The following is a 71,433-nucleotide window of genomic DNA, read 5'->3' on the forward strand; positions in this document are numbered from 1 at the left end:
GCTATGTACAAACAGTCAGAGAAGACGGTGACAATCATGCATATTTTGTACCCAGAATGGGTAATATAATTTCTAAAAATATATTACTTCACAATTGTAACAATCTGTAAATTGTTTTAAACACTCTTATACTTATTGATCCTATAACTTTCTATACAGCTCTCACAACCTAGCTACTCCCTTCCTCTCCAGGCTTAACTGCCCCCAACATATATTTCACTCCATTGTATATCGACTCTCCTACTTCCTAAATTTCCCCAACTGACGGCTTCGGGCTGCCCGTTAACTGACCCAATGACAGCCTTGCTACTGCCCGTTTACTGCCCCAACTGACAGCCTTGTGGCTGCCCGTTAACTGCCCCAACTGACAGCCTCGCGGCTGTCGTTAACTGCCCCAACTGACAGCCTTGTCGCTGCCCGTTAACTGCCCCAACTGACAGCTTCGTGGCTGCCTGTTAACTGCCCCAACTGACAGCCTTGCGACTGCCTGTTTACTGCCCCAACTGACAGCCTCGCGGCTGCCGTTAACTGCCCCAACTGACAGCCTTGCGACTGCCCGTTTACTGCCCCAACTGACAACCTTGCGGCTGCCGTTAACTGCCCCAACTGACAGCCTTGCGACTGCCTGTTAACTGCCCCAACTGACAGCCTCGTGGCTGCCCATTAATTGCCCTGACAGCTTGATGGCTGCCCATTAACTGCCCCAACTGACAGCCTCGTGGCTGCCCATTAACTGCCCCAACTGACAGCCCCGTGGCTGCCCGTTTACAGCCCCAACTGACAGCCTCGTGGCTGCCCGTTAACTGCCCCAAACTCCACCTTACACCCACGAGCTGCAGGAGCCAGTGGCTCCGTCCACTCAGTGGCGCCGACAAGGCTCACGCTCAGCACCACCAGTGGGCAGTCCCAACCCGGAGCTCCCCGCCGTGATGCCACCTCCCCCCATCAGCATACAGCCCCTCAACTTCTTTATACACAAGGATCGTCTTCACTACATATGCACACAGTGGCGATTTCCCTGCCTTTTTACCTGCTCTTGTTATTCACTCTATATTTAACATGTAAAAAATATATATAAATAATATGTATCTATCTAGAATTGCAGCATATATATATTAATGATACCTGTAGTTATGATTTTGAATTCGTGCACTGCTGTGACCACCCATATGAATTGAGGGAAACGTTCACAGAAATGGGAAGACGTTGCAGCGTTCACAAAGACCACAATTTTCTTTCCGAGCCATCACATTTTGCCACGGTAATATTGGATACATTGATGGGATAACGTTTGCATGAGGTAGTAGACCATGCTCACCTCAGCGGTGTTGTCTGGTAAGGGGTGACAGTTAAACTATCAGGGGTCAGTCATAATATGGTCACTTGAGTAGTTTGTGAATGCATAAAGTTGGATGAAGGTTTGACGAGTCAAGATTGTTCAGAAATGTAAATATTTTGCCGGATCTTGGGTCAGCTCGTAGGCGTGTGTAAACTCTGTTACCTTGATCTATTATATCCTTGACTCTTTGTTTCATGCCTCGATCCGTAAAAGGTGACTCCACGGAAACTTCTGTGGCCCAAATCCTACAGGGCACATCATAGGCTGCTTGTTGCTATCATGTTTGCGAGTGGTATGTTTTATATTTCTCTCTAGGTTAAACAACTTCCCCAATTAAACTATCATTTGTTACCATGAGAAGCAGCGGTATTATACTGTACTAACTTATAAAACAACAACAAACCACGATTATTTTAAATGGGCTTCATGCAAAATGTTTGGTGGGTGGTGGGGGGTGTGCGATGAGCCTGATCATGTAAGTTCAATTTCTGCCCGTGGTTGTAACATCAGGGGTTAGTGACATCTGAATCAGTCCTCGGTCCCCTCTTCTTGCTGTGAGGCACAGATGTTGCCGCTGCTCTGTAAAGCGGTGAAGCGAATTCATGATGTCAGGGAAATACATTTTAATAACGTGAAAAAGGTATGTCATGGCCAGATAAAGATGTCATGGACGTCTGCTTGCCCATATAAAAAGTTATGGAGCAAGCACAGAGACTAATAATGGCGATTACATGCACAGAAACGATAATATCGAAGCTACGGTCAAGTCCATTCTTGAACGCATGCACCTACCTTTAACCCTATTGCTTACCCAAAACCTAACTGGGTTCTTTTGTTCGAGCATGAGTGTGAGCATAGGTTCAAGGTGTTGTACTTCGTTGTAATCGATGCAACGAGTTACAAGCAATTCCATAATTGCCGCTTTTCCTTTTGTTTTTTTAGTTACTGCCCTCGGCGAGATTTGCTGCATGCATGCATGACGCGTCTATGATGTTATAATTTAATCCTGCCACAGAACCACCCTGCTAGGACTTTCAGGAGTGAGGAGCGTGCATTCGACTTCTGTAATTTAACAGAGAATAAAACTTGTATTGTTAAGATACACAGCCGAATGACAATTCATGAACCCTTTATATTACTAAAACTACCCACTTCTCTGTTGCCCATCGGTGACTGCAATGTAATCTATCCCTCTAGCCATTACATTGAGAGGCATTTAAGGAGAAATGAATGAAAGGGATTAATTTAAACCTTTAATATGTATTGATTGTACAGCTTCTTATAAACCACCGCAAATGTCAGAATAGTTTTAGAGCTGAAGATAAATTCACATATAGTTCCAATGTGGCAGGGTGGCGCCGTAATAACACCGATGCCTCACAGCAACATGCCCTTGGGTTAATTTCCCGACTCGGGCACCTTCCTGTATAGACTTTAAAATCAAGATTCCTGTATGGAGTTTGTATGTTTTCCTTCTGTGCTGCATGTGTTTCCTGGTTTCCGCTCTTAGCTAAAAAAAAAGCCATACAATGTTACTGGTATGGGCCAAACATACCAATACTGAACACTTACCTGAAAATTAGTCAATTTGGACTCCGCGTAGCATTGTTGCCACTACTGGGAAAAGTTGGCTGAATCCCTCCTGAAAGAAGTCTTGAGCCTTGGGTGACGCTTTGCTGGGAAACAAATATAGTGGTGATAATAATAACAATAATAAAACTATTAAATTTAGACTTAAAACTTTCGTGACTGCAGGGATTCATATTCTTGGTTCTTTCGGTAAAGTCACGTAGATAGAAAACAAAAATCTAAATTAAAAGCAAAAACCCCACGACTTTTCGATCGCAACACAAACGCTCTTCTTCATTTCTCTCCACCCGATGAAGGCCGCTTGTGTTGCGATCGAAACGTCGTGGGTTTTTTGCTTTTAATTTAGATTTTTGTTTTTTATCTACGTGACTTCACCGAAAGAACCAAGAATAATAATAAAACAATTAACCTAACTGGGTTCTTTTGTTCGAGCATGAGTGTGAGCATAGGTTCAAGGTGTTGTACTTCGTTGTAATCGATGCAACGAGTTACAAGCAATTCCATAATTGCCGCTTTTCCTTTTGTTTTTTTAGTTACTGCCCTCGGCGAGATTTGCTGCATGCATGCATGACGCGTCTATGATGTTATAATTTAATCCTGCCACAGAACCACCCTGCTAGGACTTTCAGGAGTGAGGAGCGTGCATTCGACTTCTGTAATTTAACAGAGAATAAAACTTGTATTGTTAAGATACACAGCCGAATGACAATTCATGAACCCTTTATATTACTAAAACTACCCACTTCTCTGTTGCCCATCGGTGACTGCAATGTAATCTATCCCTCTAGCCATTACATTGAGAGGCATTTAAGGAGAAATGAATGAAAGGGATTAATTTAAACCTTTAATATGTATTGATTGTACAGCTTCTTATAAACCACCGCAAATGTCAGAATAGTTTTAGAGCTGAAGATAAATTCACATATAGTTCCAATGTGGCAGGGTGGCGCCGTAATAACACCGATGCCTCACAGCAACATGCCCTTGGGTTAATTTCCCGACTCGGGCACCTTCCTGTATAGACTTTAAAATCAAGATTCCTGTATGGAGTTTGTATGTTTTCCTTCTGTGCTGCATGTGTTTCCTGGTTTCCGCTCTTAGCTAAAAAAAAAGCCATACAATGTTACTGGTATGGGCCAAACATACCAATACTGAACACTTACCTGAAAATTAGTCAATTTGGACTCCGCGTAGCATTGTTGCCACTACTGGGAAAAGTTGGCTGAATCCCTCCTGAAAGAAGTCTTGAGCCTTGGGTGACGCTTTGCTGGGAAACAAATATAGTGGTGATAATAATAACAATAATAAAACTATTAAATTTAGACTTAAAACTTTCGTGACTGCAGGGATTCATATTCTTGGTTCTTTCGGTAAAGTCACGTAGATAGAAAACAAAAATCTAAATTAAAAGCAAAAACCCCACGACTTTTCGATCGCAACACAAACGCTCTTCTTCATTTCTCTCCACCCGATGAAGGCCGCTTGTGTTGCGATCGAAACGTCGTGGGTTTTTTGCTTTTAATTTAGATTTTTGTTTTTTATCTACGTGACTTCACCGAAAGAACCAAGAATAATAATAAAACAATTAATTCCATGTAAAGTCTCCACAAGTATCCATTTTGTATTAACAGTGGTGAGAAAGTAGCCTGGCACCACAATGTGATAGAAAATAATGCTTCAGGGCCCCATTTTAATAACCAAAAGATTATCTTTGTCCAATGCTACATTTTACTAAATCTGAGGACATATGACTTCAACATTACAAAAAATATGATTATATGAAGGTTGCCACATCATATATAGGCAGAGTAATATGCAATGCATTGTTTTTTCTTAACTTGTTAACCTTCCCCCATTGCAATGCTAATTATTTCATAATTTACAGTTGGGGCACTCATTGCATCTTCACTGGGGATTTAAATCCATTGCTCAAAAACAGTAAAAAAAATGACAAAACTACTTTTATGTTAATAAATTTCATTTATTCCCCCTTTTGAACGTAACACTTTGATATAAACAAATAAAATAGGCGTTATCAGTTTTCGTATAACTCTTGCACTAGTTAGTAGGCGATACCCATTGCAGTGGTAAAGGTGCAACCCTGCGATTGTTTATATTTACCAACGCTAGTGAAGGGCCTCCCCTGGAGGGGTGCTCTAGAGAGCCCTTCTAGAGGGTTCTTGGCCTGCTCTTCCACGTGGGGCAGGCACCTTAGAAGAGAGCGTGTAAATCCACACTTTACCCCACTATATGCGGATCTGCCAATCGACTAAATTCTGTGTACCCATTTATACTGCCCGGTGGGGACAGAAACGGTGGGAGTATTTAAGAAATGTACCCAATGTTTCCACTGCAGTGGCATTGTCTGGTAATGGGTGAAAGAAAATCTGGGGGGGGTCAGCAAAAAAGTATCATTTAAATACATTAGTATGTACTTGAATGATTAAAGTTGGATGAGGCTGTGATTAGTAAAGATTATTCATGTATAATCAAACATGCATTGTCCTATCTAAGCTCATAAGTGTGTGCAAATATTGTAACCTCCATCGATATCTTTGAACTTTTGTTTGTTGCCCTGTTCAGGACAAAGTGACCGACGGAAACTTTCGTGGCCCTAATTCCACGGGGCAAACGGCTGCTTCATGGTACAAAAACCCCACAAATCTGATTGGTCAGGACGTGGGCAGGCAACGAGATAAAAAGGGGTCTTTTGGAGTGTGGGACCGCATTGACCAGGTTGACATCAACGCTGAAGACGTTTCGATGGCTCGTATGCTGGCGATTGCTGCTATTGCGCTTGCAAGTGGTGAGTTGCATATTTCTACTTCAGGTTCAATCAACTGGTAATACATACACCGTGAACATTGAAAATCATAATCGGTTAGAGCACCACCTAACACTCCTGGCAGCATCATCAGCACTATACTAACCTGAAACACATTAAAGACATGATTGCAATTCTGATGGGTTTTCTGGCTGCATAGTATTTTGTTCAGTATGATGCCCGACGTTTCGCTTCACACGCAGTGAGCTTTTTCAGGAACTCAATTCAGTGGAGCGAAACGTCGGACATCACGCCGAACAACACTCGGTAGAATACAAAAGCCCATCAAAGAGCTAAACAGCAATTTGAAAAAACCTAAGCAATAGTAAATACAATTCATCAACACAGTGAAAGCATTAATATCACCGACAAATTGATTAAAACCACCTACTGCAATGTCCATTGAACATTTGCTACATTCGTGTTCACTATTTCATGACGATAGGTAAATAAAACTTGTTAAACTCATGGAAAAAATGAAAGCCATTGTTTCGAGCAATGCCGTTTTCACAATATCACGTGGAAGCAAACGCGCATTTAACACGTTGCTCCGGTTCATGGGCACGTCTGTGTGCTCACATGTCGTGTTTCGCAGTGTATTTTGCAAGTGGACAGGAGGTCGACAATCATAAACACAAGCGATCCAGCTGGAACTTTGCTTGGATGATCTACCGTGTCACGGGAAGAAATCCACTTGATTACAGTGGCTACGGCTGTCACTGTATTTTGGGAAGTGAAGGACACCCAGTCGATGCTGTGGACAGGTGAGTGTGTGCATTGTGTATTTTCCCCATGTGTCTTTTCCCATTTCCAGCCTAACCAGTCATCCAGCAGGTAGCCTTGAACTTTGGCTCAAGGAATTCCATCCAAACAGGTCGTGCAATTTGAGTAAAATTAGTTGAGATTTTCTTGGTGGAGGAACACAAGAGCTGTGTTTATATATATTCCAACCTGAGCATTCCACGTATAGTTAGGAATTTGGTGGGTTGAGTTATTCAGAAAATTTTCCACAATAAATAATTGTGGGATAGATATTAGGCATGTAATTAATAACAAAAAAAACTACATTTGTATCCCAATTCCCGTGTTAAGCTTACACCGTACATTTCGACCCCCAAATCATCCTTCGTGCATCGAAACTCATCAGATATCAGTAGCTAAGCAGGCTTGTTAGTACATGGTTGAGTGACCAGCAGGGATTGTCAGACGTTTGTAGGCTTGGGGCTTACAAGGTGCCTAGAAGATGGCAGGGTTGAATGTCACCACCTCTTGTGCTTTGTTGGTTTTCTGTGGGTATTTCTGGTCTCCTCCCACGTGCAAAACACTCGCCAATGTAACTGGCCAAACACCTCTCTCGGAAAAGAGTCTTGAGAAACAGTGAGGCTTTCCTAAGTAAATAATCATCATCATCATCATCAACTAACATAAAAACAATTAACGCCCACCATAATACACTTAATTTGTTTCGACGTATCAGGTTTAGAGTACATTGTTCGAATAATTGCAAAGCAAAACTGAGCATTAGTAACTCTGGCCGATGCCTGTCCGTACACAGGTGCTGTCAAGTTCACAACCGATGCTATGACGCCGCCTTCAGTATGGGGTGCGCACCGGATTTGGATTCTTATGAATTCAGCATTCGAGGAAAAGCCATAACCTGCAGTAAGTGACGGTCAAGCATTCTGTCTTTACACACATTTATCATACATCACATTTCATAACGATGGCTATTGTGCCGGTATTCAGCACACATCACTCGACACAATCATCAGTGATACTGCCCAAAATGAAGAACTTATTAATAGGCAATAGTTCAGCCAATACAAGGGCCCTCCTTCATAGCATATCAGGGCCATTGCCTGACATGTCGCCTATTATATAAAAATGACAGCTTTTATAGCGCCGTTCACAAAATCTCAAGGTGCTTCATATCGATGGCAATGGGGGGGGGGGGGGGGGGGCGTGTAAGGTGTGTCTAAGTTACGTAGAAAATTGAAGCGTTCTTGACGGACGTGTTGAGTTTTTTTGGTAATTTGTGAGCCACTGTCAAAGCAGCATCACACACACACACACAAATTTTATTGAACATTATTTTGACATTTACATGTGGTTAAAGCCGAATGTTAATATTGTCAATGGTAACTCATGTCTTGTTTTGTTCCCATATTTTAGGGAAGCAGGGATCACCATGTGAAACACTGGCATGCTCCTGTGACAAAGCTGCCGTGGAGTGTTTCGCAATTCACGACTTTGACGACAATTTCCAGAATTTCAAGAGAAACGGAGTTTGTGACAATTAGAAAACAGCCGTTTTATGAGGAGGGAATAAAGACACAACGTTCGCATTTTAAAGCACCTACGTTTACGTATGATCGGTGATGACCCGCAAAATAATATGAATTACGAGAAACCAAACGTTGGATGTAAAATGTGCCATTAAATTCGTTATTTAAATTATAAAACATGTTAACCAATTCAGTTTACTTAGAAATTAAGATTCAACCCATACAGACATGAAATTATGGATCAAAATATCCTTTGAGCTATACCGATCGCATCCTTAGGCTGTCATTCAGTTACGTGACTTAATTAATTAGTTGTCTAATTAAGTTAATCGTGAAGATCATATGTGTACTGCAGGTTGTGCTATTATTGGTGAAAATACTGTATAACTATGGTGCAGGACTGCAGTTGTGCTTTAGTGGTGAAATATAATTCCTGATGACTTGTGCTGAAGTGCATCAAGTTAAACAAAAAAATTTAATTTGAAAAAAATTCTATTGATAATGCGAGCTAAGATGATTACAACTGGTTATGGTGTTTGCACACTATATAATAAAGTGTTCAATGGAAGTTAAAGTATCACTCTTTCTATTTGATATGGATTTGAATTGAGTAGCAATTTCATATAAATCACTGGAGTAATATGACCTTGCCGATGACCAAATCACCAAAAATGGATGATAATCAGGATTGAGCCCACTAAATATTAAAAACTATTTAAAATTTAGTTTTAATCAGGTAAGACCCACTGAAATATTCTAGCTCTTTTTCAGAAGTGACCTAGCCACAAATGATCGCCCAACAAAGTGGCTTATCACGTGGAAATGTGTAGCGGCCAAATACTTTAAACGCACGCTGTTTCTAAATGTAGAGGGGAAAAAAACCAGGGGACCCGGAGAAAAATCCACACGACCACGGGGAGACCATCCAAACTCCAAATATCCAGCAGGCGTCAGGGTCGGGATCGAACCCACGAACCCTCCTGTATACCAGGCGACGCAGTAAACGTCCCGCCACCGTGGCACCCTTGGATGGATGGCCACCAGGGCTTACCAGGGGATGGTAAGGAAATGGCAGCGTTGACTATTGCACCCTCATTTCCAGGGGCTATCTCCGGGTTTGTTTCCACATAAAAAAAAACACTCATCAATGCAGGGCCCTGCATTGTGATGCTTTTGCAGACAATTAATTAGCATTACTATTATTATCATGGGACTTTTTTGTGTGCCAGTGTCAATGTATGTAAAATAAGAATAGGTTTTATCCTTTCTGGCAATAACACAGGTGTTAATATTTTCAAACGCCAAACTTGTGCAAGGAATAAAGTCTGCATTAACCACATGTACTTTGTGGTGAACATGCAAAACAAACATGCTCTAATAATATATGCATTGTCTTTAAAACTGATTGGCCTACACCAGACAGCCTTCTCTATGGCCTAGTCTCACCAGTGTCAGACCACAGAACGCCAAAAGCGAAGAGCACACAGACAAGGCACTATCATAGCACCTATAGCACCTATAGCATTACTATTATTGCTCATGAACATGTGAACGAAAATGTTCAAACATCACGTGTTATACGGTATTTATAGTGCGTTTGTGTTCGCGCTGCCAAAACTGATAGACATCATCAAAATGGGTGTCATGTGAAGTGGAAGAAAGACACCGACGTAACAATGCCACCTGGAATGAGCTCCTATTTATTTAGCATCTCTTTTTAGCACTTAAAGATTCAAGTTGACGTAAAAAAATTAACATTCCTTTATGATGTCTGCATGAAAGTTTTTTGGATGTATGACTGAAGCCTGATTTTCATTTCATGTTTCATAAAACGTGATATAGTATTTAATTAAAGGTCCCAGGATACAGCACACACTCATGCTCACTCTTATGGTACATTAACATTTGCTCAAACCAGTATATTAATGATGTCGCAATGTCACTTCTGAATGACTTTGGGCAGAACATTATCAAATGAGATAACATATTTCAGAATATTTCAGGTCGTATTTGTTAATGGCCTTGGTGGGAGTTCGTGCTGTTTTCAATCAACAATAGGCTTTATTAAGGAGGGTCATAATTGAATGGGATGTTTGTTTGGCTTTTTTTTGCTTATTAATTCCAGGTCTTATAACGCATATTCTATACGCATACAAATACCGTACAGAAATTATGGCGGTTACGCCTCTTATCTGCGTGGTTTGGTGGTGGATTGGATCTGTTTCCCGAACCGCCCTCGGGAGAGTGTTTCTCAAACTCTTCACGTTGGCGACCCCTGAATTGAAGTCATTTATCCACAACCCCGCAAGGTCACCATAAACACAGGAACGCATACAGCTAGACTCCACTAAACCATGGGGATGTTGGAGGTGATGGTGCGGGGGGACATCTCAAGTCAGTCAAATCATGGCACCACCTGGGTCTGTCCCGTGACCTCCTGCCAGCCGGCGTTCGACACTTCACGTGACCTTAAAGTGCACATAGCCTGGCACAAAGCACCATGGTGACGGCACCGCCACTTAGTGGTGAATGGCGGTTGTTGTTGGGGGTGCTACTCGCAGATGCTGAAATCTGCACTGGTAAAGTTCACGCTGGGGCGGTGTGGCCTGCGGATTTTAGTAGCTTATTTTTAGCTGCGAAATTTAGTTAATCGATGTGGAAAAAACGCGAATTACCGGAGAATGGCACATGACTATAGACTGGAAATTAAAAAAAACTTACCACATCCCTATGGCACAGTTTTATTGTCTTAAAGAAAACAATCCTTCTAAAATTCAGTTTAACACGTCGGCTTACTCAGATTGTAAATTTTATGTCTTTCCTCTCCAATACTCCCATGTGTGTCCTGGTAACGAATTGGCACATTCTGTTTACGTGTTGGGTGGTGGCGAGTTTAACAACACATTTATATATTTACGCGATCTAACCCAAAAAACCTGTATTATGGCTTTCTAAAACTGCTAAAACCTATAATCTGTTTAAATTTTACCAGATATGGCCCACTAAGTTAATAGCTCTTTTTCAGAAGCTACCTGACCATAAATGACAGCTTAACGAAGTGGCTTATCATGTGGAAATTTATAACAACCAAATGCTCGAAACGCATATTTCTAAATGTGCAAAGGAAAAACCACGTGACCACGGGGAGAACATGCAAACTATAAATATACAGTAGGCGTCAGGGTCTGGATGGAACCCACGACCTCCTATAAACCAGGCGAGGTAGTTAACATCTCGCCACCGTGGCGCCCCAATCAAGATAAAAACATTCCCAAAGCCTTAGAAAGCCACCACATCTCGCCAATGCTTTCTACCCTCCGTCATCAGTGTAATGTGCCGGGGTAGCAAGATCCACTCGGACGATGTAGCCACATCATCGTGCTGATGCAAGTGTAGAGGTGTAGTGGGTGACATCACGTCACGCGCGCCCTCGGAGAGAGTGGCGTCGCGAGACGTGACGTCAGGCGGGCCGTGGAGGACGATGACGTCATGCCCCACGGGGGTATTTAAAGGGAGACCCGGGATGGAACTGGGGGTCGTCGGGGGTAGGAGTGGGGACTCGGGGAGTTGATCCTCACACGAGGCTAGGGGAGCCTACTTCGCCCGACCGGCCGAGGTTGGTCGGGCGGACGGGCAACTTGGCATAAGCCCCTAAATAAACGTGGCGTGAGCCCCTAACAGCAACCTGCCTCGGAGCACGCCGTAAGCCCTGCAGTGAGCAAGCGCTATTCCTTTTTCACATCCGTCAACTTTAAATTTGTTTAATTAGCGATTTAGTGTGATTTTTGTGGGCTTTCTCTGTATTTATTTATTTATGACGCGTGCACGCCCATACCGAGTGGCACGCCTTCATTGGGAGTGAGGGGGACATTTTCTTTTGCGTTCAAAATGCTATAAAAAATACACTAAACGCTGAGGTAAATTCTTCACTGTGTGATGTCCCCCCCACCCCAATGCGTACAGTTACTACTATACAGTCGGTAGATGCTACCACTATAGGCCGTAGATATTACTGCAGAGCGGCCGGGGAGATCGTGGCTGGGGGGAGGGGGGGGTTAGGGGTAGCAGCCCAGCCTACCAAGGTGCCACATCGGCCAGCTGGACAATCTAGGCGAGGCTGGAGGCTCTGCACGGGACTAGGCCTCACCACGTCACTCTGTCAGGTGAGTACTTTGTGCTATAGAGTCAATAAATACTGCTATAGAGTCAGCATGTACCACTGTAGTGATAGCAGGTACCACCACAGTCGGTATACATTGCTGTAATTATAGCAGGTACCACCACAGTATGCACTGCTGCAGTGTAAGCAGGTACCACCATAGTATGCACTGCTGCAATCATAGCAGGTACCACCACAGTATGCACTGCTGTAATCATAGCAGGTACCACCACAGTATGCACTGCTGTAATCATAGCAGGTATCACCACACTCAGTACGCACTGCTGTTAGATTTTTAAGCGTAGTTTTGAAAAAAAATTTGGCCTGGGCAATGCCTGGTACTTCCCGCTGGTTAGCCATACAAAGAAGAAGAATGTGCCATTTGCAATGGCTTCGGAATGAATCTAGGTAGGCAAAGTCACACGAAGGGCTTTGTCCCTGACACATAAAGCAGCAATGACAATATCAATCATAGTTACAGCTGAAACTTTGTCTGAAGTCATAGATGCTTTTTATGGCAAACACATTAAGGGCCCTTCGTGCAACTTACTGCCACTCCGATGCGATGAATGAAGTCTGCTCTCGAGAGCCACCAAAAGACTATTTCGGCTTCCAAAATTAATACATTGCTCAACGCTTCGAACATCTGGCCGTCGATGGCTGGGTTTGGTGCTCGTTGAAGATTATTAGCAGTAATAAGACGGTGGCATCGGAAAAAAAAACACCACCACAATCACTATCATCGTTACAACTGTCACCATCGTCTTCATCAATATCAACATATAAATTATGAAAACCATCATCACAACAATTGTGAACATCATTCGTCATCGTGTATTCACAACTGTTTGAAGGTCTCACCATACAGTCGTGCAATGGCACAATCCCTCTCATTCCTGCGAACATTAACTCATCTCACCAATACTTAGGGCAGCGCATGGAGGTCGCGTGCCTACTGTGCAACAGTTGAGGGAATTGACGAAGGATAGAAAGCGTTGGCGAGGTGTGGTGGCTTCAAAGGCTTTGGGCATGATGACATTTTGATTGGGGTGCAATGGTGGCAAGATTTTAATTCCCTCGCCGAGGTCGAGGGTTCGATCCCGACGCTAATGCCTGTATATTTGGAGTTTGCACGCTCTCACCATGGTCACGTGTATTTTTCTCTGGGTCCTCTGGTTTTTCTCTCCACATTTAGAAAATACGTTTAAAGTATTCGGCTGCTATACAATTCCACGTGATAAGCCACTTCGTTGAGCTATCATATGTGGCGAGTGGGCCTTACCAGGCAAAAGAAAAAATTTAGATTTCTGGGTAAACCTTCTTATTCGCAAATAAATATAAATCAATAACGGCAATTCACTCGTTGATAATAGGGATACGAAGGATGTGGATTCTACTGTAGTTCAGTAAATATATAAATCTTTATGCATGGTGATCATCCTCTTGGGGAATGATATTAATTGCTCGTGTCATCCATGTGCAGCACAAGCGACTGAATGAACGCACAGCCGGAGACCAAGGCTGTACACGATGGGATAATGTGTGTGCTGTCTAGCAGCAGACACTCTAATAAAATAATAATCATTATCAATTCAGCAGCATCAATATAGCGCTGCGAATAGATTAATGAATATAATAAATGTACACTTTATATTAAGAACTACAAACTTCTCTGTGGTCCATTGGTTCCTTTAAATTAATCCATCACTAAGCCATTTTATTTTGAGTGTTTAAAGGGCAAGTTAATTACACATTTAAAATGTACGTTTTAGATTTATAAAAGCTGCTCTGAATGTCAGAACATTTTATCTAGCACTGAGAAAACAAAATAGTGTCAATCCTACACAAAGACCTCGCGATTAGACTTTTGTATAAACAGTGGGGAGCAAAACAGTGTTGCCACAATTTGACGGGATTTCTTTTAGTTCCCTAATCCTGATCAGTAATAAAATATCTTTTTACAATAGTGCTATTTTTGTTGCTGCTGTAAAACTCACGTAAAATATTTTCATTGAACAAAATGAATGATATCAAGGACATTATTTAACAAAAAACACGAACAAATCTGCAAGATATGCTCTCACCACGGTGATATTTGTCACTAACGTGGTGTTCAAAATGCAATAATTAAAATATTATCGCAGTATTCCCTTTTTATTACACGCTTTCATATAACTCACTGTCTGTTGTTGTATCCTCAAATCTTGGAACTCAATTTTAACCCACTTCCCTATGTGGTTTTGACTGCAAACTTGGTATACTTATGTCATACTGATGACAGTTCTATATTATATCATAAAAAAATATATATATTTTTTTAAACAATCTTTTTAATATGTTATGTTTCGGCTTAGGTCTAATTGTCCACGGTAAACTGACATTGGCTGTAATTGACCACGGTCCCTTACGTTATGGCAAGCTTCGGGGCCACTTCCTGGAGTCGTGGAGTTCTTCCATTACTAGTACATTTCATAAAAGCGTGTTTAATTTTTTTAATATTACTTATTATCTGTTTGTTAGCAGGTGATATCATTTGGAACCATATTTAAATATGTATCTCTCATATACACTTTTCACAAATTTGTAATTGTATTAACAGCATGATTTCACTTAACACTTTACTATAAAACGTAGAGTTATCGATGTTTTTGATAATCCTTTGCATGAGTAAGTGGACGATGGTCATAGAAGCGGTATTATCTGTTAATGGGTGATAGCTAAACTGTGAGAGGGTCAGTCGTAATGTGGTTATTTGAGTAGTTTGTACATGAATGATTAAATTTGGATTAACCTTTGATTAGAGAAGCTTGTCCATAAAAAAGATACTTCGTCGAATTTCAGGTCTGCTCGTAGGTGTGAGCAAACGATGTTCCTTTCATCTATATCCTCTTTGTTTCTTGTCTTGATCCAAAAAAGGTGACCCCACGGAAACTTCTGTGGCCCAAATCCTACAGGGCACAGAATAGGCTGCTTCATGGTGAAGGCCCAATTCTGATTGGACAGGGGATAGGCAGATAATGATATAAAAAGGGGACTTTGTAGTGTTGAGCACCAGACTGGTTTGGTCCTGCCCAAGAAGCAGAAATACAGGTGCTCAGAGGTGATCTACGGCTGCAATCAATTCTAAAGAAGGCGCAATGGCTCGAGTCCTGATAATCGCTGCTGTCGTGCTTGCAAGTGGTAAGATGCATATTTCCATCTACGTATAGTGTTTTCTATCTTTCGAGAACTTCAAAATCTCTCATGGAGTTTCCAATCCAACTTCTCCAAATTTTCCACCAACTGATCCATCTACCTCCTCTGTCCTTTGTCGTATGTTCCAGTTGACCCTCTTAGGCTATCTCCCAAATAATATTCTGCCCTTTTTGTAAGACTAAACTAAACAATTCCGAAGTGAACTGGCAAAAAATTATAGCTCATCGAAGTGGCTTATCATGTGGACATTCATAGCAGCCAAATACTCTAAACGAATATTTATATATGTGGAGCGAAAAACTGGAGGAGCCGGAGAAAAACCCACAATACCTTAGGGAGAGAGACACTAAAAATATACAGGCGTCCAGGTAAAACCCACGACCTCTTTCATACCAGGTGAGGGAATTAACATCTTGCTTCCATGGCACCCCAGTTTCAAAAACCAGTTTGTTCCATCCAATTATTATCTTAATCTCTTGTTCACATTTGCTATCTTCAATGATTGTGCTTCCAAGGTATTTAAATATGCGCACCTGCTCCAAGTTCCTCATGCAAGTATAATTTGATAGCAGGGGCTTTTTCTTCATCTCTTGCTTTTGCCTTCATTATTATGAATGTTGATATTCAGACCACGCTTTCTGATTAAATTATACATTATATCCATCACTTCTTGGCGATAAGCTGATATAATTCACAGCATGTTAAATCAGGGCATAATACGTCAGTTATACCATCACCAATCACTACTACCAGCAATATTACAACTATACAACCCTGAATAAAATATGCAAACTAAATATACCGCATTCACACGTCAATTTATGGTCAAGTTGCTTACTACTTGCAATACATTAACTTGAAATTGAGTATAACATGCATTTGAAAAGTAACTGCTCCAGTTATTGTACCCAACCATGTTTTTGTATTGTTTTTTGCAGTGATGCTTGCCAGAGGACAGGAAATTGAGCATAAGAGAGAAAAACGAGCCATCTGGAACTTTGCTTGGATGATCTGGAAAGTCGTGCGAATAAATCCGGCAGAGTACAGCGGCTACGGCTGTAACTGTTTATCAACCGGACATGGAAAACCAGTCGATGATGTGGACAGGTGATGTGCATTGTGCATTTTCCCATGAGCATAACAGTTCCGTTATACTTTCTTTCCGTCCTTTATTTCGGTTGCCGAACGAATACGTTACGTGGTCACACTCATTACACACCAAGTGCTTGCCACAAAGGAACCACAATACCTCGCTGATCTCGTCAAGAAGCATAAGACAGCATGCGATCTCCAGCCATCCTTGCAGTGGCTAGCCATCGTACAAAGATGGTCACTGCATTATGCGCTTTGAGATGCGCTTCTGCGGCCGTCTGGAATGCTCTTCCTTCAGATATTTAGGAAGCTACTGGCGCTGTGCACTTTGAAATCTAGATTGAAAACGAATTTCTTTCGAACTGCTTTGTGTGTTAGTTTGTTGTCCTTCCCCCGCACCTCTGATTAGCATCGTTCGGTTATGTACGATGCGCAATACGTCCAACACACAAACATACTTAACAGCCATCCAGCTAATGCAGTCAATATCCATTTGCAATTGTGGCTGTGTGTCTACACACAGGTGCTGTCAAGCTCACACCAAATGCTACGAGCAAGTCTACAAAATGAATTGCTCACCGGATTGGGACCCGTATTATTTCTCTCTCAGAGGAAAAGCCATACGCTGCAGTGAGTGACGCGTACGCATTTGTCTTTACATGCATGCAACACGCATGCTACATGCCGCATTACAACGTCGATAACAGTGGCCATTGCAATGGTATCCTTTGGCACGTACGCATACCTGTCAACCCCTTATCAGTGCCCTACCTTATTACAGACCAATTCAGACTACTGGTCACCCCGTTTCCTTATAAATCTCAACGTTCATCCTACAAAGTCCAATCACATGAAAGAAACACAAACAAATAGACAAATATATGATTTATTTAAACTAAATTTCCTTGTACAAGAATGCAGGTAAATCGTATAGGTAGACAGGTGTGTGCGTATGCGTTTGTTCTCTTTGGCATCTTTCAATATGGCTATGGCGAAGGGTTACTGACATTAATGGTTCCCATTAACTTCTCTTTGTTCTCTTGACACGTCAGCCCGTGGCGGACCGCCGTGCGACGTCCACACGTGCCTCTGCGACAAGGCTGCCGTGGAGTGCTTCGCTCGCAGCCACTTCAACCGACGCTACCGGAACTTCAACCGAAAGAGATATTGCAAAAAAGAAGACGACTAGGCACACCGGTTACGTTTAATGCAACCGCATTCACATATGAACAGTGACGTTCTCATGCAATATACGAGTTTAACCGAGACCAAAATGATAATGTAAAAAACATACATCTACAACAAATAATTTGGACAATTAATTTGACTTTTGAATCAAGATTGAAATCTGGACAAAATTTTCAAACGATAATTATTTACATGCTGTGTTGATAAAAGATACATCCTGGCTGTTTTCCTCGTTCGTGTGTTCAGTAACTAGTGGGTAATAACAAACAAAAAATGGGCTGTTGAAAACTATCTTGATCATATGTGACTGCAAAGGTGTAATTCTTTTGGTGATATACTCTAGTAATCTAGTTGTCAAACAAATTGTATGGTGATACCGCATTGGACAGTGGTGCAAAAAAGCACAATTAGCAAAAAACGCCTTCGTCAATAACACTGACTTTTAAAAAGTTTAGGCAATGTCTTTGGGCAATGGTCGTTCTTCAGAGAACATGTGCCATTTCCCAAACCATTGCCTATCACAGTACATTACTGTATACACTTTATTAAGACAGTTTTATTGTCAACCGTGTTCAGTTACCTTCTGGTGACGGTAAAACATACTTGCTGATTTCTTTTTCTTCCATGTCTCAATTTCAAATTTACAGCATTGTACATTTGGAAACGATGTTATTGACTGTGTGGGTTTCATGGTTGTGCTGTGAATGTCAAATACAATAAAGAGTTCTCAGCAAATGCTCGTGCGTATGACTTGGGTGAAAGTGAGTTGTGCAATGCATTTGAAGACCCTACAAATGATAACTGCGCAGAAGAGTCACACTAAAAAAAATCACACGGTAAAAACCCGCTCGATTGGAATCATCAACATCAGCCACAATCAATTTACTGCTGGGTGAAGGCCTTCACATGCCAAATCCATCTCTCATGATTCTGCGATGTAATAAGTACCTGCACATTACCTGATTTCATAATTTTGTTTCCCAAGTGGATTTCCAGCTCAGACACTTTGTGCTCCTTGGGCTGCCATTCCATTGTTATTATTTATTTTAGTTCAACTTTGATTCACGATATGTTGTGCATTAGCGATGATGAAATCGAGAAGGTGTTCTGTTCGTACTCAGTGATTCAGAGCACCTCCTACTCCTTCACCTGCCCAGGTGAATATTAGGAAGCCACTGGGAGAAAGGCACTCTTAAATCTGTATTTAAAAATCATTTCTTTAGAACTGCTTTATGTGAAAGAATTTCAACATACACATACGTTGAAAAATCTCATTCCATCATCGCTTACAATTTAACTCCACAGTACCATGGCCAACATTCGTTTGAGAGCTTGTATACCCTACAGAGTATTCCAATTATGATATAGTGATTATTAAGGTCAGGAGTGGTAAAAATATTTCAGCCTGTTTGGTTTATGCTGATTACAACTGATAACAACCTCTTTATAAGACAGTTCGTTAGTAGTTATGCTCATATAGGATTTTGAAAAGTCGATAAAAGGTTACATAACGTAAGCAATTAAAACTTATTCTGCTTTTCCATCACATCTTGATTGATTTGCTTAGAATTTCCGTGACCGATAATACACCCATTCCATACAGTCACTCTGCATAGTATCTATGGGTATTACTAAGAGGCTGTAAGAGCTGATGGCTCACACTGGCGTTCCACTGGCACATCTGAGCTGCACCAGCACAATGTTCCACACTCGAGGTGGCTTTCCACTGGCTATTCCATCCAGAAGCAAACCGTGAAACTCTGACCTCGCAATCCTTCTCAATGTGGATCGGGGGGGGGGGGTTTAGCAAGGCAAGGTTAATACATTTGCGGTGATTATTTTTCAAATCATCCATTGCATGTGGTGTCAGTGGCATGGCTGTGATTCTGCAGTGGGAAAAAAAACAAGCTGATGCCTCTTGAGTCACACTAGGCTGGCCCGATATTGCCCAGGATGGCTGTTGTGCAGTGGAGAAGAGCTATCAGTGGTCCAACAGAGGCATTAGCTCTCTGAGCAACAATGCCGATGAGGTGAAGACGGTGACGAGGACTCCGGCAGCACAACGGTTCCACTCCCAAACAACAGCCGCCAACCTTCGCTCGGGGTCCCCCTTTTATCCACCTAGCATGGCCCCTCTCCAGCTTCGCCACGCTCCCTTCTAGAACTCACTAGAAGGTTCCCGGGCTTTACTACACATCTCCTCTATCACCATTGCCTCGCGTTCCCTCTGCCCCCCTTGCCTCACATTATTTTTTCCCCGTCTCATGACCTCCTGCTGGCAGACAGGGCTACTACACCTGCAGATCTCTCTCTGTGCCAGCAACCTGTGCTATGTGACACATTCCCTATCACTACACATGTTAGAAATGTAGATTATGACAAACTTGAAAGTGTGTCAAAATGTCCATTAGATTACGTATTCACATTTTCCTGAAGTCAAAAATGTGTCAACATAAAGGATGAGCAACTACGGTGTTCATGGCAATTCCATGAAGCAAGAAAATATACACTGGGCCTTATTCTGTTTTTGACAAACAGACATGGCAATCACTGTACTTAAGGTTGGTGTATGAAATGTACTTTAATCATCCTTGCAGCTCTCAAATGTGGAAAGAAATGTTAGACAATGTTTTGGACAACATGCGGTACAAGGTGGAAACACATTAGAGAACTATGCAGCACATTACTAAGTAATCCAATGCAGTATTATTTTACCAGCCTTGTTATTGAGTTGAATATATACATATGTCTCGGCCTCGTTGTGTGCTGCATTGCACCACTATCTGAGTAGTTAACCTCGCATTCAATAAACTTTCAGAGCCAGGGTGAACATCCAACTCCGACGTATTTAATGAAAAGAATGAGGTAAAACTGATGGAAAAAAACAACACAAAACACAGCATCTGTTAATATTTGCAATATCGATACAATAAAGGAACAGAAGGATGCATCATAACATTGTCTTAGATAACATGAAACTCAACAATAGGTCATGGATGGACCAGGCACCTACATTAGCAATGAATAGCTATACAATAGAATAAGCTGCTGTGCACTCACCATACTGTAGCCTAAATGTACAGTGCTGCACATAACACAGAACTGTGGATGAGATACTTCTTCATCCTTGCTCTCAAGATCGCATTAAAGTTACATGGGTATAAGTCTGGCTCGACTTATCCAACTACAAGTAATATTCACAATAATGCAAGTGTCAGGCTTCGTTGTTAACTAGGCCTCATATTTATAATAACAAATTAACAGCATTATGAAGGCATTTACAGCATTATAACATCAATCCTAACATTATAACATCGTTCCCAGTATTATAAGAACATAAACGACCTTACAGACAATGCTTCTTAAAGTCCCACAATGAACAGATGCACCTGTCTTCACCGAGACGCTATTTGTGCCTCCATTTTGAACTCTGTGTAATGGCTGACACCCTGCCACATGGCTTAGAGAATCTTAAATCGTAACTTTCTGGTCACGGGACCAAACTCAACACCATATCAGGAGATTCCTGTGTACGCATACCCCCATACCTGCCATGAGGCAGAACAAAATATAGTGCGTGAATAAATGAATCTTAGTGACATACTTCAAATATTGATTCTGAAATTAGAAGAGTAGTTTGTACATGTGGATGATCATTACTTTAAGGCGAGCTTACTTTTCCATCATCACATCACCAGTGCCTCTTAACATCGGTGGTCATCTCTGGGTTGTTTTGACATAGACTAAAGAACTAAATCAAACCAAGAACTACAGTGTCAAAGAACTTCTACGTTGAGCAGTGGCCGCCCTTACCCATTGACATGTCACTGCCAATAACAACCACAAATTGTGCTTGTGCAGCGAAAACGATGCAAACGTTACAAACATTTTCACAAATTCCTGCTTTGTTCAAAGGTGTTTTCAGAAAATTCCATCATGCATCGCCACAGTAAGGCCTCTTCATCCATTTGGCTGGATCTGGACAAGTCGATCGAGTGGAGGTGTTGCAGTCCGTGTTTTGAGGATGGGCAGGGTGGGTTGGCAGGTGGGCGTATGCTGAGGGAGGGGCTACGATTGGGGATGGGAGGTGAATAAACAAGGTTTTTCAGAGTGTCTGGTAATCCAAACTTGGTCGGTCCAGCCTCTTGTTGTTGGTACCCCCATCTTGTCAGAGGTCATCTGCAGGTGGCATCGGTTCTCAAGTGGAGTTAATGATGGCCCGCGTGTTGTTGACTGCAGCTGTTGCGTTGATTGCAGGTGGTATATCGTCTCACTGTATGATAATGGAACAAAATAAACTCTCTTAAAAGTTATTTATATACTGCGTATGAATTTAAATGCTTGCAGATGAAAAAAATAAGTTTGACCTTTACTGTACACAGCATTATTTTAATTGCAACTTAGAATTTCTGCATTTGGGAATAACGTTTAAGGAAAGTGGCATGCCAACTCAATTCACTCATTGATAATAGGGATACGAGGGATGTGGATTGATTCTACTGTAGTTCAGTAAATATAGCAAACTTTATACATGGTGCCTCTCGGGGAATATTATCTTCACGAGCCTATAGCCCGTCCATGGACGGGTGTATGGCAGTAAATCTGAAACATTCAAGCGAAAAGCAGGCCGCGACGTGATATTCATTGCATCCACTCGTGTGCAATATGTAAGGACGCGGTGACACAGACTTATTTCATTTGAAGGTTATAATGCATTGTTCATCATGGCGTATTTTTTACTTGTCTCAATAGCTTTACGGAGATCGCGTGACGTCAGGGTTCTCCCTTTGAAGTGAGGGTTGTAAGTTGACGCTGAGGAGGGGGGAGGAGACGCCTCGCCCCCCATGTGGAGTGACGTCACCCTCTAATTATTAATGAGGGGGGGGGGTCCATTTGGTGGACGTCTTGATGATACGTGACTTTACCGAAAGACCCAAAGAAGATGTCACCTGTTAATGGTTATTAATGTGTAGGGCTGTTCGATGTGGAGTGACGTCACATGCTCATGATTATTAATGAGGGGGGTGCTCCATGTGGAGTGACGTCACCCGCTCATGAATATTAACGAGGGGGGTGCCCCATGCGGAGTGACGTCACCCAGTCATGATTATTAATGACAGGAGGGGGGGGGGGTCATGTGGAGGAGCCCACCTGTTCATGATAATTAATTAGGGGGTCTAGTCGCCGTGGAGTGACGTCACGCACGTTACACACAAACGTTATTGGCTCATTATATTAGTATTGCTCGTCTCATCCATGTGCAGCACAAGCTGTACACTACGGGATACTGTGTGTGTTGTCTAGCAGCAGCATAAACTCTTATAAAATAATAATTATCGTCATCAATTTAGCAGCATAAATATAGCACTGCGAATAGCTTAATGAATAGAATAAATGTACACTTTATATTAAGATCTACAAACTTCTCTGTGGTCCATTGATTACTTTAAAGTAATCCATCACTAAGCCATTTAATTTTGAGTGTTTAAAGGGCAAATTAATTACAGATTTAAAATGTACATTTTAGATTTATATAAGCTGCCCTGAATGTCAGAACATTTTATCTGAGAAAACAAAATAGTTTCAATCCTACACAAAGACCTCGCGATTAGACTTTTGTATAAACAGTGGGGAGCAAAACAGTGTGGCCACAATGTGACGGTATTTTTTTGGTTCCCTGATCCTCATCAGTAATACATTTTCTTTTTCAAATGGTGCTATTTTTTTGTTGCTGTAAAACTCAATCAATACGATTTTCATGCAAGAAAATTAATTATATTAAGGACATTATAAAAAAAAAACAGGACCAAATCTGCAAGTTATGCTCTCACCACGGTGATATTTGTCACTAACGTGATGTTCAAAATGCAATAATTCAAATATTATCGCAGTATTCCCTTTTTATTACACGCTTTCATATAACTCACTGTCTGTTGTTGTATCCTCAAATCTTGGAACTCAATTTTAACCCACTTCCCAATGTGGTTTTGACTGCAAACTTGGTATACTTATGTTATACTGATGACAGTACTATATTCTATCATAAAAATATATATTTTTAAACAATCTTTTAAATATGTTATGTTTCTGCTTAGGTCTAATTGTCCACGGTATAAACTGGCGTTGGCTGTAATTGACCACGGTCCCTTACGCTATGGCAAGCTTTGGGGCCACTTCCTGGAGTCGTGGAGTTCTTCCATTACTAGTACATCCCATAAACGCGTGTTTTAAAGAAGTTTTTTAAAAACATTACTTATTATCTGTTTGTTAGCAGGTGATATCGATTTGGAACGCTATTTAAATATGTATCTCTCCTATTAACTTTTCACAAATTTGTAATTGTATTAACAGCATGATTTAACTAAACACTTTACTATAAAACGAAGAGTTATTGATGTGATTTGATAATCCTTTGCATGAGTAAGTGGACGATGGTCATAGAAGCGGTATCATCTGTTAATGGGTGATAGCTAAACTGTGAGAGGGTCAGTCGTAATGTGGTTATTTGAGTAGTTTGTACGTGAATGATTAAATTTGGATTAACCTTTGTTTAGTGAAGTTGTCCAAAAATATATATATTTTGTCGAATCTCAGCTCGTAGGTGTGAGCAAACGATGTTCCTTTTATCTATATCCTCTTTGTTTCTTGCCTTGATCCAAAAAAGGTGACCCCACGGAAACTTCTGTGGCCCATACCCTACAGGGCACTGAATAGGCTGCTTCATGGTGAAGGCCCAATTCTGATTGGACAGGGGATAGGCAGATAATGATATAAAAAGGGGCCTTTTGGAGTGATGAGCACCAGACTGGTTTGGTCCTGCCCAAGAAGCAGAAATACAGGTGCTCAGAGGTGATCTACGGCTGCAATCAATTATCAAGAAGGTGCAATGGCTCGTGTCCTGTTAATCGCTGCTGTCGTGCTTGCAAGTGGTAAGTTACATATTTCCATCTCCGTATAGTGTTTTCTATCTTTCGAGAACATCAAAATCTCTCATGGAGTTTCCCATCTAACTTCTCCCATTTTCTCACCAACTGATCCATCCACCTCTGTCTTTCAATTTTCCCCTTGCAGAAGCACCTTTATCATATGTTCCAGTTGACCCTCTTAGGCTATCTCCCAAATAATCTTCTGCCCTTTTTGTAAGACTAAACAATTGTTTTTATCGGGTAGGGCCCACTGAGCTATATAGTTTTTTTCAGAAGTGACCTGGCCAAAAATGATAGCTCAAGGAAGTGGCTTATTACGTGGACATTTATAGCAGCCAAATACTCTAAACGAATATTTCTAGACGTGGAGTGAAAAACCGGAGGAGCCGGAGAAAAATCCACATTACCTTAGGGAGAGAGACACACTCCAAATATACAGGCGTCCAGGTAAAACCCACCACCTCCTTAATACCAATCGAGCGAGTTAACATCTCGCTACCATGGCACCCCAGTTTCAAATACCACTTTGTTCCATCCAATTATTCTCTTAAACTCTTGTTCACATTTGCTATATTTAATGATTGTGTTTCCAAGGTATTTAAATATGCGCACCTGCTCCAAGTTCCTCATGCAAGTATACTTTGATAGCAGGGGCTTTTTCTTAATCTCTTGTTTTTGCCTTCATTATTACAAATGTTGATATTCAGACCACGATTTCTGAATAAATTATACATTCTATCCATCAGTTCTTGGCGATAAGCTGATATAATTCACAGAATGTTAAATCAGGGCATAATACGTCAGTCATACCATCACCAATCACTACTACCAGCAGTATTACAACTATACAACCCCGAATAAAATACACAAACTAAATATATACCGCATTCACTTAAATTTATGCTCAAATTGCTTACTACTTGCAGTACATTATTTTTAAATTGAGTATAACATGCATTTGAAAACATCGCTGCTCCAGTTATTGTACACAACCATGTGTTTGTATTGTGTTTTGCAGTGTTGCTTGCCAGAGGACAGGAAATTGAGCATAAGAGAGAAAAACGAGCCATCTGGAACTTTGCTTGGATGATCTGGAAAGTCGTGGGAATAAATCCGGCAGAGTACAGCGGCTACGGCTGTAACTGTTTATCGACCGGTCATGGAAAACCAGTCGATGATGTGGACAGGTGATGTGCATTGTGCATTTTCCCATCAGCATAACAGTTCCGTTATACTCCCTTTCCATCCTTTTCTTCGGTTGCCGAACGAATACGTTACGAGGTCGCACTCATTACACACCAATTGCTTTCCACAAAATAATCACAAAACCTCGCTGACCTCGTCAAGGAGCATAACACAGCGTGAGAACTCCAGTCATCCTTGCAGTGGCTAGTCATCGAACAAAGACGGTCACTGCATTATGTGCTTTCAGATGCGCTTCTGGGGCCGTTTGGAATGCTCTTCCTTCAGATATTTAGGAAGCTACTGACACTGTGCACTTTGAAATCTAGATTGAAAACGAATTTCTTTCTTACTGCTTTATGTGTTTAATTTGTTGTCCTTCCCCCGCACCTCTGATTAGCATCGTACGGTTATATACGGTGCGAAAGACGTCCAACACATATACATGCTTAACACGGATCCAGCTAATGCAGTCAATATCCATTCGTAATTCTGGCTGTGTCTACAAACAGGTGCTGTCAAGCTCACACCAAATGCTACGAGCAAGTCTACAACATGAATTGCTCACCGGATTGGGACCCGTATTATTTTTCCATCATAGGAAAAGCCATACGCTGCAGTGAGTGACGCGGACGCATTTGTCATTACACGCATGCAACACGCATGCAACATGCCGCATTACAACGTCAATAACAGTGGCCATTGCTATCGTTTCCATTAGCACGTACGCATACCTATCAACCCTTTACCTTATTACAGACCAATTCAGACCTTATTGGTTACCCATGCCTTTATAAATCTCAACGTTCATCCTACAAAGTCCCATCACAAGGGAGAAACACAAACAAATAGACAAAATATGATTTATTTAAACTAAATTTCCTTGTACAAGAATGCGGGTATGGGTTGACAGGTGTGTGCGTATGCGTTTGTTTCTCTTTGGCATCTTTCAACGTGGCTATGGCGAAGGGTTACTGACATCAATGGTGCCCATTAACTTATCTTTGTTCTCTTGACACGTCAGCCCGTGGCGGACCGCCGTGCGACGTCCTCACGTGCCGCTGCGACAAGGCTGCCGTGGAGTGCTTCGCTCGCAGCCACTTCAACCGACGCTACCGGAACTTCAACCGAAAGAGATATTGCAAAAAAGAAGACGACTAGGCACACCGGTCATGTTTAATGCAACTGCATTCACATATGAACAGTGACGTTCCCATGCAATATACGAGTTTACCCGAGACCAAAAGGATAATGTAAAAAACATACATCTACAACAAATAATTGGACAATTTGACTTCTGAATCAAGATTGAAATCTGGACAAAATTTTCAAACGATAATTATTTACATGCTGTGTTGATAAAAGATACATCCTGGCTGTTTTCCTCGTTCGTGTGTTAAGTAACTAGTGGGTAATAACAAACTAAAAATGGGCTGTTGAAAACTATCTTGATCATATGTGACTGCAAAGGTGTAATTCTTTTGGTGATATACTCTAGTAATCCAGTTGTCAAACAAATTGTGTGGTGATACCGCATTGGACAGTGGTGCAAAAAAGCACAATTAGCAAAAAACGCCTTCGTCAATAACACTGACTTTTAAAAGTTTAGGCAATGTCTTTGGGCAATGGCCGTTCTGCAGAGAACACGTGCCATTTCTCAAACCATTGCCTATCACAGTACATTACTGTATACACTTTATTAAGGCAGTTTTATTGTCAACCGTGTTCAGTTACCTTCTGGTGACGGTAAAACATACTTGCTGATTTCTTTTTCTTCCATGTCTCAATTTCAAATTTACAGCATTGTACATTTGGAAACGATGTTATTGACGGTGTGGGCTTAATGGTTGTGCTGTGAATGTCAAATACAATAAAGAGTTCTCAGCAAATGCTCGTGCGTTTAACTTGGGTGAAAGTGAGTTGTGCAATGCATTTGAAGACCCTACAAATGATAACTGCGCAGAAGAGTCACACTAAAAAATATCACACGGTAAAAACCCGCTCGATTGGAATCATCAACATCAGCCACAATCAATTCACTGCTGGGTGAAGGCCTTCACATGCTAAATCCATCTCTCATGATTCTGCGATGTAATAAGTACCTGCACATTACCTGATTTCATAATTTTGTTTCCCAAGTGGATTTCCAGCTCAGACACTTTGTGCTCCTTGGGCTGCCATTCCATTGTTATTATTTATTTTAGTTCAACTTTGATTCACGATATGTTGTGCATTAGCGATGATGAAATCGAGAAGGTGTTCTGTTCGTACTCAGTGATTCAGAGCACCTCCTACTCCTTCACCTGCCCAGGTGAATATTAGGAAGCCACTGGGAGAAAGGCACTCTTAAATCTGGATTTAAAAATCATTTCTTTAGAACTGCTTTATGTGAAAGAATTTCAACATACACATACGTTGAAAAATCTCATTCCATCATCGCTTACAATTTAACTCCACAGTACCATGGCCAACATTCGTTTGAGAGCTTGTATACCTTACAGAGTATTCCAATTATGATATAGTGATTATTAAGGTCAGGAGTGGTAAAGATACTTCAGCCTGTTTGGTTTATGCTGATTACAACTGATAACAACCTCTTTATAAGACAGTTCGTTAGTAGTTATGCTCATATAGGATTTTGAAAAGTCGATAAAAGGTTACATAACGTAAGCAATTAAAACTTATTCTGCTTTTCCATCACATCTTGATTGATTTGCTTAGAATTTCCGTGACCGATAATACACCCATTCCATACAGTCACTCTGCATAGTATCCATGGGTATTACTAAGAGGCTGTAAGAGGTGATGGCTCACACTGGCGTTCCACTGGCACATCTGAGCTGCACCAGCACAAGGTTCCACACTAGAGGTGGCTTTCCACTGGCTATTTCATCCAGAAGCAAACCGTGAAACTCTGACCTCGCAACACTTCTCAATGTGGCTCGGGGGGGGGGGGGGGGGGTTAGCCAGGCAAGGTTAATACATTTGCGATGATTATTATTTTTAAAATCATCCATTGCATGTGATGTCAGTTGCACGGCTGTGGTTCTGCAGTGGAAAAAAAAAACAAGCTGATGCCTCTTGAGTCACACCAGGCTGGCCCGATATTGCCCAGGATGGCTGTTGTGCAGTGGAGAAGAGCTATCAGTGGTCCAACAGAGGCATTAGCTCTCTGAGCAACAATGCCGATGAGGTGAAGACGGTGACGAGGACTCCGGCAGCACAACGGTTCCACTCCCAAACAACAGCCGCCAACCTTCGCTCGGGGTCCCCCTTTTATCCACCTAGCATGGCCCCCCTCCAGCTTCGCCACGCTCCCTTCTAGAACTCACTAGAAGGTTCCCGGGCTTTACTACACATCTCCTCTATCACCATTGCCTCGCGTTCCCTCTGCCCCCCTTGCCTCACATTATTTTTTCCCCGTCTCATGACCTCCTGCTGGCAGACAGGGCTACTACACCTGCAGATCTCTCTCTGTGCCAGCAACCTGTGCTATGTGACACATTCCCTATCACTACACATGTTAGAAATGTAGATTATGACAAACTTGAAAGTTTGTCAAAATGTCCATTAGATTACGTATTCACATTTTCCTGAAATCAAAAATGTGTCAACAAAAAGGATGAGCAACTACGGTGTTCATGGCAATTCCATGAAGCAAGAAAATATACACTGGGCCTTATTCTGTTTTTGACAAACAGACATGGCAATCACTGTACTTAAGGTTGGTGTATGAAATGTACTTTAATCATCCTTGCAGCTCTCAAATGTGGAAAGAAATGTTAGACAATGTTTTGGACAACATGCGGTACAAGGTGGAAACACATTAGAGAACTATGCAGCACATTACTAAGTAATCCAATGCAGTATTATTTTACCAGCCTTGTTATTGAGTTGAATATATACATATGTCTCGGCCTCATTGTGTGCTGCATTGCACCACTATCTGAGTAGTTAACCTCGCATTCAATAAACTTTCAGAGCCAGGGTGAACATCCAACTCCGACGTATTTAATGAAAAGAATGAGGTAAAACTGATGGAAAAAAACAACACAAAACACAGCATCTGTTAATACTTGCAATATCGATACAATAAAGGAACAGAAGGAGCATCATAACATTGTCTTAGATAACATGAAACTCAACAATAGTTACATGGGTATAAGTCTGGCTCGACTTATCCAACTACAAGTAACATTCACAATAATGCAAGTGTCAGGCTTCGTTGTTAACTAGGCCTCATATTTATAATAACAAATTAACAGCATTATAAAGGCATTTACAGCATTATAACATCAATCCTAACATTATAACATCGTTCCCAGTATTATAAGAACATAAACGACCTTACAGACAATGCTTCTTAAAGTCCCACAATGAACAGATGCACCTGTCTTCACCGAGACGCTATTTGTGCCTCCATTTTGAACTCTGTGTAATGGCTGACACCCTGCTACATGGCTTAGAGAATCTTAAATCGCAACTTTCTGGTCACGTGACCAAACTCAACACCATATCAGGAAATTCCTGTGTACGCATACCCCCATACCTGCCATGAGGCAGAACAAAATATAGTGCGTGAATAAATGAATCTTAGTGACATACTTCAAATATTGATTCTGAAATTAGAAGAGTAGTTTGTACATGTGGATGATCATTACTTTAAGGCGAGCTTATTTTTCCAACATCACATCACCAGTGCCTCTTAACATCGGTGGTCATCTCTGGGTTGTTTTGACATAGACTAAAGAACTAAATCAAACCAAGAACTACAGTGTCAAAGAACTTCTACGTTGAACAGTGGCCGCCCTTACCCATTGACATGTCACTGCCAATAACAACCACAAATTGTGCTTGTGCAGCGAAAACGATGCAAACGTTACAAACATTTTCACAAATTCCTGCTTTGTTCAAAGGTGTTTTCAAAAAATTCCATCATGCATCGCCACAGTAAGGCCTCTTCATCCATTTGGCTGGATCTGGACAAGTCGATCGAGTGGAGGTGTTGCAGTCCGTGTTTTGAGGATGGGCAGGGTGGGTTGGCAGGTGGGCGTATGCTGAGGGAGGGGCTACGATTGGGGATGGGAGGTGAATAAACAAGGAGGTTTTTCAGAGTGTCTGGTAATCCAAACTTGGTCGGTCCAGCCTCTTGTTGTTGGTACCCCCATCTTGTCAGAGGTCATCTGCAGGTGGCATCGGTTCTCAAGTGGAGTTAATGATGGCCCGCGTGTTGTTAACTGCAGCTGTTGCGTTGATTGCAGGTGGTATATCGTCTCACTGTATGATAATGGAACAAAATAAACTCTCTTAAAAGTTATTTATATACTGCGTATGAATTTAAATGCTTGCAGATGAAAAAAATAAATTTGACCTTTACTGTACACAGCATTATTTTAATTGCAACTTAGAATTTCTGCATTTGGGAATAACGTTTAAGGAAAGTGGCATGCCAACTCAATTCACTCATTGATAATAGGGATACGAGGGATGTGGATTGATTCTACTATAGTTCAGTAAATATAGCAAACTTTATACATCCTTTTGAAGTGAGGATTATAAGTTGACGCTGAGGAGGGGGGAGGAGGCGCCTCGCCCCCCATGTGGAGTGACGTCACCCGCTAATTATTAATGAGGGGGGGGGGTCCATTTGGTGGACGTCTTGATGATACGTGACTTTACCGAAAGACCCAAAGAAGATGTCACCTGTTATTGGTTAATAATGAGTAGGGCTGTTCGATGTGGAGTGACGTCACATGCTCATGATTATTAATGAGGGGGGTGCTCCATGTGGAGTGACGTCACACGCTCATGAATATTAACGAGGGGGGTGCCCCATGCGGAGTGACGTCACCCAGTCATGATTATTAATGACAGGAGGGGGGGGGTCCATGTGGAGGAGCCCACCTGTTCATGATTATTAATGAGGGGGGCTGGTCGCCGTGGAGTGACGTCACGCACGTTGCACACAAACATTATTGGCTCATTATATTAGTATATTCTTAGGTTTTTGTCGGTAAAGTCACGTAGATAAAACATTAAAATTAATAAAAGTAAAATAAAATAAAAATCACAACGTTTCGGAGGCAACACAAGCTTCCGTCTTCAGGTGGAACCGTCACAGCCACGACAGCTGTATCAAGTAAATGAGAGATTACAGGAGCTACCACTCCGTGTATATAATGGTTGGAGAAGGGGGGGGGGTAAGGGCCAAATACAGCACACTTTTTATTAATATGGTAAGGTGAGGCTTAAGAGGGTGAGCCTTTGTTATGGAGAGTTACGGTTTGTGACTCAACCTGTGACAAGGAGACAACCACTAAACATGGTAAACCTGTAATAGTTGTCTGTCAAATAAGATTGGCAAATAAGTGTAGTTAAATATTTTTTGCATGGTTAATCACATCTTTCCAATGATTACTCAGTTTGTAACCGTCATCACGGTTGAAATTATGTCTGTGTTTGTATATTTGTATGGCTTCGTGTACAAACCTTTGATGGTAGCAAGGAGGTTTGCAGAGAACCTTAGTCTCGGAAAAGACAATTTCATGAGAGCCCACCGAGTTGTAGCAATGATCGGCAACGGCCGAAGAATCAGTTCTGCCGTGTTTCAGATCTGACTTGTGCGGACACGATCAGACACATGACGTTTCGTTTCTCCAATGTAGCAATCACCACAAATGCAACTCAATTTGTAGACTCCAGGATACTGTAAGTCAGGAACGACATCCTTCACAGATGGAATCAAATCACGGATTTTATGCACTGTACTGAATCGGACTTGGATCTTATGTTTGTTTAGAATTTTGGAGATCTTTTTGGTCACGCCTGCTATGTATGGTAACGTGATAGTTTTGGTCGGAGTTTCAAATCTAGAATATATTAGTATAGCTCGTCTCATCCATGTGCAGCACAAGCTGTACACGACGGGATACTGTGTGTTGTCTAGCAGAATAAATTCTTATAAAATAATAATAATTATCGTCATCAATTCAGCAGCATAAATATAGCACTGCAAATAGCTTAATGAATAGAATAAATGTACACTTTATATTAAGAACTACAAACTTCTCTGTGGTCCATTGGTTCCTTTAAATTAATCCATCACTAAGCCATTTTATTTTGAGTGCTTAAAGGGAAAATTAATTACACATTTAAAATGGACATTTTAGATTTATATAAGCTGCCCTGAATGTCAGAACATTTTATCTGAGAAAACAAAATAGTTTCAATCCTACACAAAGACCTCGCGATTAGACTTTTGTATAAACAGTGGGGAGCAAAACAGTGTGGCCACAATGTGACGGTATTTTTTTGGTTCCCTGATCCTCATCATTAATACATTTTCTTTTTCAAATGGTGCTATTTTTTTGTTGCTGTAAAATTCAATCAATACGATTTTCATGCAAGAAAATTAATTATATTAAGGATATTATAAAAAAACAGGACCAAATCTGCAAGTTATGCTCTCACCACGGTGATATTTGTCACTAACGTGGTGTTCAAAATGCAATATATTCAAATATTATCGCAGTATTCAATTTTTATTACACGCTTTCATATAACTCACTGTCTGTTGTTGTATCCTCAAATCTTGGAACTCATTTTTACCCACTTCCCAATGTGGTTTTGACTGCAAACTTGGTATACTTATGTCATACTGATGACAGTACTATATTCTATCATAAAAATATATATTTTTAAACAATCTTTTAAATATGTTATGTTTCGGCTTAGGTCTAATTGTTCACGGTATAAACTGGCGTTGGCTGTAATTTACCACGGTCCCTTACGCTATGGCAAGCTTTGGGGCCACTTCCTGGAGTCGTGGAGTTCTTCCATTACTAGTACATTCCATAAACGCGTGTTTAAAAGAAGTTTTTTTTAAAAACATTACTTATTATCTGTTTGTTAGCAGGTGATATCGATTTGGAACGCTATTTAAATATGTATCTCTCCTATTAACTTTTCACAAATTTGTAATTGTATTAACAGCATGATTTAACTAAACACTTTTCTATAAAACGTAGAGTTATCGATGTGTTTTGATAATCCTTTGCATGAGTAAGTGGACGATGGTCATAGAAGCGGTATTATCTGTTAATGGGTGATAGCTAAACTGTGAGAGGGTCAGTCGTAATGTGGTTATTTGAGTAGTTTGTACATGAATGATTAAATTTGGATTAACCTTTGTTTAGTGAAGCTTGTCCAAAAATATATATATTTTGTCGAATCTCAGCTCGTAGGTGTGAGCAAACGATGTTCCTTTTATCTATATCCTCTTTGTTTCTTGCCTTGATCCAAAAAAGGTGACCCCACAGAAACTTCTGTGGCCCATATCCTACAGGGCACTGAATAGGCTGCTTCATGGTGAAGGCCCAATTCTGATTGGGCAGGGGATAGGCGGATAATGATATAAAAAGGGGCCTTTTGGAGTGTTGAGCACCAGACTGGTTTGGTCCTGCCCAAGAAGCAGAAATACAGGTGCTCAGAGGTGATCTACGGCTGCAATCAATTCTCAAGAAGGTGCAATGGCTCGTGTCCTGTTAATCGCTGCTGTCGTGCTTGCAAGTGGTAAGTTACATATTTCCATCTCCGTATAGTGTTTTCTATCTTTCGAGAACATCAAAATCTCTCATGGAGTTTCCCATCTAACTTCTCCCATTTTCTCACCAACTGATCCATCCACCTCCTCTGTCGTTCAATTTTCCCCTTGCAGAAGCACCTTTATCATATGTTCCAGTTGACCCTCTTAGGCTATCTCCCAAATAATCTTCTGCCCTTTTTGTAAGACTAAACAATTGTTTTTATCGGGTAGGGCCCACTGAGATATATAGTTTTTTTCAGAAGTGACCTGGCCAAAAATGATAGCTCAAGGAAGTGGCTTATTACGTGGACATTTATAGCAGCCAAATACTCTAAACGAATATTTCTAGACGTGGAGCGAAAAACCGGAGGAGCCGGAGAAAAATCCACATTACCTTAGGGAGAGAGACACACTCCAAATATACAGGCGTCCAGGTAAAACCCACCACCTCCTTAATACCAATCGAGCGAGTTAACATCTCGCTACCATGGCACCCCAGTTTCAAATACCACTTTGTTCCGTCCAATTATTCTCTTAAACTCTTGTTCACATTTGCTATATTTAATGATTGTGTTTCCAAGGTATTTAAATATGCGCACCTGCTCCAAGTTCCTCATGCAAGTATACTTTGATAGCAGGGGCTTTTTCTTAATCTCTTGTTTTTGCCTTCATTATTACAAATGTTGATATTCAGACCACGATTTCTGAATAAATTATACATTCTATCCATCAGTTCTTGGCGATAAGCTGATATAATTCACAGAATGTTAAATCAGGGCATAATACGTCAGTCATACCATCACCAATCACTACTACCAGCAGTATTACAACTATACAACCCCGAATAAAATACGCAAACTAAATATATACCGCATTCACTTAAATTTATGCTCAAATTGCTTACTACTTGCAGTACATTATATTTAAATTGAGTATAACATGCATTTGAAAACATCGCTGCTCCAGTTATTGTACACAACCATGTGTTTGTATTGTGTTTTGCAGTGTTGCTTTCCAGAGGACAGGAAATTGAGCATAAGAGAGAAAAACGAGCCATCTGGAACTTTGCTTGGATGATCTGGAAAGTCGTGGGAATAAATCCGGCAGAGTACAGCGGCTACGGCTGTAACTGTTTATCGACCGGTCATGGAAAACCAGTCGATGATGTGGACAGGTGATGTGCATTGTGCATTTTCCCATCAGCATAACAGTTCCGTTATACTCCCTTTCCATCCTTTTCTTTGGTTGCCGAACGAATACGTTACGAGGTCGCACTCATTACACACCAATTGCTTTCCACAAAATAATCACAAAACCTCGCTGACCTCGTCAAGGAGCATAACACAGCGTGAGAACTCCAGTCATCCTTGCAGTGGCTAGTCATCGAACAAAGACGGTCACTGCATTATGTGCTTTCAGATGCGCTTCTGGGGCCGTTTGGAATGCTCTTCCTTCAGATATTTAGGAAGCTACTGACACTGTGCACTTTGAAATCTAGATTGAAAACGAATTTCTTTCTTACTGCTTTATGTGTTTAATTTGTTGTCCTTCCCCCGCACCTCTGATTAGCATCGTACGGTTATATACGGTGCGAAAGACGTCCAACACATATACATGCTTAACACAGATCCAGCTAATGCAGTCAATATCCATTCGTAATTCTGGCTGTGTCTACAAACAGGTGCTGTCAAGCTCACACCAAATGCTACGAGCAAGTCTACAACATGAATTGCTCACCGGATTGGGACCCGTATTATTTTTCCATCATAGGAAAAGCCATACGCTGCAGTGAGTGACGCGGACGCATTTGTCATTACACGCATGCAACACGCATGCAACATGCCGCATTACAACGTCAATAACAGTGGCCATTGCTATCGTATCCATTAGCACGTACGCATACCTATCAACCCTTTACCTTATTACAGACCAATTCAGACCTTATTGGTTACCCATGCCTTTATAAATCTCAACGTTCATCCTACAAAGTCCCATCACAAGGGAGAAACACAAACAAATAGACAAAATATGATTTATTTAAACTAAATTTCCTTGTAGAAGAATGCGGGTAAACCGTATGGGTTGACAGGTGTGTGCGTATGCGTTTGTTTCTCTTTGGCATTTTTCAACGTGGCTATGGCGAAGGGTTACTGACATCAATGGTGCCCATTAACTTATCTTTGTTCTCTTGACACGTCAGCCCGTGGCGGACTGCCGTGCGACGTCCTCACGTGCCGCTGCGACAAGGCTGCCGTGGAGTGCTTCGCTCGCAGCCACTTCAACCGACGCTACCGGAACTTCAACCGAAAGAGATATTGCAAAAAAGAAGACGACTAGGCACACCGGTCATGTTTAATGCAACTGCATTCACATATGAACAGTGACGTTCCCATGCAATATACGAGTTTACCCGAGACCAAAAGGATAATGTAAAAAACATACATCTACAACAAATAATTGGACAATTTGACTTCTGAATCAAGATTGAAATCTGGACAAAATTTTCAAACGATAATTATTTACATGCTGTGTTGATAAAAGATACATCCTGGCTGTTTTCCTCGTTCGTGTGTTAAGTAACTAGTGGGTAATAACAAACAAAAAATGGGCTGTTGAAAACTATCTTGATCATATGTGACTGCAAAGGTGTAATTCTTTTGGTGATATACTCTAGTAATCCAGTTGTCAAACAAATTGTGTGGTGATACCGCATTGGACAGTGGTGCAAAAAAGCACAATTAGCAAAAAACGCCTTCGTCAAAAACACTGACTTTTAAAAAGTTTAGGCAATGTCTTTGGGCAATGGCCGTTCTTCAGAGAACACGTGCCATTTCCCAAACCATTGCCTATCACAGTACATTACTGTATACACTTTATTAAGGCAGTTTTATTGTCTACCGTGTTCAGTTACCTTCTGGTGACGGTAAAATATACTTGCTGATTTCTTTTTCTTCCATGTCTCAATTTCAAATTTACAGCATTGTACATTTGGAAATGATGTTATTGACGGTGTGGGCTTAATGTTTGTGCTGTGAATGTCAAATACAATAAAGAGTTCTCTGCAAATGCTCGTGCGTATGACTTGGGTGAAAGTGAGTTGTGCAATGCATTTGAAGACCCTACAATTGATAACTGTGCGCAGGAGAGTCACACTTAAAAAAATCACACAGTAAAAACCCGCTCGATTGGCATCGTCACCATCAGCCACAATCAATTCACTGCTGGGTGAAGGCCTCCACATGACAAATCCATCTCTCATGATTCTGCGATGTAATAAGTACCTGCACATTACCTGATTTCATAGTTTTTGTCTCCCGGGCTGCCATTCCAATGTTATTCTTTCCTTTACTTCAACTTTGATTCACGACATGTTGTGCATAGTGATTGTGAAATCGAGAATGTGTTCTGTTCGTACTCAGTGATTCAGAGCACCTCCTACTCCTTCACCTGCCCAGGTGAATATTAGGAAGCCACTGGGATATATGCACTCTTAAATCTGGATTAAAAAATCATTTCTTTAGAACTGCTTCATGTGAAAGAATTTCAACGTACATACACATACATATTCGATTGAGAGATTGTATACCCTACAGAGTATTCCAATTATGATAGTGATTATTAAGGTCAGGAGTAGTAAAAATATTTCAGCCTGTTTGGTTATTGCTGATTACAACTGATAACAACATCTTTAGAAGACAGTTAGTTACTAGTTATGCTTGTATATATAGTTGATCAAAGGTTACATAACGTAAGCAATTAAAAGTGTTATTCTGCTTTTGCATCACATCTTGATTGATTTGCTTAGAATTTCCGTGACCAATAATACACCCATTCCATACAGTCACTATGCATAGTATCTATGGGTATTACTAAGAGGCTGTAAGAGGTGATGGCTCACACTGGCGTTCCACTGGCACATCTGAGCTGCACCAGCACAATGTTCCACACTCGAGGTGGCTTTCCACTGGCTATTCCATCCAGAAGCAAACCGTGAAACTCTGACCTCGCAATACTTCTCAATGTGGATCGGGGGGGGGGGGGGGTTTAGCAAGGCAAGGTTAATACATTTGCGGTGATTATTTTTCAAATCATCCATTGCATGTGGTGTCAGTGGCATGGCTGTGGTTCTGCAGTGGGAAAAAAAAACAAGCTAATGCCTCTTGAGTCACACTAGGCTGGCCCGATATTGCCCAGGATGGCTGTTGTGCAGTGGAGAAGAGCTATCAGTGGTCCAACAGAGGCATTAGCTCTCTGAGCAACAATGCCGATGAGGTGAAGACGGTGACGAGGACTCCGGCAGCATGACGGTTCCACTCCCAACCAACAGCCACCAACCTTCGCTTGGGGTCCCCCTTTTATCCACCTAGCGTGGCCCCCCTCCGGCATCGCCACGCTGCCTTCTAGAACTCACTAGAAGGTTCCCGGGCTTTACCACACGTCTCCTCTATCACCATTGCCTCGCGTTCCCTGTGTCCCCCTTGCCTCACATCACTTTTTCCCCGTCTCATGACCTCCTGCTGGCAAAACAGGGCTACTACACCTGCAGATCCCCCTCTGTGCCAATAACCTGCGCTATGTGCCATAGTGACACATTCCCTGTCACTACACATGTTAGAAATGTAGATTATGACAAACTTGAAAGTTTGTCAAAATGTCCATTAGATTACGTATTCACATTTTCCTGAAATAAAAAACGTGTCAACATAAAGGATGAGCAACTACGGTCTTCATGGCAATTCCATGAAGCGAGAAAATATACACTGGGCCTTATTCTGTTTTTGACAAAAAACATGGCAATCGCTGTGCTTAAGGTTGGTGTATGAAATGTACTTTAATCATCCTTGCAGCTCTCAAATGTGGAGAGAAATGTTAGACAATGTTTTGGACAACATGTGGTACAACGTGGAAATACATCAGAGAACTATGCAGCACAACTAAGTAATCCAATGCAGTATTATTTTACCAGCCTTGTTATTGAGTTGAATATATACATATGTCTCGGCCTAGCTGTGCGCTGCATTGCACCACTATCTGAGTAGTTAACCTAGCATTCAATACACTTACAGAGCCAGGGTGAACATCCAACTCCGATGTATTTAATGAAAAGAACGAGGTAAAACTGAAGGAAAAAAACAACACAAAACACAGCATCTGTTGATACTTGCAATATCGATACAATAAAGGAACAGAAGAAGCATCATAACATTGTCTTAGATAACATGAAACTCAACAATAGGTCATGGATGGACCAGGCACCTACATTAGCAAGGAATAGCTATACAATAAAATAAGCTATTGTGTTAAATAAGGTCACATCGTGTACTCACCATACTATAGCCTAAATGTACAGCGCTGCACATAGCACTGAACTGTGCATGAGATACTTCTTCATCCTTGCTCTCAAGATCACATTAAAGTTACATGGGTACAAGTCGACTTATCCAACTATAAGTAACATTCACAATAATGCAAGTGGCAGGAGTCGTTGTTAACTAGGCCTCATATTTATAATAACAATTTAACAGCATTATAAAGGCATTTACAGCATTATAACGGCAATGCTAACATTAAAACAGCATTCCCAGTATTATAAAAACATAAACGAACTTACAGAAAATGCTTCTTAAAGTCCCACAATGAACAGGTGCACCTATCTTCACCTAGCCGCTATTTGTGCCTCCATTTTGTACTCTGTGTAATGGCTGACACCCTGCCACATGGCTTAGAGAATCTTAAATCGTAACTTCCTGGTCAAGTGACCAAATTTAACACCATATCAGAAAATTCATGTGTACGCACCCCCCCATACCTGCCGTGAGGCAGAACAACATATATTGCGTAAATAAATTAATCTTAGTGACCTACTTGAAATATTGATTCTGAACTTAGAAGAGTAGTTTGTACATGTGGATGATCATCACTTTAAGGCGAGTTTGCATTTCCCATCATTATATCACCAGTGCCTCATAGCATCGGTGGTCATCTCTGGGTTGTTTTGACATAGACCAAAGAACTAAATCAAACCAAGAACCACAGTGTCAAAGAACTTCCACGTTGAACATTGGCCGCCCTCACACATTGACATGGCACTGCCAATAACAACAACAAATTGTGCTTGTGCAGCGAAAGTGATGCAAACGTTACAAACTTCATAATCAGTTTAACACGTAGGCTTTCGCGACCAATGTTATTCATAATCAACGTTTTGGGTTTAGATCGCCTTATTTATAAATGTGTCGTAACCCTCCACCACCCGACACGGCCAATCAGTAAAAATGTGTCACGTTGACAAAAGACAAATAGTTCACTGCTTTAGCCCACCGGTGTGTTGAAGCCACAACATTTACAATTTGAGTACGACGTTTCGCTGGTAATTGCATCCAGCATCATCGGGCAATTCGCCAGAATGTTGAGGCTCTGCTGTCTCCCATTCTTATATAGAGCAGCAGCAGGGTGACGTCATCATTACAAACTTCATCAACATTTTCATAAATGCCTGCTTTTTCTGAAGGGTCGGTCACGCATCGCCACAGTAACACCTCTTCATCCATTTGGCTGGATCTGGAAAAGTCGATGGAGTGGAGGTGTTGCTGTCCGTGCTTCGAGGATGGGCAGGATGGGACAGCCGTTGGGCGTATGCTGAGGGAGTGCCACGACTGGGGATGGGAGCTGAATAAACAAGGTTTCTCAGGTAAACCAATCTTGGTCGGTCAAGCCTCTTGATGTTGGTACCTCCCCCGCAGCCATCTTGTCAGCGGTCATCTGCAGGTGGCATTGGTTCTCAAGTGGAGGCAATGATGGCCCGCGTGTTGTTGACTGCAGCTGTTGCGTTGATTGCAGGTGGTATATCGTCTGACTGTATTATAACACTGCGTAACAATTTTTATATCTTTTTGTTCCTGGGTTGTTTTAACACGTAGGCTTTCGCGACCAATATTGTTCATAATCAACGATTTTTGGGTTTAGATCGCGTTATTTATAAATGTGTCGTAACCCTCCACCACCCGACACGGCCAATCAGTAAAAAAGTGTCACGTTGACAAAAGACAAATAGTTCACTGCTTTAGCCCACCGGTGTGTTGAAGCGTGAAACCACAACATTTACAATTTGAGTACGACGTTTCGCTGGTAATTGCATCCAGCATCATCGGGCAATTCGCCCGATGATGCTTTTGTCAACGTGACACTTTTTTACTGATTTTCCTGGGTTGTGTTATCTCCTAATTGCTTATGCCACAAAAGTACAGAACATGGCTATTATTCCCCACAAACTTTGCTTTTGTGACCAGGACATTGATATTTTGAAATCTACCTATTTTCCGGAACATTCCAAATTGATTCAGTACTGAGTAAACTTGGAGTATCTTCTAGAACATTCTACAACTTTCCAGTAATATAAATAGTAGTATAAATACAGGGGACTTAAGCCCACCAGTTCAGCTTTGTTCCAGCTGCCTAAGTGGATACATATCTGCATTTGTCTGAGATGGTATCAAGAGGCTGCAAGCATCCGACAGATGCATTTTGCTATGTCTGCGGCCAATTTTTCAAGACAATTGTGTGATTTTTTAAAGTGTGACTCTTCTGCGCGCAGTTATCATTTGTCGGGCCTTCAAATGCATTGCACAACTCACTTTCATCCAAGTTATACGCACCATCATTTGCTGAGAATTGTTTATTGTATTTTTACATTCACAGCACAACCATTAAGCAAACACCGTCAATGACATTTCCAAAAGTACAATGATGTAAATTTGAAATTGAGACATGGAAAAAAAAATCAGCAAGTATGTTTTACCGTCACCAAAAGGTAAATGAACACGGTTAACAATAAACCTGCCTTAATAAAGTCTATGCTGTAATGTACTGTGATATGCAATAGTTTGGGAAATGGCACGTGTTCTCTGAAGAACGGCCATTGCCCAAAGACAATGCCTAATATTTTCTAAAGGCAGTGTTTTTGACGAAGGCGTTTTGTTTTTTTTGCTAATTGTGCTTTTTTGCACCACTGCCAAATGCAGTATCACCACACGATGTGTTTGACAACTCGATTACTATAGTATATCACCAAAAGAATCACACCTTTACAGTCACATATGACAAGATAGTTTTAAACAGCCCATTTTTTTTGCGTGTGAATACCGACTAGAGTTACTGAACACACGAATGAGGAAAACTGCCCGGACGTATATTTTATCAACACAGCATGTAAATAATCATGGTTTGAAAATTTGTTCAGATTGAAATCTTGATTCAGAACTCAAATTAATTGTCCAAATTATGTCGTTACAATGTATAAATGATTTGCAGTTGTATGTTTTTTTTCATGTTATCATGTTGATCTCGGGTAAACTCGTATATTATATGGGAACGTCACTGTTCGTATGTGAATGCGGTTGGATTAAATGTGACCATTGTGCCTAGTCGTCTTCCTTTTTGCAATATCTCTTTCGGTTGAAGTTCCGGTAGCGTCGGTTGAAGTGGCTGCGAGCGAAGCACTCCACGGCAGCCTTGTCGCAGAGGCACGTGTGGACGTCGCACGGCGGTCCGCCACGGGCTGACGTGTCAAGAGAACAAAGAGAAGTTAATGGGCACCATTGATGTCGGTAATCCTCCGCCATAGCCACGTTGAATGATGCCAAAGAGAACAAACGCGTACGCACACACCTGTCAACCCATACGGTTTACCCACATTCTTGTACAGGGAAATTGAGTTTAAAAAAATAATGTTTTGTCTATTTGTTTGTGTTTCTCCCTCGTGATGGGACTTTGTAGGATGAACACGGGTAACCAATAGTCTGAATTGGTCTGTAGTAAGGTAGGGCACTGATAAAGGGTTGACAGGTATGCGAACGTGCCAATGGATACCATAGCAATGGCCACTGTTATCGACGTTGTAATGCGGCATGTAGCATGCGTGTGGCATGCGTGTATAGACAAATGCGTCCGCGTCACTCACTGCAGCGTATGGCTTTTCCTCTGAGGGAGAAATAATACGGGTCCCAATGCGGTGAGCAACTCATTTTGTAGACTTGCTCGTAGCATTTGGTGTGAGCTTGACAGCACCTGTGTGTCGACACACAGCCAGAATTGCAAATGGATATTGACTGCATTAGCTGGATGGCTGTTAAGTATGTATGTGTGTTGGACGTCTTTCGCACCGTACATAACCGAACGATGCTAATCAGAAGTGCGGGGGAAGGACAACAAACTTAACACACACTGCAGTTCGAAAGAAATTATTTTCAATCTAGATTTCAAAGTGCACAGCGCCAGTAGCTTCATTAAGATCTGAAGGAAGAGCGTTCCGGTCGGACGCAGAAGCGCATCTGAAAGCGCATAATGCAGTGGCCGTCTTTGTTGTGATGGCTAGCCACTGCAAGGATGGCCGGAGTTCGCATGCTGTTTTATGCTCCTTGACGAGATCAGCGAGGTATTGTGGTTCTTTTGTGGCAAGCACTTGATGTGTAATGAGTGCGACCTCGTAACGTATTCGTTCGGCAACCGAAGAAAATGATGGAAAGGGAGTATAACGGAACTGTTATGCTCATGGGAAAATGCACAATGCACATCACCTGTCCACATCATCGACTGGTTTTCCATGACCGGTCGATAAACAGTTACAGCCGTAGCCGCTGTACTCTGCCGGATTTATTCCCACGACTTTCCAGATCATCCAAGCAAAGTTCCAGATGGCTCGTTTTTCTCTCTTATGCTCAATTTCCTGTCCTCTGGCAAGCAACACTGCAAAACACAATACAAACACATGGTTGTGTACAATAACTGGAGCAGCGATCTTTTCAAATGCATGCTATACTCAATTTAAATATAATGTACTGCAAGTAGTAAGCAATTTGAGCATAAATTTAAGTGAATGCGGTATATATTTAGTAGATGTATTTTATTCGGGGTTGTATAGTTGTAATACTTCTGATAATAGTGATTGGTGATGGTATAACCGACGTATTATGCCCTGATTTAACATGCTGTGAATTATATCAGTTGATCGCCAATAACTGATGGATAGAACATATCATTTAATCAGAAATCGTGGTCTGAATTTCAACATTTGTAATAATGAAGGCAAAAGCAAGAGATAAATAAAAAGCCCCTGCTATCAAAGTATACTTGCATGAGGAACTTGGAGCAGGTTCCCATATTACAAATACCTTGGATGCACAATCATTGAAGATAGCAAATGTGAACAAGAGTTTAAGAGAATAATTGGACGGAACAAAGGAACAAAGTGGTATTTGAAACCGGGGTGCCATGGTAACGAGATGTTAACTCGCTCGATTGGTATCAAGGAGGTGGTGGGTTTTACCTCGACGCCTGTATATTTGGAGTGTGTCTCTCTCCCTAAGGTAATGTGGATTTTTCTCCGGCTCCTCCGGGTTTTCGCTCCACATCTAGAAATATTCGTTTAGAGTATTTGGCTGGTATAAATGTCCACATGATAAGCCACTTCGTTGAGCTATCATTTTTGGCCAGGTCACTTCTGAAAAATAACTATATAGCTCAGTGGGCCCTACCCGATAAAAACAATTGTTTAGTCTTACAAAGAAGGGCAGAAGATTATTTGGGAGATAGCCTAAGAGGGTCAGCTGGTACATATGACAAAGGTGCTTCTGCAAGGAGAAAATGGAAAGACAAAGGAGGTGGATGGATAAGTTGGTGGAAATATGTATCTTACCGCTTGCAAGCACGACAGCAGCGATTAACAGGACACGAGCCATTGCGCCTTCTTTAGAATTGATTGCAGCCGTAGATCACCTCTGAGCACCTGTATTTCTCCTTCTTGGACAGGACCAAACCAGTCTGGTGCTCAACACTCCAAAAGTCCCCTTTTTATATCATTATCTGCCTATCCCCTGTCCAATCAGAATTGGGCCTTCACCATGAAGCAGCCTATTATGTGCCCTGTAGGATATGGGCCACAGCAGTTTCCGTGGGGTCACCTTTTTTGGATCCAGACAAGAAACAAAGAGGATATAGATGAAAGGAACATCGTTTGCTCACACCTACGAGCTGACCTGATATTCGACGAAATATCTTTTTTATGGACAAGCTTCTCTAATCAAAGGTTAATCCAAATTTAATCATTCATGTACAAACTACTCAAATAACCACATTACGACTGACCCTCTCACAGTTTAGCTATCACCCATTAACAGATAATACCGCTTCTATGACCATCGTTCACTTACTCATGCAAAGGATTATCAAAAACATCGATAACTCTACGTTTTATAGTAAAGTGTTAAGTGAAATCATGCTGTAAATACAATTACAAATTCGTGAAAAGTATATATGAGAGATACATATTTAAATATCCTTCCAAATCGATATCACCTGTTCACAAACAAATAAAAAGCTAATACTGCGATAATATTAGCATAATTGCATTCTGAACACCACCGTGATAGCATATCTTGCAGACTTGTTCGTGTTTTTTTTTTAATAATGTCCTTGACATTATCATTTATTTTGTTCAATGGAAATCTTTTACGTGAGTTTTACAGCAGCAACAAAAATAACACCATTGTAAAAAGATAATTTATTACTGATGATTATGGAACCAAAAGAAATCCCGTCAAATTGTGGCAACACTGTTTTGCTCCCCACTGTTTATACAAACGTCTAATCGCGAGGTCTTTGTGTAGGATTGCCACTATTTTATTTTCTCAGTGCTAGATAAAATCTTCTGACATTCAGGGCAGCTTTTATAAATCTAAAATGTACATTTTAAATGTGTAATTAATTTGCCCTTAAAACACTCAAAATAAAATGGCTTAGTGATAGATTAATTTAAAGTAACCAATGAACCACAGAGAAGTTTGTAGCTCTTAATATAAAGTGTACATTTATTCTATTCATTAATCTATTCGCAGCGCTATATTGATGCTGCTGATTTGATGACGATAATGATTATTATTGTATTAGAGTGTCTGCTGCTGCTGCTGCTGCTAGACAGCACAAACAGTATCCCGTCGTGTACAGCCTTGGTCTCCTGCTGTGCGTTCATTCATTCGCTTGTGCTGCACATGGATGAGACGAGCAATGAAGATCATATTCCCCGAGAGGATGATCACCATGTATAAATATACATACATCACCATGTATGTATATGGACCCCCCCCCCCTCATTAATAATTAGCGGGTGACGTCTCTCCACATGGGGGGCGAGGCGCCTCCTCCCCCCTCCTCAGCGTCAACTTACAGCCCTCACAACAAAGGGAGAACCCTGACGTCACGCGATCTCTGTAACGCTATTGAGACATATAAGTAAAAAAGAATTCATGATGAACAAGGGATTATAACCTTTAAATGAAATAAGTCTGTGTCACCGCGTCCCTACAAATTGCACACGAGTGGATGCAATGAATATCACGTCGCGGCCTGCTTTTCACTTGAATGTTTCAGATTTACTGCAATACACCTGTCCTTGGACTGGCTATAGGCTCGTGAAGATAATATTCCCCGAGAGGCACCATGAATAAAGTTTGCTATATTTACTGATCTACAGTAGAATCAATCCACATCCCTCGTATCCCTATTATTAATGAGTGAATTGAGTTGGCATGCCACTTTCCTTAAACGTTATTCCCTAATGCAGAAATTATAATTTGCAATTCAAATAATGCTGTGGACAGTAATGGTAAAATTTTCATTTTTTTTATTTTTTCACCTGCAAGCATTTTTATTCAGACCCAGTATATAAATAACTTTTTAAGAAAGGTTTTTTTTTGTTCCATTACACTATGTAACGCAATTTTTGTTCCTGGGTAGTAAGTATTATTTCATAATTGCTCATGCCTAAAAAGTATAGAAAATGGCTGTTATTCCCCACAAACTTTGCTTTCGTGACCAGGACAGTGATCTTTTGAAATTTACCTATTTTCAATAAAAAAACGGGCGAATTTGTGTATTTTCGTTCACATAAAGTCAGAAAAAAAGATGAATCAAAAATTGGCATGTATTTACACTAAAGTTATACAAAAATGACTAATTTTCTTTTTAAAAGTGAGTAGTTTTTCGACATTTACGATTATACTGTAATTCACAGGCACGAATCAGCCCCTAAATGTAGTCTCCCATCATGTTCTCGTTATACTGTCCTTGGTCGCGTCGTTCAAACCAGTATATCCTGGTGGATGCGCTCGCCTTGCTCCTCTGAGTACGCTCCATGTTCTCCTAGAATTTATCAAGATGAGCATCAAGGATATGGACTTTGAGGGACATCCTACAGCCCATTGTGCCGTAGTTCTTCACCAGAGTCTCAACCAGCTCCACATAGTTTTCGACCTTGTGATTATATTTTTTCTTGGGTCTTTCGGTTAAGTCATGTAGATAGGTTCAAAGAAAATGCAAATAAATAAATAAAACTTCCATGTTTCGATCGCAACACAAGCGGTCGTCTGTGTTGTAGTTTTTTGTTATTTTGGAGACCCATCAGGAATGCCACCATTTTGAAGTCTCCGATGACCTCCCAGCCGTACTCATCATACTTCAAGGCATCCAGCAAGGTCTTGATGCTGTTGGAATCCTCATTGAGGTGCACCGAGTGAGCCAGGGGAAGAGACGGGTACTTGTTACCATTATGGAGCAGCACGGCTTTGAGGCTCCTGGATGAGCTGTCAATGAAGAGGCACCATTCATTCTGGTTACAGGCGATTCCGATTGCCTCAAACAGACTGGTCACATTGTGGCAGAAGCAGATCCCATCTTGACGGGTGAAGAAGCAGCAAAAAGGTTGGTGACGCTTCCTCTGATCTGCGACTTGCACACTTTTATCCAACAAGTTCCACTGCTTGAGCCTAGACGTCCAAAGCTCGGCATTGGTTTTGGTGAGACCAAGATCTCTGATAAAGTCATTTTGGTTGGATTAGTATGGATTTCTGTCCTCAGCTCCACCTCTGAAATTATCATCTGGATCTACAATGTCTTCCTCGCTCTCCGACTTGCTGCTCTCTTCTAAAGACGGGTGCTCTCTCTCTGGAGGAGTGGGTAAGGGGGGCTTATGGCAGTGTTGCACTGGGGCGATGGATGAAGGAAGGTCTGGATTCGTGATAACAGGTGCATTCTTGCCAGTCCGACATTTGGAAGGGTCCACCATGCAGAAGTAGCACTTGCTTGATTGGTCAGTCGGTTCCCACCAATTTCCTGGGATAGCGAACTTCATGGCTCTCTTTTCCCCTCTGTACCATCCTACTAAAATACATTTACTTCACCCATGACTAATGTGTAAGAGATTCTCGCAACATTTTTCATATTTACTACTATAATGAGCCAAGAATGTCTGTGTGTCCCGCGCGTGACGTCACTCCACATCGGCCAGCCCCCCTCATTAATAATCATGAACAGGTGATGTCCAACACATGGAACCCCACCCCTCATTAACAATCATAAAGAGGTGACGTCCTCCTAATGGACACCCCCACCATTAAAAATAATTAGCGGGTGACGTCACTCTACATGGGGGGCGAGGCGCCTCCTCCCCCCTCCTGCGTCAACTTACAACCCTCACTACAAAGGCAGAACCCTCAAATCACGCGATCGCCGTAACGCTATAGAGACATAGAAGTTAAATGGACGTTATGACCTTTAAATAAAATAAGTCTGTTTCACCACCGCCTTACAAATTGCACACGAATTGATGCAATGAAGATCACGTCGCGGTCTGCTTTTCGCTTGCAAGTTTCGGATTTACTGAAATACACCCGTACTTGGACGGGCAAAAGGCTAGTATGATATATTTTTTCAATAACATTGAAAATTCTAAAACATTAAAATCAATTTTTTTTTACAATTATAATTTTTTTACATTTCATAACATAAAATTCCGAGCAACAAATGTACATCTTTCCTTCCAGAGTATTTTTGCATTGCTCGCAGGTGAAATTAGGTGCCCAGGGTTTGTCTTGATCCCCGACAGGCATGCCGAAATATGCCTTGTAGGCCTCACACATCTTAGCAGATACTTCCACAGAGTACTTTTTTACTCTAGTAAAAACCCACTCGATTTGCATCATCATCATCAGCCACACTCAATCCACTGCTGGGTGAAGGCCTCCACATGCCAAATCCATCTCTCATGATTCTGCGATGTAATAAGTACCTGCACATTACCTGATTTCATAGTTTGGTCTACCTAATGGATCCCCAGCTCATATAATTTGGCTGGGGGGGGGGGGGGAAGCAAGAGAAAGTTAATAATTTAGCGATATGTGGTTCTGCAGTGGAAAAAACCAACAAGCTGGTGCCTCTTGAGCCACACCGGGCTGGCCCGACATTGCCCCACACGGCTCAGTTGTGCAGTGGAGAAGAGCTATCAGTGGTCCAACAGAGGCATGAGCTCTCTGAGCACTTTGTTACATTGATAAATGTTGGAAATGTAGATTATGGCAAACTTTAAAGTTTGTCAAAATTTCCATTAGATTACGTATTTACATTTTCCTAAAATAAAAAGGTGATGAGCAACTACGGTGTTCATGGCAATTCCATGAAGCGAGAAAATATTCACTGGGCCTTATTCTGTTTTTGACAAAAAACATGGCAATATCTGGTCACTGTGCTTAAGGTTGTTCATGAAATGTACTTTAATCATCCTTGCAGCTCTCAAATGTGGAGATAAATGTTGGACAATGTTTTGGACAACATGTGGTACAACCTGGAAACACATCAGAGAACTATGCAACACAACTAAGTAATCCAATGCAATATTATTTTACCAGCCTTGTTTTTTGATTTGAATATATATACATTGCGTGAATAAATTAATCTTAGTGACATATTTGAAATATTTATTCTGAACTTAGAAGAGTAGTTTGTACTTGTGGATCATCATCACTTTAAGGCGAGTTTGCATTTCCATCATCACCTCACCAGTGCCTAATAACATCGGTGGTCATCTCTGGTTTGTTTTGACATATGTTGTACACTCGAAATGAAGGACGTGGGCAGGTGCTCCAAATCGAGGGCAAACACATTGTTTGTGATAATCTTTAAAATGCAACAGCATGTGTGTTACACACAGCAATTCTCAACCGAGTCGCCATTAACCACGTGACTGGTGGACAAGTCAGATCACTCCATAAAGTTTTCCTAAAACCAAATTCCACTATTGATAAACCGTATTTGTCTTTAATCATAACCTTTACACTTCACTATTCGTAATATCCTTTAATCCTAACCTGTATGTCTATCGACACCATCCACTTATATTCATATCTTACACCCATTATCTGTACTGTATATGCACTGTATATGTACTGTACTTCTCACAATTGTACAACTCACTACTGTACATGTGTTCTATTCTTAATAGCATTGCAAGTAGTCATACTCTGGGTGCATGGGCATAGTTATAAATTACCAGTATCAACTACAGTACGTCATCCTTTACAGTGTACAGTGCTAACCCCTCTTTGATTGAATATATCACAAACTACTAATTCAAAGCCAAGCTTAAAGTAATTTATTTAACTTTCAAAAACAACATTTGGGTCCTTTACCTGTAAAGTGCAGCAGCACGTGTGTCACACACAGAAATTCTCAAACGAGTCGCCATTAACCACGTGACTGGTGTTCAGATCAGGTTACTCAATACCCTGCCAGCCACCTACAGGCCCGACTCAGTATCGCATGCTGGTGTACACGTCCATTGATGTAGTGCACAGCACATAAGGACCGTAAAAAAAACACAATTTACTCCATTGCTGCACGAGTAAATGATTAAAAAAGTGGTCCATTCCTAATGTGCCACACATAGACTAAAGAACTAAAGCAAACCGAGAGCCGCAGTTTCAAAGTGCTGCCACATTGAACATGCCCCCCCCCCCCTTACCCATTGCCATGCCACTGCCAACATACAAAAACATGTGCTTGTGCAGTGAAAACGACGCAAACGTTACAACTTCATCAATATTTTCACTAATTCCTGCTTTGTTGAAAGGTGTTTTCAGAAGGGTCTGACACGCATCGCCACAGTAATGCCTCTTCATCCTTTGGCCGGATCTGGACAAGTCGACCGAGTGGAAGTGTTGCTTCGAGGGTGGGCAGGGTGGGCCGGCAGGTGGGCGTATGCTGAGGGAGGTGCTACGATTGGGGATGGGAGGTGAATAAAGAAGGAGATTTTTCAGAGCATCGGGTAATCCAATCTTGGTTGGTCTCTTGTTGTTGGTACTTCCCCCACCCATCTTGTCAGAGGTCATCTGCAGGTGGCATCGGTTCTCAAGTGGAGGCAATGATTGCCCGCGTGTTGTTGACTGCAGCTGTTGCGTTGATTGCAGGTGATATATAGTCTCACTGTTGGTGGCAACGTCGAGGACAGAGGTCGCCATAGACGAGTTGTTCACTCGAGCAGGGAGGATGGAGCAGCTGCCAGTGGTCGGGGTTCCCGCGCTGGAGACCACGCAATTTCCTGTCTGATGTAGGCCACAGGACGCAAAGCCACCTGGGGTGGTGGCATCGGTGGAGAACGCAGCACCAGTTGGTGACATCGTGCCGGAAGATAGTACGCTGGGCCTCACGCTTGCTGAATGGGGTCGGTTGCAAATGGAGGACATGTCCTTGTTACGAGTTCAGTGGCGTGCGAAGTGGGAACGGACGAACCCTAGCCCAACAAAAGTTTTGAAAATCCTTTTGAGAGAAGGGCTGCTCATGAGATGGGACAAGGGGTTGCAACGCTATGGCATGGTGGTTCCCATGGTTCTGCGGGGTGCGTTGACTAAGGTAGTACATGAAACCAAATTGTTACACCTTGGAGTTCGTAAAACATTACTAACACTGCAAAGGGATTTTTTCTGTCCGGGTATGTCAGACGATGTGCACCACCTCGTTAAGGGCTGCACCGCTTGTGCGCATTGGAAACCACCAGCCAGGAAGTGTCAACCCCCCTTGGGTCTTACCCCCGGTAGGAAGAAGCAGTCTCTGCCGATGACCTTGCAGGTCATGCTGGACCGAATTTCTAATGCACGCGAGGCAGCTAAAGAGAACACTGCCAGGGCACAGGCCGCTAACGAAGGGAACGTGCACCGTCGCGAGAATGTGTTGCCATGGGTGGTAGGGGATAGAGCATGGCTGCACTGCCCGCAGGTACATGCATCCCCATTTGGAAAATTCATCCCCAGAGTCTGTGCGGTCGGGGTCTGGTGTGTCGGACGGGCCGGGGCGGTTGGCCGAAGTAATTGGACGCCAGGGAAATGGTGCTGTTCCGCACACAGTTTTCGAGCCCCTGACATCGGGGGAATACCCGGGGCCCTTCACACCCGAGGGACCACTGGCTGAGGACCTGCCAGCTTCTCCCGGGCCAGCCACCGAGGACCAAGACCCCTCCGTTCTGATGGCCTAGCCGTCGTTGGCCGAAGGCGGCCATGTTCCCACCTGGGATGACGGGCCGGCATCGAGGACTCGGTCAAGGGCGTCGCCATAACTTGCGTGTTGCGTTGTGTTTTGTGGGCGTCCGTATGTTCAAAATGTCCATGGCTGGAGGGGAGGATCGCGGGGGTTGCATGCATGTGTTGTTCGGATTCTGGCGTTATTGTTGTGTTATGGGTTTGGTTGTGGTGGGTTTCTAAAGTGTAAGTTGTTCCTTCAACCCTTAAAACAATTGTCATGCATTACGTTAAATGGTTGATTCGGCCTGACAAGAACGTGGTTGAAATTGTGTTAGCCGAGGACGGCTATTATTTTTTAAAGAGAGGGGGGGTTGATGTAAAGACAGTGTGGAGCGATAGCGGAACAGTATGGTTCCCCGGGTACATGGTTACTAATGGACGTGCTAATGATGATCGATGGAACGAGTATTGACAGGGTCACGTGAGGAGGAGCACGGGATCCAATTTGCAGGAAAGTGTAATTAGGGCAGTGATTGACAAGAGCAGGTGCGGCGAGGAGAATTCGGGAATAAGTGGGTGGCCGGTCCGGGCGAGGATAAGAACCAGCGTGAGCCGGAGCTGTGTGCTGTTTGGTGTGGGAAACCGTCGTCATCGTTTGCGAGTTGTCTTGAGACTAGAAGCTATGTTGTCTCTGAATAGAGTTGTCTCACTACCCTAGTGTACAGTCACTCGCGGTTAATTGTTGAGTTGTCAGTGGACTTTATTCATAATAAATATACAGAAGACAAGACGGTGTCTCTGAGAGCTACATTACAAAGGCATACATCATTGTAAGTACTAAGATTAACAATAAATGTGGTAATGTATATAAACTTTGTAGTAGAACTGAGAGTTCTTCATTCCAGTTCAAATACCAGGCAAGGTTCAACCTAGGGCAACATTTCATTTTCATCAATAAAATGAGCACAGCTTTGTAAAAACAACGGTGGTTGTCATTCCACATTCCCATGCCATATGCCGTTGGTGTTAGAACTATTGGCACACCCTTAATATATACGTAGTGAACGTTAAATTTACTCGCAGATACACACCTATTAAGAGACCTTGGCATGGTGTAATGGTTAGAATGGTTAGAATACTGGACGTGCAACCCAGAGGTTGCAGGTTTGATTTGATCGCCTGGTGCAGCAGTTGTAAAAAATAAGGCACGTTTCTTAAATCCCTCCGCTGATTGTCAGGTTGTGAGCAGCGGGTGCTAACTTTTTAACCACCCACTTGCGGCACTATCGAATGGGTATAACGTAGAACATCATATCACAGTAGCAAAGAATACTGAATGTCTCCCGTGCTGTGCCGAACACTATTATATATACACTTGGCTCACGACATTTCGATCGCAACACAAGCAATTGTCATCAGGTGGGACTACCACAGCAAGAAAAAACTGCTGAAGTAGGCGAGTGATCTGCCGTGGCACGAGATTAAATAGGCCTCGGTAGTAGGGGGGGGGGGAGAGAAGTGGGGGGGGGGGGCAGGGCAGAAAGTGGACCCCGCTGGTAGTGGTATGAGCAAACAAATGCAAGGTCGGCTGTACGTTAACCTTTGACACCTCTTCATATTTCATGTTTTGCAGTGGTCTCTGCGAGTGAAGGTCAAGAACATATGACAAACACACGAGTCCTCTGGAACTTTTCTGGAATGATCAAGTGTGCCACTGGAAGAAACGCGTTAGACTACAATAATTATGGCTGTTATTGTGGCTGGGGAGGAAATAGAAATCCCGTGGATGCCTTGGATGCGTAAACTCACCTTTAGGTTCACTGTTTATGTACCCATATTATTTTGTTTTTATTTAATCAGTTCAGAGCCAATATTGATGTGCAACTTTTTTTTGTCTTGATGCTAACTATTATTGTGCATTGGTAACTTGGATAATATGGTTCATATCGCGTACTCTTAGGTTTTATGAGCCATGTTATCTTCTAAAATGATATCACAGTGTATGACATAATTCATACCTGTCAACCCCTTATCAGTGCCGACCTTATTACAGACCAATTCAGACCCTATTGGTTACCCCGTGCCCTTATACATTTAAACGTTCAACCTACAAAGTCCCATCACAAGGGAGAAACACAAACAAATAGACACATGTTTTTGCCCGTCTTGAAACGGCTGTACGCTGTATGGACCTGAATACTCAATTTCCCTGTACAATAATACAGGTAAACCGTATGGGTTGACATGTATGGTAATTCCTCACCGCATTACAGTCAGTACAATGCTACTGCTGAAGTTAAACATAAAACCTCATCAACGTTCTATTGCGGCAAGCTCGTAGATCTTCGTGATATTCTGAAAGGAACTGTGATATAATGTGGCATTGTTATGTAAAAATGTCCAGCGTGCCATCTAGTGCTGATCCTTGGAATCGCCTGTAGAATCCGACAAGTAATTTTTAATTCAGACAGGAAATTGTGATTATTTTGGAGAATTCCTCGGCTGTCGAAGAATCCCCCTACATCTCAATGGTAATTCCTGCATCTCCAATGGAGGACAGACAGACTTTGCTTAGCGCGACCCAGTAAAACGTTGCTCTTTGTACTGGATAAAAAAAGTTTTTCCCCCAAAAAAGTCACCAAAAATATCTAAACAGCGCTTAATGAGCGAGAACACGCAGCAGTAGCAGCGCTGGCCGAAACAAGTATAACCCGTAAAAACAAAGTTTTTCACTATAAATCCTTTATATGCGTGGCGGCTAGAGTCCTCTCGTCCTCTGGCTTGAGATAGCTGCCAGCTATGGGTCAGATGATTGCATTGCACCATTAAGCAATTGGTAATTAAATATAATATTTTTGTCCTAAAAAGTGTAAAATTTTGGAAAAAAATTTTCACGAACATTAATTGTCACGCACAACGAGTCTGTGTGGAAAATGTCAGCTCGATTGGATCACGGGAAGTGGGTTAAAAACGACCGAAAGATTTGCACGGTCGTAAGCAAGCAAGCGAACTTAATATAAAGGATTTAAAAAACGATCCTCGCCCCCGTCATTCGCTCAGCCAACGAGAGCAACGGACGACTCTGAGCCAACCGCACCCCACTCACTACCCTGAGAAGCGATTATCACGATTCGCTTGCTATCACAGTGCGATTAGCCAGTTGGGAACTCAAGCGACACGGATAGAAGTCTCAGGGTCCAGCTGTAAGAAATACCTCACCACAGAAACGTTTGACTGAGGGCGTCACTATGACCCGGATTGAGAGAGCAGCAGCTCCAACGTTGTCTCCCACCGCTGCCTTGTAGGAGCAAAGTAGAATGCAGCCGTGAGTACTGCGCATAATACTTACTGATGCTACTACAATAATACATTTTTATTTGTATTTATTAAATAATGTTTACCGTCTGTATTTTATCAGCACTTTTACCGATACCCCAATGAAACCCTTGTGTACTGCTCATGCGAAGTAAATAACGCTGTAGGGAACGCATGCCCATATGTACAATGGCGTTGATTCGATGAGCACTCACTTCTCCAGGAACGCATCTTGAGTTCGAAGCGAGGACTGCCTGTATTTACAGGCATTACAATGGAAATTATATGGATTGCCACTAGATGGCCAACTTTGGCTACTGCCTGTAGAAAAAATATGTACTGGCCATCCCATGGATTCCGACGGTCTCATGATCCCATTGTGAAACGTAATCCACTTCAAGAATTCCATCGCAACAATAACCGGCTCGTGACTGTGGGAATCATCCAATACGGTACTCTTGTTTTGCATGCAATGGTGTCCAGCCTGTTTTGTCAATCCGCTACTGGGTGAAGGTCTTGCCATGTCGTGGGGTCTGCTTGACCACACTGCACGCTATCTCAGTGCAGATTGGTAAAGGATGGCAGAGGATTCGTTTAGATACCGCTCACCAGTGACGCTAGTTGTGTGTCCAGGAATATAACTCGGGTTGGTGGATTCATTGCGCAGTGTGCCCTGATCACATCTTGCTATATTCAGATAAATTTTTTATGCTAACCTCATACTTTAGAATAAAAAAAACTATTCCGAGTTGCATCTTCATGACAACTTGAATTTAGTGTGCATGTGTGCGCACAGGTGCTGTCAAGTTCATGACGGATGTTATGATGCGATTGGAGGGTTGTGTTCCCCCAAAATGAAAGATTACACTTATTTCATTAGACCTGCTTTGCCAGTACCAACATATAATAATAGGGTTTTTCCCCTTTTTTTTCTGGCAACAAAACTGAAACCTTTTTACAAGGATTCATGTCTGCATTAACCACAATACTTGCAGTCAAATGCAAACAAAAAACACACTATGATAATATATGCATTGTCCTTGAAACTGATTGGTCCACACCAAGGGACGGCTTTCTTTTGAGCCTCGACCCAATTGGTGCTCGACCAGAGGACGCCAAAAGGCATACAGCTCAAAGACAATGCACTATCAAAGTAATGAGGGCTCGGGGTGAGCATCTACATCATTAGACCTCCTTTTGCCAAAAGGGGAAAAACCATATTATTATATGTTTGTACTGGCAAAGGAGGTCTAATGATGTAGATGCTCACAAGGAAATATGATACTTCATCCACCCCCTCCCCACCCAGCCCCTCCCTGCACGACGGACGGACGGACACAATAATCCCCTGTGGGCTGGTGTAACCAGGATGTTTCTACCAGTGATATTTAATTATTTATTTTCGAGCTTAGTGTTGAGCAAGATGTGAGTGTGGCCAGCAGGTGGCATGAGAGTAACTTATAGGGGTGAAGGCTGCAGGAGGTGTGGGGGGAGTTCGGGATATCGATGGATTTTATTTACCAGGGGTCAGGTGAGGAGCAGAACATCCAACAGGATAAAGGGACCAGCAACGATAAACCTGTGCCGAGAACAGGTCTCAAGTAGTGGCGTTAAAGATGACATGGAGGGGGGCACTGGGCGGTAGAGATGAAGAGGTAGGGCCTCGACATGATGATAGGGAAGCAAAGACTCACACGGCAAGGTGACATCTGGTGCGACCCTCTCACACAGTACAATGGTGAGCACGCCGTTTCTAACAGTTCCCGATGCTGGTGGTGACCTCTTACCTATTCCTGTACACTTGCAATAGTGATGTTTGTTGCTGGCGGCTTGACATTGTTGGTCCAGGTGGCAATCTTGATAAAAAAAAACGTGGGCGAGGCACCAGCGACAGTTTTGGGGGTTGTGGGTCTGACTATATCTGTAGATTGTGCGGAATTATGAAGCAAATGAATCCTTGTATCAAACTTTGGTGATTTGAGTGTTACCGCCACCCCCACACCCTTCCCCCTCGAATAAATAGGTCTTATGCAGATATAGTGCTCTGGTTTCCTCGCAGGCATGGTGGATGAATCCGCGGATTGGTGAATTATGTGAATTTGTTAAACTCCTATACCAACTGAGTTGCAAGGTGGCCATGATATGGCAGTAGTCAAGTGGATTTATTAAATCCATCTGTGCGGTGCTTTTGAGTGTTATCTTTCGCATGAGTTTGACTTCTTCGGGTACCCAGTTATCGTAACAACGTCGGGCTAACGTTTGCCTATGCTTGCAATTGTTGGCCCAACAGTTCCATATGTAACGGGTTCTGGAGACACTTGTAGAGGTAACTTCTTTATTACAACACAACACTCCAACAGTCCTGATACCAGGGGCGGTTTCTTCATTAGGGCGATTGGGCAACGCACCACCAATGTCATTCAACCACAGAGTCACGCTAGCCGTCACTGTGCCTCTGGATATAGTCCAATCAGCGTCATGTCACGTTCTGTGGAGTACCGCCTCTTTTTGGGCGATTTCACTCCGGCTGAGAATCGCCCCGAGTGGCCCCATAGACTTACATTCAAAGATGTTTTTTTTCGAACGGGGGCGCAGCAATGCATTCTCTATGGCTTCCGGGAGGGCTCGCCCTAACGTGCTTACGTCATCATACGTAAGCACGTTTCATCCAACAATATAATTTGTCGCCACCTAGTGGAATCTTTAATAAAATAAACTTGAGTGGATTGTATATTAATAGTGAGTATAGAAACAAACAAGATGTATTGTAAGAGTCACTTTATTTTTCATTAATATTAAAGAAGTGAAGTTGCCTTTACATGCTTAAGCTGTTAATTTATCCATTGCATGGGTGGACCTTATCCGTATCAATCATCCAGACATTTGCCCCCCCTGAGATATTTTGCAGGAGCCGCCACTGCCTGATACTCTGTTACAGCCTAGGTACACAGCCTAGGTACACAGCCTAGATACCCTACTTTGGCTACGCTCTGGAACTCGCCCTCATAAGGTCGTAGAGTCGGGAGTTCCAGAGTCCCACCACTCGCTCTCACAACATCCCAGGGTCTTCAGATGGCTGGTCGTGGGTCTTGGGTCTTGAGTTACAACTGGCCCCGATTGTCTAGGGAGCTCCCCTTTTTATGCCTAGTCCAACGAGGGGTGGGGCCGTGTGCGCCACCAGACATCCCACAGAGCACACACAGCCCCCCCCCCCCCGTTGGCGGCGCTAAAAGGCTTAAGCGCCTGGGAACCCAACGCCTGGCGCCCAGAGGCTTTAGCGTCTGGACCCCCTGGGAACCCAGCGCCCCCAGCAGCCCCTCCCTTCTTATGTCACTACATATATGTACTGGCTACTCCCTTTCTTCCCACATACATGACAGTGTTATGATGTTGTGTCTATATTAAAATAATAATTACATTTATAACCATTGCCACCAGTGCCAGTTTTACATTTTCTATTGGATTCACTCCTCGGACAACAGACATGTAAAAGTTGTTAGGAATGGATGGGACTATGCCAACTGTGGTGGCTGTTACTCTGGCTGGGGAGTTAAAAGGGCCCCACTGTTGATGTTGACGGGCAAGCTTCCATTGATACAACTTCATTATTTAATCAGCACCATTCATTGCTTAGTCTGGAGCACAAAAACTACCAAAAAAATAAAAAAAACGATCAACAATTATTTTTATTTAAGAAGGTAAGGCCCACTTAGCTATGTCGCTTTATTTCAGAAGCGACATGGCCACAAATGATCACTCAACGAAGTGGCTTATCACGTGGTAATTTATAGCAGCCAAATACTCTAAACGAATATTTTTAGATTTGGAACGAAAAACCAAAGGACCCAGATAAAAATCCGCATGACTCAGGGGGAGAACATGCAAACTTCGAATATGCAGGTGTCAGGGTAGGGATGGAACCCACGACTTCCTGCCTAGCAGGCAAGGTAGTTAACATCTCGCCACCCTGGCACCCCAAGGAGAATTGAACAGTCTCACTGATGCAATGATTGCATTGTGGTACGTCTTATAAGTTGTGCGTGGAGAATGTGAACAAAAGTTCACAAAGGTCATGTCTTAACTTCAAGAACATACACTGCCGCTGGGATACATTTCGTGAGTATTTGATAACAAGAAAACCAATAGCTCATGTTAAAATCTGTAAGCGAAATATGAAACAATTCAACAGTGCTTCCGTATGAATAGATACACCTTTGCGGTAACAATTGTCAAGAAACTATTTTTAAATCCTTTATATTAAGTTCGCTTGCTTGCTTGCTTGCGTGCTTGCGTACTTGCTTGCTTGCGTGCTTGCTTGCTTGCTTAGGACCGTGAAAATCTTTCGCTCGTTTTTTAACCCACTTCCCGTGATCCAATCGAGCTGACATTTTCCACACAGACTCGTTGTGACAGACAATTAATGTTCGTGAAAAAATTCCCAAAATTTTACACTTTTTAGGCAAAAAAAAAATATTTTACATATATTCAAATAGAACTCATTCATCGCTTTGGCTGAACGTCACAGTATAAGAGCCCAGAGCGTAACCCCTCCACAGGCCGTGGCGGAGTAGCGCAGTTGGTAGCGCCCTTGCTTCCCATGCCAAAGGTCGCGGGATCGATCCCCGCATCCTCCACAGGCGAATATATTTTTAAATCCTTTATATTAAGTTCGCTTGCGTGCTTGCTTGCGTGCTTGCTTGCTTGCTTAGGACCGTGCAAATATTTCGGTCGTTTTTTAACCCACTTCCCGTGATCCAATCGAGCTGACATTTTGCACACATATTCGTTGTGCGTGACAATTAATGTTCGTGAAATTTTTTTTCCAAAATTTTACACTTTTTATGACAAAAATATTATATTTAATTACCAATTGCTTAATGGTGCAATGCAATCATCTTACCCATAGGTGGCAGCCATCTCAAGCCAGAGGACGAGAGGACTCTAGCCGCCACGCATATAAAGGATTTATAGTGAAAAACTTTGTTTTTACGGGTTATACTTGTTAAATCCTTTATATTAAGTTCACTTGCTTGCTTGTGCGCTTACGACCGTGCAAATCTTTCGGTCGTTTTTTAACCCACTTCCCGTGACCCAATCGAGCTGACATTTTGCACACAGACTCGTTGTGCGTGACAATGCATTTTCGTGAAAAACACTTCCAACATTTTACACTGTTTAGGGAATTTTTTAAAAATATTTAATTACCAATTGTTTAATGCTGCCAGACAATCATCTGACCCATAGGTGGCAGCCATCTCAAGCCAGAGGACGAGAGGACTCTAGCCGCCCCGATGCCACGCATATAAAGGATTTATAGTGAAAAACTTTGTTTTTACGGGTTAATTTTTTGTAGATGTTATTCGTAACTTGTATCGCCATTCTCTGGTCAATACACCGAGCACTGCGTTCCATGTTGGTCAATCTCAACAAGCTCCACCAGAAAGCCGTGAGCAGCAACAATCACCCGGATTTAACCCATTTAATGCCCCGGCAATATTTGTTTAAGCGAGGGAAACTACTTTATTTATGTCACTTTGATTCCGTTTCTTGTACAAAACAGTTTCCTTCTCCTGTCCTGCCACAATGTGTCTGCGTATGAAAAATGTAAAATTTTTTAGCCGTTTTTTTGTCACAGAGTGGTGATTAAACATTGTAGCATATTTGCTTCCAGATTGATTTAATGCATCGAGCGCCATCTATTGGTAGAATATTTATTTTTCACGTAGTAATTGTGTCGGGAATTTTTTGTTGTCATCAGCCGAAATGAAATTTGCCGCATGCTTCTGTTTGTGCCTTGTTATGGTTTGTCATGAGATCCGTGGAACGCGACCCACGTATTGGACACCGCTGCAGCATAGCCCTTGTATTGTCTGCTTTCTTTTTCGATTTAAAGCTTTCGTGACTGCAGGGATTCATATTCTTGGTTCTTTCGGTAAAGTCACGTAGAAGGGAAATAATAAAATAATAAAAATAAAACAATAAAATTCTCACGACAGCGTCCTAACATTAGGAAATACGCATTACAATGACAATAGTTTAAAGCGATTTGAAGCATGTTTTATTTCCAAAATGGAAATATGGTTTTGGGGGGGGGGGGGGGGGGGCAGAGCTTTGTGACGTCATATTTGAGGGGGGGGAGGGGTCTGAGTTTTTGTGACGCCGTGTGACGAGGGGGGGGGGGGCTAAATAATCGTCCAAAATCGCGTGACGTCATTTATGGACGGCCCCAAATGTCTCCTTCCTATGTGCGGATTGGGCATCGAGTCCCTGTCAATCTCATCCTTCCTCTAAGTGCTGCCCCCTCTCGGCTGCAGAACCTCTTAACGTAGCTCCGAGCCAGGGTGCTGATGGAACAACACCCATCAAATGTCATTACACTTCAAGTACGCCTAATTTTAATTTGCTTACCCAATGGCTCTTTTATGCTTTATTATTAAGTATGTTATTTAATTAATGCCCACTTGTGTTGGCAACATACGAATGAAGAAATATTCCAAAACGTGACCAATGATCCGCGTTCATTTCTCGATTTCACAAAATACATCACGGTTTCTTTTTCAGTCACAAGTGCAGCTGATCAACAAAAATGTGTTCATTTGAAAAAAATAAATATCATAGGGTTAGAGTTAAATATAATAATGATACGTGTCCTGGTTATACATAAAACGACTTGCAACCCTTCATCAATCCACTGCTGGAAAGGGATTTTCGGTTGGCTTTCAGTTAAGGAAGCTTTCAAGGGAGGAAATGAGAACATGCTGTGTTACTGTGGAAGATGGCCATAGATCGACGACTGGAGAGAGAGAGAACTCGAAAGGTGGACTCCATCGAGTGGGACAAATGTTCGGACGAATGAGATTGTAGTAGCATTTGAATGTATCCATTGGAGCCTCTTGTCAAAGTCGTGAGAATGACAGTAATGCTGTACCTTGCGGATTATCACCATCAGCAGATTTTGTCTTTACCTTTCAACATTCTGCTGTAATGGAAAGTCCCGAGATGCTGTGATGGTTAAGGTAAGCTCCAGGTTGTTTTGACTTGAAGTTAAGAACTAAATCAAACAAGGTAAAATAATTGTTATGTTTAAACAGTGTTATCCCTTTGCACAAAACTTAAGAAAAATTTTTTTTTGGGTGTTACAGATTTTCTAAAACACTTCAATGGGTCAGTCTGGAGTTTTTTTTATGTTGAATTCAGTTTCTTATCGCCAGTTCAATGTTATACATTCACCCATGAGAGTAAATTATATGTATAAGGCAATGCCTATTTTACTTTGTTTAAGAGTCGGTTTAACACGGAGGCTTTCGCGACCAATATTATTAATAATAAACGTTTTTGGGTTAGATCGCTTTATTTATAAATGTGTCGTAACCCTCCACCAACCGACACGGCTAATCAGTAAAAAAGTGTCACGTTGACAAAAGACAAATAGTTCACTACTTTAGCCCACCGGTGTGTTGAAGCGTGAAACCACAACATTTACAATTTTTGAGTACGTTGTTTCGCTGGTAATTACATCCAGCATCATCGGGCAATTTTCCAGAACAGTGAAGCCCTCACTTGCTCCCGGTCTTAAATAGATCAGCAGGGGGACGTCATCATTTAACTCATGTTTAAGAGTTTCTGTTTGAGGTAGAATGTTAATCCTTGTCAATAGGAGGTAGATTATTTATTTTATTATTATAGATGTCAAATGAAATGAGTGTTTGAGGGATACTAGCGTTACAGTGAGGGAAAAAAGTATTTGATCCCCTGCTGATTTTGTACGTTTGCCCACTGACAAAGAAATGATCAGTCTATAATTTTAATGGTAGGTTCATTTGAACAGTGAGAGACAGAATAACAACCAAAAAATCCAGAAAAACGAATGTCAAAAATGTTATAAATTGATTTGCATTTTAATGAGGGAAATAAGTATTTGACCCCCTCCCAATCAGAAAGATTTCTGGCTCCCAGGTGTCTTTTATAAAGGTAACGAGCTGAGATCTTAAAGGGAGTGCTCCTAATCTCAGCTTGTTACCTGTAAAAAAGACACCTGTTCACAGAAGCAATCAATCAATAAATCAGATTACAAACTCTCCACCATGGCCAAGACCAAAGAGCTCTCCAAGGATGTCAGGGATAAGATTGTAGACCTTCACAAGGCTGGAATGGGCTACAAGACCATCGCCAAACAGCTTAGTGAGAAGGTGACAACAGTTGGTGCGATTATTCGCAAATGGAAGAAACACAAAATAACTGTCAATCTCCCTCGGCCTGGGGCTCCATGCAAGATCTCACCTCGTGGAGTTGCAATGATCATGAGAACGGCGAGGAATCAGCCCAGAACTACACGGGAGGATCTTGTCAATGATCTCAAGGCAGCTGGGACTATAGTCACCAAGAAAACAGTTGGTAACACACTACGCCGTAAAGGACTGAAATCCTGCAGTGCTCGCAAGGTCCCCCTGCTCAAGAAAGCACGTATACATGCATCAACTCAACTCGCCGTGTTTGGAGGAGGAGGAATGCTGCCTATGACCCCAAGAACACCATCCTCACCGTCAAACATGGAGGTGGAAACATTATGCTTTGGGGGTGTTTTTCTGCTAAGGGGACAGGACAACTTCACCTCATCAAAGGGACGATGGACGGGGCCATGTACCGTTAAATCTTGGGTGAGAACCTCCTTCCCTCAGCCAGGGCATTGAAAATGGGTCGTGGATGGGTATTCCAGCATGACAATGACCCAAAACACACGGCCAAGGCAACAAAGGAGTGGCTCAAGAAGAAGCACATTAAGGTCCTGGAGTTGCCTAGCCAGTCTCCAGACCTTAATCCCATAGAACATCTGTGGAGGGAGCTGAAGGTTCGAGTTGCCAAACGTCAGCCTCGAAACCTTAATGACTTGGAGAAGATCTGCAAAGAGGAGTGGGACAAAATCCCTCCTGAGATGTGTGCAAACCTGGTGGCCAACTACAAGAAACGTCTAACCTCTGTGATTGCCAACAAGGGTTTTGCCACCAAGTATTAAGTCGTTTTGCAGAGGGGTCAAATACTTATTTCCCTCCTTAAAATGCAAATCAATTTATAAAAATTTTGACATGCGTTTTTCTGGATGTTTTTGTTGTTATTCTGTCTCTCACTGTTCAAATAAACCTACCATTAAAATTATAGACTGATCATTTCTTTTTCAGTGAGCAAACGTACAAAATCAGCAGGGGATCAAATACTTTTTTCCATCACTGTATGTATAACAATAATTTACAGTCTATTGTCAATCTACCGCTGGATGACAGCTTCCCCAACCATGTCGGCATGAGATTTGTTTGACCATACTTCCACGCTATAGTCACTCATTACACACAAAGTGCTTGCCCCAAATTAACCACAATACCTCGCTGATCTCACCAAGGAGCGTAAACCATCACGTGGACTTTGGTCATCCTCACAGCAGCGTTTGGCTGGCCATCGAACAAAGGCGGTCACTGCATCGCGGCGCTTTCAGATGCGCTTCTGCGGTCGTCTGGAACGCTCTTCTTTCCAATATTGGGAAGCCACTGCAGCAATGCACTTTTAAATCATCTAGATTGAAAACAAATACGTTTAGAACTGCTTGCTGTGTTTAGTTTGTTGTCCTTTCCACCGATTGGCACGCGTGGCTACTTTCGGTGCGACAGAAGTTCAACATACATACATAGCATAGTCAGTGCAAGGTTGGCGAAGGGGAGGCCTAGGAGCTATTCATATGTCACCCACATCTGATCTTAGCCATGGCCGGCAATTGAGATCAAGATGGTCAGGTTCATAGTGCAGAGCGCTACTGCATTACCACCGCACCGCAGCGTTACGTGTGACTTAAACGTTGCCCTACTCGAATGAGCAATGAGGTGGCACTCATCCCCAATTGACGAAATTCTGCCTTCCCATGGTGGGGCCAGTTTATCCATAGGATAACCACTTGATGTATAGATTGAACACTTCACGGCTTGTCTTCTTTTTATTTCCATCAGCTCAAGAGCTACGACGATGGGGCTGAATGAACTCGCTTCATATTTGTCTCTCCTTTACCAGATTCGTCGCTTCAGTCATACTTGCGCTGTTTTGTTCAACGCAATTCTTTATTCTATTAAGCGCACTTCACAGTGACGTTGTTGCTCATACCTTTGTGTAAATATTTTTTTTATAGTCCACAATGATACTCAGGGTTACGAGTGAAGAGACGTCGATGAATTTTACTGACACTTATTGCGCACTCTCGGTTGTTTTGACGAAAAAAAGAGTCGAGAACTAAAGCAAATAGAAGAGCCGCGCTGAACCTGCCCATGTCCACTGAGCTGATAATGCCTGGTAATGGTCAATATATGACGGATGGAAATGATGCGGTCGATATATGGCCACCAGGCGATTTATCCGATTAACTTAGCCCGTCATATGTAAACAGATGTGCAAACAAATGAGACAAATTGCCCTCGTGTGTGGTTTAGCGATGGTTTATTTAGCAAAACATGACTCGATTCCGGATCTTGGGTCAACCATTAGCTATATTAAAACTATGCCACCCGTGCCCACAAATCTGTCCCTCTATTCAGCTCTGGTGGCCAGATGACACTGATGACTGGGCGTTTGCTGAGAGAGACCTCTAATTGGTCAGGTGAGACCAGGCAACATTTTTAAAAGGGGCCTTTGGCAGGAGTTGGGGCCACTTTGGACCTGCTTGGCCGTGCCTGCTCAACAACAGCAACACACGGACTCCTCAGCCTCTGCAGGTGGCATCAAGTCAATTGAAGACGCAATGGCTCGTATGCTGGTGGTTGCAGTCGTGATATTCGCAGGTGGCGCATCTTCACTTCATTTAAATTGACACAACAAAGTCGCGTCCCTCGCATATATAACGATGCTGTTACCAATTGCTGCTGTTGCTACCTTAAAATTGTGATGCGCGGTGCACAAAAAACAACCCGCCGACGCGGGTCTTGATGCCTGGCAACGGCTAACATCGGCGGAAAGTATCATCCGAATGGTCCAGACATCCCACCTTCAACCCGTAATAACCAGCAGGATGAAGTATGGTTAATCTCCGCATGGCATAGATGCCGCGGGGAGGCTGACATCCACCACTAGATTGACAGAAGGTTGTCAATTATTTCCAATTATTTACAATCATCAATACACTGCCTTTCAAAATAGTTTTTATTTTAGCATTGTAATGTCAACTAAATGACCGTCTACGTAGAAAGCGCTGGACATTTATTGATAATGATTTCTTCCTCATTGCCCAGAATACTATATATTCGTATGGGATAAGATCAAATGTTACAAAAATACACAGACTTTAAGCTACATCTCCCCTTTCATTCTAAATACAGTTCATACAACTCATGAGAAACTGCAATTAATCATTTCAGAAATCATTCTTATGATGCAAGGCTAACTTCTGGAATTATATACACTACATTAATTCTGGGCATGGCCTGATATTTTGGAAACAAGTATGAGGTGACCATAATTGTACATTATAGTTAATATAAACGCGTGAGAAACTGCAATTATTCGTCTGATGGACAACACTAAATGTAAGTCTTCACTTGGTCCATTATGATACTGTCTTACATTGAACAGCATTGTGTGCTATACTGAATTACAAAGTAGCAAGAGTGAGAATATTGTTTAACATGACATTTCGACTGCTTCTTCTGTTTTTTTTTGCAGTGGTGTTTGCCACTGGAGAAGGACACGCAGTGCACAGACGGAAGCGATCCTTAAGCTTTAATAATGTGGTCTTGTGTTTTGCCGGGAGAAGTGCATTGGATTACAGCAACTATGGCTGTTACTGTGGCTGGGGAGGAAATGGCGTTGCTCTAGATGACGCTGACAGGTAAGATTTCATTGAGGATGTCCGCACCATGGCAACATTACTGCTGGGACTTCACAACGGAATCGGCTATCGGTCACTGCTTGGCTTAGAGCACATGCAAAATAGTGCAGCCTCAATGGCGCGTTGGGACGAAGTGATTCCAATCAATGTAGATTTGAAGTTTTCGTGACTGCAGGGATCCATACTCTTTGGTTCTTTCGGTATCGAAAGATCTCTTTGGTTCCTTCGGTACCGAAAGCACCAAAGAGTATGATTCCAATCACACGAGCGCGAGCTGTGCATTGGGAGAATGTGAAAACGAGTCGACAAATGTGCCACGTTCTCTTGAACGATGTAAGCATTCAAAGTTGTGACCAACGATGTGAATTTATTTCTCTGTTTTAATACATGTATATAGTGATTAGGAGAGTGGTATTTGAGCCTGCCTCGGGCATTCCTCATCTTAAAACTAGCACCTGCTGCTTTGTGGATCCGGCAGCGCATAGAGTGGCTTTGGCCATAATGACATCTCGATCTTGTTGGCAATGTGTGAATATCAACACTGGGATGACAAAGGCAGCTGGGCGGAGTGCTGGCCAATCCAATTACTTGTGGACTTGTGCCAGCCTTAATCGGTGTCCCCTATTAGCACTTGCTCTCACAGTCCACGGCACTAAATTGCACTTTTGCCGTGTCTGCCCCGTGCGTCGCGTGTGCGCAGATGCTGCGAAGCTCAAGACAAATGCTACAACGCGATTTCGCGTGGCTGCAACGTCAACTTCATTGCCTATGCCAACAGCTGTGCAGATGGAGAGGTGCAATGCGGTACGTGACTTTTCATCAGCACTTGTGTTCTCTCTCGCGTTGGCGGCGGCTCGGCCTAGTGGGGTGGCACGATTGCCACTTGTCGCGGTCGCGTGCGGGGCTGAGGTTCCCCGATTGCCGTAGTTTGCGGCTTTCCCTCGTTACTCGCGAACTTTCGGTCCGCGATTTTGGCTCTCTCCGCGAATCGCCTCTGGAACTCGACACGACGACTGCATCGAGAGAGAGAGAGAGAGATAAAGAAAGACAAAGGGATGAGGTAAAGTGACGAGGAAGAATGTGTGAGGTGAGAAAGTGATGAGTTAATGCGATGAGATTTAAGTGACGAGGGAGAATGCGACGCGAGAAAGTCATGAGATAGAGTGCTGATGTGCAATATCATCATAATTTAAGGTAAGTTAATTAATACTATTACTGTATTTAATACTTAGAAGTTAACTTTATTAACTGTATTAACCATTTTCTTTTGTTTTTGATAACTTTATAGTATTTCTTCCTCATTGCCCAGACTACTTTATGTACTTATCTAAGGTATTTAATTAAAAAGACAGGATTTCGTCGGCCGATGTCGTTATCCGCGAAATTTGCAATTCGTGAGCATCTCCGGAATGTATCCCTCGCGAATAGCGAGGGAAACGTTGCACACTGCGGGTGGATCGACCGCTGTGACACACGCACCACCGACTGCGTCACAGTGCACATTACAGATCTCGTGACAGTCAATATTTGCCAGATTTGAAAAATGTACCGTCAAATCATTCAATTTGGGGAAACACGCAGCATAGCAACCTTGGCCCGCTGTCCTGCACACCCCCCCTGCCCCGCAAAAGCCACTGTGAAACTTAGCAGTACCCTCCTGGAAAAAGAGTCTTAAGTCTGAGCGAGAGTTTTTGTCCGTAGAAATATAGTTCGCAGAAAAGATGACTCTGATTTAGCGAGAATGTAGAAACATTCATTCGTGTTCATCGCTTGTATAATGTGCTGTGTATTTTAATGTATTTAAATGCACATTGGTATAATTTTTTAATAATACACAGGAATACACTGATTATGCTAGTTGTTATTACTGACGAAACCTCATATTCAGATTGTAACTGTTGTGAATTTTCTCTCCAACACACCGGTGTGCTGTACTAGTAACGAATTGGCCACGTTCTGTTTACGTGACAACCCTTACGAGTTGGCTGTCTCGGGTGGTGGCGGGTTTAACGACACATTTATATATTTACGCGATCTAACCCAAAAAAACCTATATTATGGATCCTATTGGTCGCAAAAGCCTACGTGTTAAACACAGGAATATATCAATAGTTGAAAACACATGTATTATCTGATTTTTTGGGACCAGGTTTATGAATTTGAAATTATAAAGACATCCACCCATGCTAGGAGCATTTGGTGATGCAGTGTTAACACACTTGGTGTACGTAGTGTACGCACATAAAAACCCCTCTAATCATTAAAATTGCATCCAATTACACAGCGTGTTTGCACAATATTGGAAATTGTGTGCAATGCTTTTGTTTGCAAATGTAGTTATATATTTACGCCTCTTGCTGTGGGATTTAATTTTCTAATCACCGCACTGGCAACAAAGGGGCTTAAAATAGTAAATACTATAAGGATCTTTACTGAAATTAACACTACCACTATTTATTATTGTTAAAGGCCAAACAAAACCTAGGAATTTGAAATGTATTAAGTTATAAAACGCACTGGTTACACGTTTGGCATTTATATTGATATCAGTATATGATATGATTATTGTTAATGTTATGGATATTCTTGTTGAACATGCAATTGAATTTGCTAAACAACGAATTAATTACTCTTTGGTTCTTTCGGTAAAGTCACGTAGAAAGAAAATAGATTAAATAATAAAGTACGACGTTTCGATTGCAACACAAGCAACCGTCATCAGGTAGAACTAACATATATAATATGCGCAATTTAGTTTATTTACAGCGCTTTGTCACATCTAACTGCGAATGAAAGCTTCCCCACACTTGTCAGTCGTGAGGGTTTTTTTCACCATACTTCACCATTCTGGTCAGTGTGGGTTGGTGAACCACTTCTGAAATGGGGGGGTTGGACCGGTTTCGGGATCACTTGCTACTCATGTTGACCGTGGCCTAGAATCAAACTCAGGTGGCCCAGGTTCCCAGTACTGTGGACCAACTAATGCACGATAATTCCTCCCTCACAAACGTGTTGCACGTTAATCATTGCCGTAAAGAAACATACTTCTCCTATGGATAACTGTAACAATAAGTTAGTAATTTAAATCGATCAAATGTTCGCAAATGTACGGATGATGCGGAATTGCAATACGTCCACGTGTGTTTCAAATTACATGAGTTGTTATTCTCTTCCCTCAAAATCGTCCGTTGTGTTTCACAGACAAGCTTAAGCTGTGCGAGAAGATGGTCTGCTCCTGTGATGTCATTGCGGCAAAATGCTTGGCAGGTTCAGCGTACAACAACGCGCTCAAGAACTACAGAGGGAAGTGTTAGGTGAAAAACTAAAACAAAAAACTCGCTGCTCTGGATGAAAAAAGAGAGTCATATGATTTCACTTACACTCGTATAAAATTATTTGACCTAGTTTTTCGTCAATTTCACTCCCATTACATTTTTATTCGCCAGGATTGACCAGATTTTTGTCCTCGTTCTGTTACGATTTTTATTGTACGATGAAATTCGTCAAAATTATAGCGTTAATTTACCGCCAAGTTGAAGTTTTCTTTTATGGGGATTAT

General features: G+C 42.1%; 6 protein-coding genes across 6 annotated transcripts in view; 5 read left to right on the forward strand and 1 right to left on the reverse strand.

Moving 5' to 3' along the window:
• Positions 1-5,630: 5,630 nt before the first annotated feature.
• On the forward strand, positions 5,631-8,606 carry LOC144728277 (phospholipase A2 A2-actitoxin-Cgg2a-like). The gene is made up of 4 exons (XM_078607586.1): positions 5,631-5,735; positions 6,349-6,517; positions 7,309-7,415; positions 7,926-8,606. Exons 1-4 carry the CDS (start codon positions 5,693-5,695, stop codon positions 8,051-8,053), a joined length of 447 nt encoding a protein of 148 aa, XP_078463712.1. The 5' UTR covers positions 5,631-5,692; the 3' UTR covers positions 8,054-8,606.
• Positions 8,607-15,046: 6,440 nt separating this feature from the next.
• Positions 15,047-18,114, forward strand: LOC144728280 (phospholipase A2 A2-actitoxin-Cgg2a-like). Its single transcript, XM_078607590.1, has 4 exons — positions 15,047-15,377; positions 16,331-16,499; positions 17,008-17,114; positions 17,537-18,114. The coding sequence occupies exons 1-4, from the start codon at positions 15,335-15,337 to the stop codon at positions 17,671-17,673; spliced, it is 456 nt and encodes a 151-aa protein (XP_078463716.1). The 5' UTR covers positions 15,047-15,334; the 3' UTR covers positions 17,674-18,114.
• Positions 18,115-24,558: 6,444 nt separating this feature from the next.
• LOC144728278 (phospholipase A2 A2-actitoxin-Cgg2a-like) lies at positions 24,559-26,941 on the forward strand. Its single transcript, XM_078607587.1, has 4 exons — positions 24,559-24,601; positions 25,617-25,785; positions 26,293-26,399; positions 26,805-26,941. Exons 1-4 carry the CDS (start codon positions 24,559-24,561, stop codon positions 26,939-26,941), a joined length of 456 nt encoding a protein of 151 aa, XP_078463713.1.
• Positions 26,942-34,207: 7,266 nt separating this feature from the next.
• LOC144728279 (phospholipase A2 A2-actitoxin-Cgg2a-like) lies at positions 34,208-36,701 on the forward strand. The gene is made up of 4 exons (XM_078607589.1): positions 34,208-34,351; positions 35,370-35,538; positions 36,046-36,152; positions 36,565-36,701. Exons 1-4 carry the CDS (start codon positions 34,309-34,311, stop codon positions 36,699-36,701), a joined length of 456 nt encoding a protein of 151 aa, XP_078463715.1. The 5' UTR covers positions 34,208-34,308.
• Positions 36,702-42,034: 5,333 nt separating this feature from the next.
• On the reverse strand, positions 42,035-44,102 carry LOC144728281 (basic phospholipase A2 textilotoxin A chain-like). The gene is made up of 3 exons (XM_078607591.1): positions 43,940-44,102; positions 43,324-43,430; positions 42,035-42,921 (listed from the first exon to the last, which is right to left on the reverse strand). The coding sequence occupies exons 1-3, from the start codon at positions 44,038-44,040 to the stop codon at positions 42,785-42,787; spliced, it is 345 nt and encodes a 114-aa protein (XP_078463717.1). The 5' UTR covers positions 44,041-44,102; the 3' UTR covers positions 42,035-42,784.
• Positions 44,103-66,575: 22,473 nt separating this feature from the next.
• The window catches only part of LOC144728369 (basic phospholipase A2 PA-9C-like), a 5,162-nt gene continuing 304 nt past the window's right edge, over positions 66,576-71,433 (forward strand). The window contains exons 1-4 of the mRNA XM_078607755.1: positions 66,576-66,831; positions 67,709-67,874; positions 68,575-68,678; positions 71,076-71,433. The exon at positions 71,076-71,433 is cut by the window's right edge and continues 304 nt beyond it. Coding sequence (XP_078463881.1) covers positions 66,792-66,831; positions 67,709-67,874; positions 68,575-68,678; positions 71,076-71,188 — 423 coding nt within the window. The 5' untranslated portion in view covers positions 66,576-66,791 and the 3' untranslated portion in view covers positions 71,189-71,433. The remainder of the gene's footprint in view (positions 66,832-67,708; positions 67,875-68,574; positions 68,679-71,075) is intronic.

Source organism: Lampetra planeri, chromosome 28 (genome assembly GCF_965212315.1).
Source record: "Lampetra planeri chromosome 28, kcLamPlan1.2.h2, whole genome shotgun sequence".
Taxonomy (NCBI): Eukaryota; Metazoa; Chordata; class Hyperoartia; order Petromyzontiformes; family Petromyzontidae; genus Lampetra; species Lampetra planeri.

What these genes read in the sequence shown, in the direction of transcription:
- LOC144728277 (XM_078607586.1), top strand. Translation starts at nt 5,693, where the DNA reads ATGGCTCGTATGCTGGCGATTGCTGCTATTGCGCTTGCAAGTG. An exon ending in TGCTATTGCGCTTGCAAGTG is followed by an intron (nt 5,736 to 6,348) that starts GTGAGTTGCATA and finishes CGTGTTTCGCAG; the next exon opens with TGTATTTTGCAAGTGGACAG. An exon ending in AGGAAAAGCCATAACCTGCA is followed by an intron (nt 7,416 to 7,925) that starts GTAAGTGACGGT and finishes CCCATATTTTAG; the next exon opens with GGAAGCAGGGATCACCATGT.
- LOC144728280 (XM_078607590.1), top strand. Translation starts at nt 15,335, where the DNA reads ATGGCTCGAGTCCTGATAATCGCTGCTGTCGTGCTTGCAAGTG. An exon ending in CCAGTCGATGATGTGGACAG is followed by an intron (nt 16,500 to 17,007) that starts GTGATGTGCATT and finishes GTCTACACACAG; the next exon opens with GTGCTGTCAAGCTCACACCA. An exon ending in AGGAAAAGCCATACGCTGCA is followed by an intron (nt 17,115 to 17,536) that starts GTGAGTGACGCG and finishes TTGACACGTCAG; the next exon opens with CCCGTGGCGGACCGCCGTGC.
- LOC144728278 (XM_078607587.1), top strand. Translation starts at nt 24,559, where the DNA reads ATGGCTCGTGTCCTGTTAATCGCTGCTGTCGTGCTTGCAAGTG. An exon ending in TGCTGTCGTGCTTGCAAGTG is followed by an intron (nt 24,602 to 25,616) that starts GTAAGTTACATA and finishes TGTGTTTTGCAG; the next exon opens with TGTTGCTTGCCAGAGGACAG. An exon ending in AGGAAAAGCCATACGCTGCA is followed by an intron (nt 26,400 to 26,804) that starts GTGAGTGACGCG and finishes TTGACACGTCAG; the next exon opens with CCCGTGGCGGACCGCCGTGC.
- LOC144728279 (XM_078607589.1), top strand. Translation starts at nt 34,309, where the DNA reads ATGGCTCGTGTCCTGTTAATCGCTGCTGTCGTGCTTGCAAGTG. An exon ending in TGCTGTCGTGCTTGCAAGTG is followed by an intron (nt 34,352 to 35,369) that starts GTAAGTTACATA and finishes TGTGTTTTGCAG; the next exon opens with TGTTGCTTTCCAGAGGACAG. An exon ending in AGGAAAAGCCATACGCTGCA is followed by an intron (nt 36,153 to 36,564) that starts GTGAGTGACGCG and finishes TTGACACGTCAG; the next exon opens with CCCGTGGCGGACTGCCGTGC.
- LOC144728281 (XM_078607591.1), bottom strand. Translation starts at nt 44,040, where the DNA reads ATGATCTGGAAAGTCGTGGGAATAAATCCGGCAGAGTACAGCGGCTAC. An exon ending in CCAGTCGATGATGTGGACAG is followed by an intron (nt 43,431 to 43,939) that starts GTGATGTGCATT and finishes GTCGACACACAG; the next exon opens with GTGCTGTCAAGCTCACACCA. An exon ending in AGGAAAAGCCATACGCTGCA is followed by an intron (nt 42,922 to 43,323) that starts GTGAGTGACGCG and finishes TTGACACGTCAG; the next exon opens with CCCGTGGCGGACCGCCGTGC.